Below are 58,754 nucleotides of genomic sequence, written 5' to 3'. Positions count from 1 at the left end.
AAAAAGCAGGAAGTAAGAATCACGAGTTTCCTTCTCCATCCCCCTAGCTGCTCTACCTCCCTCCCCTTCTCTCACCCCCACTGTTTCTGTCCGATGTAATCTCCGCTCTCTATCACCCTCCTCCCTTGCCCCCAGAGTCACTGCTTCCCTCCCTCCTCTTGAATCCTTCTCCAAACTACCCACTGATTCCGCATCTTCCGTGCTGCTTTCCTCTCTCTCCTCAGCCCATGACTCTCTCTGTCCTCTTGTCTCCCGGCCTGCTCGATCCTCCCCTCCCAGCCCATGGGTTTCTGACCTTCTACGTTCCTCCAGGCCAAGCCTACGTGCAGCCGAGATGAAGTGGAGGAAATAAAAAGACCCGTCGGACCTGTCTTCCTACCAGTCTCTCCTGGCGGAATTCTCCTCCGCTATCACCACTGCCAAAAGAAATTACTACCAAACAAAAATCCAGAACTCCACTTCTAACCCTCGTCAACTGTTCTCCATTTTCTCCTCTCTCCTCAGCACACCTCCCCCACCATCTCAGTCCTCGCTCACTGCTGATGACTTTGCGGTATTTTTTGACGAGAAGGTTGCAGATATCCGTAGCACCTTCGCGACCACCACCACTTCTATGCCTGCCTCCATTTCTGTGTCTGCCCCCTGTTTCTCCTCTTTCTGTCCCCTTACAGATGCTGATGTGTCTCACCTCCTGCTCTCCCACCGCCCCACTACTTGTGCCCTGGACCCCATCCCCTCAAACCTCTTTCAGGCAATCACGCCTGACATCCTCCCGTTTGTCACCTCCCTTGTTAACTCCTCTCTGTCCTCTGGCTGCTTTCCCTCATCATTCAAGAGGGCCTACATCACCCCGCTCCTAAAGAAACCCACTCTTGACCCCTCCTGCATTCAAAACTACCGTCCGGTATCTCTCCTTCCTTTTCTATCCAAATCAATTGAACGAGCCGCCTCCAACCAACTCTCTTCCTTCCTCTCTCAGAATAACCTGCTGGACCCCCACCAGTCCGGCTTCAGACCTGGCCACTCGACGGAGACTGCACTCCTCTCTGTCAACGAGTCCCTTCAGGCTGCACGAGCAACCTCTCTCTCCTCTGTCCTGATCCTTCTTGACCTCTCTGCGGCGTTCGACACGGTCAACCACTCCATCCTCTTAGCCTCCCTGGCATCTACAGGGATCTGTGGCACAGCCTTAGAGTGGATCCAATCTTATCTCTCTGGCCGGTCCTCCCAGGTGTCCTGGGCTGGAGGAGTGTCAACCCCTCACCCCCTTGTTACAGGAGTCCCCCAGGGCTCAGTCCTCGGACCCCTCCTCTTCTCCATCTACACGAGATCCCTTGGCCCTGTTATCTCTGCTCATGGCATCTCCTATCATTGTTATGCCGATGACACCCAACTCTTTCTCTCCTTCCCCCTATCAGACACACAGGTCTCTACCCGTATCTCCGCCTGCCTGAGAGACATCCAGAGCTGGATGGGCAACCACCATCTAAAGCTCAACCCAGATAAGACGGAGGTGATCTTCATCCCTGCTTTAACCTCTCCCTTCTCTGATTTCTCCATCTCACTAGGGGATACCACAGTGACCTCATCCCCTAGTGCAAGAAACCTTGGAGTGGTGATGGACAACAGGCTATCCTTCTCCAAGAACATCGCTACGGTGACCCGGGCGTGCAGGTTCTTCCTGTACAACATCCGGAGAATCCGACCCTTTCTCACCACCTACTCCACTCAGCTCCTTGTTCAAGCAATGGTCCTGTCCCGCCTGGACTATTGCAATTCTCTGCTGGCTGGCCTTCCAGCATCTGCCATCAGACCCCTACAACTCATCCAGAATGCTGCAGCCCGTCTGGTATTCAATGTTCCCAGACATTCACATGTCACCCCCCTGCTCAGCAACCTCCACTAGCTGCCTGTTATGGCTCGCATCAAATTTAAAACTTTGGTGCTTGCATACCAGGCAGTTAAAGGATCAGCCCCTGTGTATATTCAATCCCTTATCAAGACCTATACACCAACAAGACCCCTCCGTTCTGCCACTTCGTGCCGTCTGGCGCCTCCCCCTCGCCACACCTGCACTTCACGCTCACGACTGCTGTCTGTCCTGGTCCCACGGTGGTGGAATGACCTCCCGGTGAATGTCAGAACGGCAGAGTCTCTGACCTCCTTCAAGCGCAGACTGAAGACCCATCTCTTCAGGCTACACCTTTCCCTCCTCAACTCACAATCACTGTGATTAGCCTTAGACCGTAATGGCACTTATGTATGGATATCGTTACTTGTATAGGTATTGTTGTTTTTATTGGCTGTTGTTGTATTCTAGCTGCCAACAGTGGTATGCTAGTTTGAATGTTGATTGTACTCTTCAAGGGTTCTGAATTTCTGCATGTTTACACTAGGACTCGGAACTGTACTGTCCTCTCAGGTCTACTTTTGCACTTGTTCTTGTGATTGATTTGCACTTTGTTGTACGTCGCTCTGGATAAGAGCGTCTGCTAAATGCCACATACTGTAATGTAATGTAATGTAATTGAAGGAATTTTTGAAAACCCGAAACTACCGTAAACACCCGAATAGTGGGGCACGCAGACAGGGGAGTGACTAGGCTGGTAGATATTCAGACGCAGACATAACAGGGGATGACAAATGAGAACTGTAATGGAAAACAATAACCAAGGATGTATGAAAAATGGATAAATAACAAGAATAAACATAAATACACACAGGACAAATACAGAAACATTACAAGCCTTGCAGTGCTTGCCTGGCACACAGAACTCAGATCAAACTTTCAAACTCGCCATTGCAGATCAAGTTTCAATCAAGATTCAGAAACTGCATTGCTTATTTCTCGCCTCAAATGTTTTAAGAAATGTATTTTACTTGACTTTTGTGTTTACTTTCCTTCCCTCAGTGACACCTGGAAGGCAGCAGGTTCAGCTCAACCAACCACAGATTATTTGCATAGCTGCCAACTCTCACGCTTTCGGCGTGAGACACACGCATTTGCCTGTTTTCAAACGCACATGCAAATGCGTGTGTCTCACGCCGAAAGCGTGAGAGTTGGCAGCTATGTATTTGTACATATGTAAAATCTATCTGTATCCATGTTACTGAGCTAACTGAGGAAACTTTTTTTAAATGAGATGTTGTTTTCAGAGAAGTTAGACCGTTGGAACTCAAACCACTGAACACACATGTATCCTTCAGTCTTCTGCCGTTAACGCAGTGAAGAAGGTAGTAGCTCGACCTTCAGAAGGTGCGTGGATCACTGCGTTCAACCAGTGGAAGACGGAAAGATACATATGTGTTCAGCGAGAGAAAACAATGTCTCATTTTTTACTATTTTTTCCCCCGCACGTGTATTCCAAATACGCAATATCTTGGGTAAATAAGACAGCTTCTGAGTTCCTGTAAGGTGAATTTCTTCACTTTGAAGGAGAAGAAGCCTATATCTTTATGCTAAGCTAACACATTATGCTAACATGGAAATTGAGCCACTGAATGCACAAAATTTTAAATGGTAAGTCAGAAAATTGAGTGCCTTTGCTGACGGATGTTTTCCATGAACTGACAGACGTTTTCCTGAGATGTCATCTGAGGTCCATGAACTGACAGACGTTTTCCTGAGATGTCATCTGAGGTCCACTGTACATGTGAGGGGGCAGCGCTTCTCCAGTTGTCTGCTCAAACGCAGGCTTCACATCATAACCATACTAATTTCCATTGCCAAGAAAGCCATCCTCATTAACTGGAAGACTAGGAAAAAAATGTACGCAAAATGGGACACACTCCTCACAGAATATATTTAAGGAGAAAAAATATCATCTGTTATTCGCAATCATACACAAAACTTTAAACAAACCGGGGCACAGTTTAACTAGCTATCCCCCTCAAGCTATATACCAGGCACAAATACTTGCACACACACACACACACACACACACACACACACACACGCACACATGCACACATGCATATTATTCTTTGACAAGCATCTCCCCTTTCTCCCTATCAATCTGTCTCCTGTCTGTCTGTCCATATCTGTATATGTCTATCCCATTTGTTTGTTTAGTTAATTTTTTTAGTTATCACAATTTGTTTGCTTAATTCTACAGTCCTTTGTTAGCCATTACAGTCCATTGCATTCGTCATCCCCTGTGATGTCTGTGTCTGAATGTTTTCTGAACCCGAGTCACTCCCCTGTCTGTGTGCTGCACTATTCGGGTGGTTTCGGAGATTTGGAACTTTGAGGATAGTAACCATACTATGGTTGTATTCATTAATCTACAATATGGTGCTTCTTTATTTCAATGGATATATTACTGACATGAAAGCAAACAGTACATGTCGTGAGTGTATTGTTACAGTTAATAATGAATGGTCCATTATTGACTTCATAATTGTATTTGTTTTACCATGCTCGATATATAACAGGCAAATAAAATTAGAAGTGTCAGAAAGTGCCAAAAATAAATAATAGTTTGATGGCCTCTGAAAGGAAACCAGCAAAATCCCTAGGTGTTCTAGTGGCAGTCTTCCTTGTGTGCTTAGTACCCTACAATATAATGTCTATTTCTGCAACAGATCTATACATCTTGCAATTTCAATTACATTGACTCCAATATACTTAAATTTGTCCATTAATCCAATCATTAATGTACTTTTCTAGGCATGGTTTCAGAGGTCCCTTAAACTCATATTAACACTAGATAAAAGACAAAAGATAAAACTTCTACTAGTAAATTCACAGGCTGTCAAAGACCCTTCTGCCTGCAGCGCCCAACATGCACCCAATCATTTTTAATCTTCATTAAAATGTACACTTGACTATAACAGCCTGAACGGCCTTCATGGGAACACCCCTGTTAAAAATCTAATTCACTGTAAGAAGCTGTTCCTTACCCATTGAGAGTGACAGGACAAAACACATGAAACGCAAAAAGAAAAGGGAAAAAGGCATGGACCTCACATAAAGTACTGTTTTCATTCAGAAGGATGAGTTGATTTAACAACTACCTTTTGAAGTTTCTTGCTCATGAACGGTAAGTTGGATAGAGGTCTGTAGTTGCTTAGGACACTAGAATCCTAAATGTACTTAAATTGCTATTAAAGGCATCAGCCATTTCATTTATTGAGCAGTTTTCAGGACATTGATCAGAGGATTTTGCAAGCTCTAAAAATGTTTGTTCTACTGTAGCATCTAAGTATCGCTTTTGAATTGTTTTTTCTTTTTTGGTACTCGAGGCATTTAACAGAACATCGACATAAACACAGTAATGATCAGAAACAGTAATATCAGACACTGAAACATTGTTCATTCATATTCCTTGTGAAACTACCAAACCAAGTATATTACCATGCTGATGGGTGGCTTCAGTGACATTTTGAATTAATTCCAAGTTGACTGATAGATTAATAAGTTCATGAATAGCTTTGGAGTCCAGTATTATTATTAATAATGAATATGAATATTCATGTCCCCATTTAAAATGATTCGGTCATAACTAGTGAGCACAATGGACATACAGTAAGCTCAGAGAACTCAGGAAGAAATACTGAGGATTGCTTAGGTGGCCTATATAATATTAAAATAAGCATGACTAGGTCAGCCTTCAGCACAAAGGCAAGATATTCAAAAGGGGCGGCCTGTAGCCTAGTGGTTAAGGTAAATGACTGGGACACGCAAGGTCGGTGGTTCTAATCCCGGTGTAGCCACAATAAGATCCGCACAGCCATTGGGCCCTTGAGCAAGGCCCTTAACCGTGCATTGCTCCAGGAGTGCATTGTCTCCTGCTTAGTCTAATCAACTGTACGTCGCTCTGGATAAGAGCGTCTGCCAAATGCCAATGTAATGAAATGAAAATATACCTAAATCAATCTCAGTGTAGCTAAACTGATGGGTGAAAATAGCAGCTATTCCACTCCCTCTTCTACCCTCTCTGACTGACTGGAATAAGTTATAGATTGGGGAACAACCTTCGATAAGTGTTGTCACACCGTCATTGTTAAGCCAGGTCTCAACAAGAAACATAAAATGCTAATTCTTGTCAGAGATAATATTATTAATGAAAAATCTAATTATATTATATTAAATGATGCCATACTAATATGGTCTGAAACAGACAGTGGCTGACAGGTAGAGAGAGGTCTCAGGTTGAAGCGATTAGCAGTGCGTGTGCGATGTGTTGTTCTGTATAGTCTGTGTGTGATAACAACAGGCGCTGACATTGAAGCCAGGGGGGAGAGGGGAGAAGAGAGAGGGTGGAGGGTGGAGGGGGGAGGGAGACAGGCGTTCCTGGATTGGGGTCCCTGCCTGGTAGATGTAGGGTGGGGTGCCAGTGTCAAGGCAAAGGATATCAGATTGCAGTCCTCATGGATGGTGCGCTGGTATGATGGGCCACCCGCGTAGGAGACGCCTCTAGCAAAACATGTATCTCAGTTTAAATTTATACGTTTTGACTTCAGGCTGTCATCAACCTGGCAGACAGGGGCGGCTAGGTTGGTGGGTTGGTCTCTCCAGGCCTGTGGAAGGTGTGTGGGGGGACATCTTGTTGTGATAAAAAAGTGTTCTACAATCCAAGAATGTGGCAATCTGACAATTTTACAGATCATAAGTAGCTCAAACATCTGCTCTCTCCAAGGACAGAAACAAACTTATATTTCTACCAAACCGGAAATATGTTGGCCGGGCGTGCAATCAAAGTGAGCTATATTATTCTTATATAAGGAACATATACTATATAATTATATATTATTGTATTGGAACATGATTTTTTGATTTAGAGCAATGGTATCAAGGATTGTTAGAATATGCCAGTCTGTGACTCGGTCAGCCTTATAAGTTGTTCCCTGCTTTGCAAATAACAGTCGGATACAAATCTAAAGTGCAGTTCTCGTTAGTGGGGATGACCGTCTTATGTCACAGCTTTTATTATCTTATAAATAAGAATGCAACAATAATTTGGGACATCGACGACTCAACATCGTGGATGGGGTTAAGCATGGAGTTGGATCCATTACGTTGTGGGGCTGTGTGGCAGCTGGGGGCACAGGAAATATTGTGCTGCAAGTGGAAGAAAGACTGGATTCCAGCAAATATCAAGAAATTCTTGTGATAATGTTTGAAGGTCAGTTGAGACATTGAAGTTGAAACTGTAAAACTGTAAAAATTAAAATAAAAAGTAATCTTGCATTCAAATTTGAAGAAATGTGTCATCTTTAACTTTGTACCATTTAGAAGTCAGGTTTGCTTCTGTCCAGATGTTAATTGTAAAAGGTGTTTTGACCTGGGGCGCCCAAATGTTTTGCACACCACGATAATTCTGTTTAGTTCTTGTGAACTTGTGTTTTGCTCCATTGTAAATTCAGGATAAGTGCTTTCATGAAATTAATGCAATGTTTTTCTCCTATGGATGAAGAAAGGTCATTTCGCATAAATGAAATCCACTCTGGTACCACTGTAATTTTATTATTTGATTACATCACCGGCCAAGTTTTGCTCTATGTCTCCAAACACAACCCCCTGTAAAAACACAAATAATTTAATCTGATGGGGATTAACAGCCACCAAAAGGAAAAAACAATGGTGACCCCTTTATATAAATGTGACTCAACAGCTCTTAATGATCCAAAAGGACTCTGCAAGACCAGAAACCTGGATGATGCTACTTTTCATGCAAATTTAATACAATTGTATTTATTTATTTTTTAGATTTCCTATATTAACTATAATGACAGAAGGTTTTATTGTTCAGTGAAACTGTAGCCACGTCCTTCATGAATCTCACAGAAGAGGAATCCTGCATCCATTCAAACATTTCCTGTTTGGACAGTTCACAAACAGCATCTTATGTACTGCTCTATATGTCTGTAGCAGTAGTTGTCTCGCTGACAGTGTGTGGAAACCTGCTTGTGATCATCTCCATCTGTCACTTCAAGCAGCTTCATACGGCAACTAATTTCCTCCTGCTCTCTCTGGCACTGGCAGACTTTCTTGTTGGGGCAATTGTGATGCCCCTCTATTTTACTATGTTGATCGATCCACACGGTTGCTTTGGTATAGTTTATTGCCTTATTTTCAATGTAGCATCATTTTACCTCACTTGTATATCCATTTATAATGTAGCTTTAATTGCAGTGGACAGATATATTGCTCTCTCCAACCCATTTCACTACGCTATGAAAATGACAACGAATATAACTTTGAGGATAATAGCAATACTGTGGTTGTATTCATTAATCTACAATATGGTGCTTCTTTATTTCAATGGAAATATTATTGACATGGAAGCAAACGTCACATGTGGTGAGTGTATTGTTAAAGTTAATAACGAATGGTCCATTATTGACTTCATAATTGTATTTTTTTTGCCATGCTCAATGATTATAATTATGTACCTGAAAATTTTCACTATTGCTACAAAACAAGCAAATAAAATTAGGAGTGTCAGAAAGTGCCCACAAATACATAATAGCTCAATGGCATCTGAAAGGAAAGCAGCAAAAACCCTTGGAGTTCTAGTGGCAGTATTCCTACTGTGCTTAGTACCCTACTTTGTAAGTACCTTTCTTAATGTCTATTTGAGGAACAGATCTGTGCATCTTACAATATCAGTTTCAGAGTCTCTAGTCTATTTAAATTCTTCCATCAATCCAATCATTTATGCTCTTTTCTATCCATGGTTTCAGAGGTCTTTTAAACTCATATTCACACTTAGAATATTTGGCACTGACTCTTCCCTTCTGAATCTGCTTGAACAAGAAACATAACAATTTCAAATTAATTCGATTTTTTGATAAAAACCTCTCCTAGTAAATTCACACAGACTGTGAAAGACCCTTCTGCTTGCCGCACCCAACATGCACCCAATCATTTTTAAACTTCATTAAAATGTACACTTGACTTTAACAGCCTCAACGGCCTTCATGGGAACACCCCTGTTTAGTTGTAAAAAGTGAAAAAAAAAATCGAATTCACTAAGTTGTTCCTTTGTAAAGTTCCCTGGCTTTTTCAAACTTTGTAAGAATGCTTTTAACATACACTCCCTGGTGTTCGAATATATGTGACCCGTAGCATCATAATAAGTCGGAAGTTGCAGCAACTAATTTCACCTAAATATGTTTATGTAAAAAAAAACTTTTGCAGAACAATATCTTTACTTTCATATTCTGTATGTCTTAATGCCAAATTCAGAGTAAAAATGAAGTTTTTAAGCTTTTAAAAACAAGATGTCAGAGTGAAAGTAGCACCGGAGTTGTGCATTGTTTGGAGGTTGTTACCGGTCATCAGTCATCATGCAGTCACCCAATCACATCAGCTGCATTCGCAGCTACAAGCTAATGCACCCTGCTGAAGAAAAACTGCTCAAGCTAGGTTTTGAAACAGCTGATAGCTGGTTGCCCAGTTCTACCAGCTCTATACTCAATATGGTTTGACCAGTTCAAGCTTTGTCTTGAAACAACTGGTAGCTGGTATTTCAAGCTGGTCATAGCTGGATTTTACACCAGGGTATTCAGTTACATCTGATTTTACTAAAGAAATGTCTTTGCCTTCATGATCTGTATGTCGTAATGTCAACTTAAGAGTAAAAATATAGTTAACATTTTTAAACGGAAGATCACAAGCTTGCACTGTTGTTCTGTTTGGCTACTGAAACCACACAGGAGTTTGTCACCATATCACACGTAACGTTGTGTTTTCCTGATTTATATGTCTCAATGTCAAATTTGGTTGAAAAATATACTTTTAAATGTTTAAAACATAAGATGACAAGGTAGCAACAAAGTTTTGTGTCATTTGGAGGTGAGCCAGCTTGCCACTTTTCACCAGCTACAAGTTAATGTAGCTATTCGGTTTCATCTGATTTTACTCAAAAATGTATTTGTTTTCATGGTCTGTATGTCTCAATGTCAACAGTAAATATCTGGAGTCAAAATAAAGTTTTAAAGGGTTTAAACATAAAATGACAAGCTATAGCCCGGAGTTTCATTAGCCCAAGGGTGCACAACAAAGGTTGATCTGTTTCAGGATTTTGTTTCAACTTCTGGTCTTAATTATTATTTGACTCAACCATATCTTATCTGAAAACAAGGCAATTGGTTGGAAAGAAAAAGCAGTATGCAGACTGGCCCTCGAGGAGTTTTGCACCTCTGCATTAGTCCAATGTTGGTAGTCTCCCAGCCTCTTTGAAGTAGTTTTTTTTGCAAAAACATGGTTTGGTGGCACTCAAAATGAATTGGGATACAACTCCCTTGTTATCTGTAGTAGAGAGATGACTTTGGTATTGTTAGAAGGCTTACCTTATCCCCTTTTGAGTAGTTTCTAGAACTCAAAATATGTTTTGGGGTCAATGCAACTGATGTTGATAGAGCAGGTCACATATTATAGAACCAGATAAAATTGAGTTTTTAAAGATATTACTCACATATGTAATTTTGGAGTATATCTGTTTTTGCACTTGACGACTCATTGTTTCCACAATTTGATTAAATGTCACTTTTCCTGTCTTGTCATTTTTAACATATTGTTTTATTGTTGTGTGCTTTGCTCAAAATAAGGTTGATTTGACAAGTACCAGACACTTTACAGTTAATATTGGAACTATTCCTAGGAAGTCTTATGGAAGATGATTTGTTGGATCAATTTTGGGAGGGCTGCCTGCAGGATTCTCTTCGTGGATATGCAGAATTATTGGCACCCCTGACTGGCAATACACAAAAAATACTTATATGATTACAGAGAAACTCAAAATGCGGAACATATGAAATATACATTTATTTTTACATTTTTGTCATTTGGCAGACGCTTTTAATCCAAAGCGACTTACAAGTGCATAGGTTCTACCATAAGTCAAAGCATCCAGAACTAGGAAAACACACATGGAATGCTGTTCTAAACATAGTCGTCATCATTTTTTTATTTATTTTATTTTTTCTGGGGGGGGGGGGGGGTAGACAAGGATAGGGATATCAGAAAGGAAGGGCGTCCAGCAGGTGGCAGTGCTGCATGCCATCCCTCCCTTCCCCTGGAATTGTCTAATCGTTGATTAGATAATTAGTTGATTAGTCACCAATTTTCCTGGGTGTTTGCACCTGGGAAAGACCCTTGATTTCTCACTCCGTACTGGGCCTTTGACGGGGGCTGTTGGTTGTTGGTTGTTGCTTGTTGCTTGTTGCTTGTTGGTATTTTGAAGACTTGGTCTTCCTTTTATTTTGGATTTCCACACTCCACTCGCACTCACACTCAAACACCCCTAAACTGATTCACTCTGACACGCATTAAGACATTACCAGATTATTTCCAATAAACCTTTAAAACTATTTTCCGTGTCTGGTCTCCATGTTTTATTGTTGACTGCTTGAATGCTGGTCGTAACATCAACCATCAGACAGGTACCAGACAGGGTAAATGGATGGTTTGAGTATCTCTGCTGCTCTCCTGGGATTTTCATGCACAACACTCTCTAGAGTTTGCAGAGAAAAGATGGTGCGAAAAACAAAAAAGTGAGCAGCAGTTCTGTGGACAAAAATGCCTTGTTAATGAGAGGTCAGTGGAGAAGGGCCTCTTTTTTGGACTATAAACTTGGGAAAACTTCTTCAAAATTTCTCAGCTCATTGGCTAGCTTGAATGAGAAAGTTATATGAAAGAATTTAAACTTACCAGTGAAAAAGTGATCGGAACAAACTAATTTATATTCAACTTCTTTCTGGTGTAAGATCTTGCCTACTTATATAGCAAATCCACCATGGTCTTATTTCTGTAGACAACCTTTGCATTTCTTCTCCCTGAGGTAAAAATTTTTAGCAAACAAAATAATGACAGTCTCTCTCCCAAGCCGCTTGATTTGAGGAACCATGAACTGTGAATTAATTAACCATAATGAATCTGTGTTATCGCTTTATTTTTATGTGATAACACAACTGACCTGAGATTCTTTGACAATATGCAGCTGTATGGACAGGTTGAGGTGAAGGTCACGGTCACATGATTTGTGATGTGTATTAAGAATAATCCTTATCTAGATCAGGGTACTGTACAACAAATAAGTAAATTGTTTGCATGCAGCATATTAGGTTATAGCTAGATGACAGTTTTACTGAGAATGTATTGTAGCCCATACTGTATATTGGATATAATGGTATCCAGTGGAAGATAATAGAGACATTATTTCAGAGGAGAATAACAGCAAAGTGAGATAAGTGGAGATAACGGCACAATGTCATTTTTATTTCAGTCATTTCAACTCACATATTTAGATTATACACATTAATGAATATTTCAATGAATAATTCAGTTCAGGATAATTCAGGCTTCTGCCGACTTCAATCTTGGTCCGGCTTTATTTCATGATCATGGAGAGAAGCACAAGCGTTTGTAGTTCTCTGAAACTGTTCAGATATTGCCCATATTCATACATAAAAAAATATTGTTTGGAAAGGAGAAAGGAGCCCCCCCCCCAGTTCACATAATTTTCAAAAAAAAATTCTAAATTCCTCTACAAATAATTCAATGTAATTACTTTGGTTTGTCGCTGAATGGGTCTTCTTTAGATACTTCTGTACATGCACCAGTTTGCATTGCCTATTGAACAGGAAGCACAATAAACCTCCCCTACTAAACTAGGTTGTTTTTTTACAAAATTGGAGAATTCTGAAGAATAAGAAGAAAGATCCTGAATGGCTGAGATTTGCAATATTTTTCACATGCAAATGAATGAGTTCCATCATGGCGTTAAACCACATACATATGTGCTGGATGTTCCAGCATCATTAATGATGTGGCCTGATTATGGTCCTGGACAGAACGAGGATGTCTGAAGTCATGAGCACTTTCTTCAGTTCTGATTCTCGTCTCCTCCTTCCACTCCTTATGTCCTGTTCAAAAGGAATCAAGTAAAGCAAGCAAGGCCAAGAAATTAAGAACCGTTACCATTAGCACTATTATAGAAACCAAGTTGCTGATTACACAATATCACAAACATTTCTGAGCAAGTTTTATGTGTTGATTTATAGTGACACATAGACATGCGTGACAACTTGCCCCAAACTGACATGTGCTAATGTTGGCTATATCTCAGGGTCAGCTTTATTTAAGACTTAATATAAACTAAGACTATCAAAAGACCCTCTACATTTTGAACATTCATACCAAAATAAGTTTGAAGATTGTGAAGTGACATTTTTTTACTTTTGAATATAAAAAATAAGAAAACTGGATTAGTTTGACTTGTAGTTTGACAACATGTAAGCAGGAAGTTGACCTCAGAACATGAAGTCACACAACATTTTTGAGGCAGTGCTTCTAGTGTCGGAGGAATGTACAACTTACCCAAGTGTCCAGTTTATCGTCAGTATTTGAAGCTTGTATGGGCTATTGCATTGGTGTTTGCTTCATACATTGCAACAGCCACAAACACTTCACTTATGGTTTGATTTCAGATTGACTTTTACTAAAGTAAACTAAAAATCCTTGTTATGTACGCTCTATTCATTTTGTGGTTCTTTTTCATGCTGAGGTATGAGCTGAATCAATCTGCTAAGGCATAGTTTGGGTGCGACTTGTCCATGGTTTGGGTGCAACTTGTACATTATTTTGTTAAAGTGAAAGCACAAGTGAAACTCAAGTAAAGTGTGTGAACTGTAATTTGAAAGTAAGAAAACGACATTCGAGTTTGCTTGGAGAGCTGAGTGAAAAATGAAATACAGTCACAAAGGACATTTGACCATGAAACATCACAGTGAAGTCAAATCTGAATTAACATGCAAAATCAGTGTCAGTGGTGGAGCCGACTATACTTTAAAACCTTTTCTCTGATTTATGAATGCACAGAGATTACAGATGATGGATGATTGATGATAGATGATTGATTGGGTTTAGATCTCATGGCTGAGAACCACAGCTATAAACACTCGGGCCAAGATCACATCCACTCTTGCCGCATTCCTGCAAACTGTCCTGGCCACATCTTCATTTGCAAAATGAATGTTCCCACTTGTCACTCCCCTTTTGAGGCCACTGTTCACAAAAAATATTAGAAAATGGAACAGTCCAATCAAGCCAAGTTCTGGTGGTCTAGCTGTTCACAGGACAACAATATACAATGTTCCTTAAACAACAAAGACCTTGCCAGAAAGAAAGGCCTGAACACAAAATTTAGTATCTTCAGTCTACAAAAGAAAACATTGAGAAGCCTGAAGCCTTTTGGAACATTGTGCTTTGGACTGACACAGCCAAATTGGAACTTTAGCTACCACCAAAGAAGGTGAAGGCTTTGTAGAGAAGAACACCTTGGCAACTGTTAACCCTTCTCTCACTTGACCATCCCGCAGAGGCTAGGCAGCAGTATTTCTCACGTGTGCAAGTAAGCGATATGAAATCCAATCATTCATAGCAGATCTTAGTTAGAGCGGTCCCTGTACTGTGATTAGATATAAAAAATGACTGGAACTTCTCTAAAGTGTCAGGAATGTTGAACAGAGGGAACCAAATAGCAGGCTCAGGGATATAGCTAAAAGGCTTGTTAAGGCTTCATTAACAAATGGTGGTGATCCAAGCAGACAGGTGCATATGGGGTAGACGGAGCATAATTGGGAAAAACAGGCAGAGTTAAAAAACCAGGAAGTCCAAACAAACGAAGGTACAAGTACAAAATCCAATACACAGAGTCAAAAAACCAGGCAGAGTATCTAGGGGCAAAGGCACAGGGAAGAGGAAGCTAGAACCAGGGTATGGAACAGAATAACAGATAAGACAAACTAGCAATGAGAACTGAAAAAGGACAGGCTTAAATACAACTAACAAGCAAACAATGCGAAACAGGTTAAATTAATGACAAGAGACAGGAAGCAGACTGTTTTCATTCAGAAGCATGGTAAGTTGATTTAAAAACTACCGTTTGAAGTTATTTTCTCATGAACGGTAAGTTGGATATAGATCTGTAGTTGCTTAGGACACTAGAATCTTAAATGGACTTAAATTGCTATTAAAGGTATCAACCATTTCATTTATCGAATGGACGTAGATCAGAGAATTTTGCAAGCTCTGAAAACGTTTGTTCTACTGTAGCATCTAAATATAGCTTTTAAATTGTTTTTTCTTTTTTGGTACTCGAGGCATTTAGCAGAACATCGACATAAACACAGTAATGATCAGAAACAGTAATATCAGACACTGAAACATTGTTCATTTATATTCCTTGTGAAACTACCAAGCCAAGTATTTTACCATGCTGATGGGGGGCTTCGGTGACATTTTGAATTAATTCCACATTGACTAATAGATTCACAAGTTCATGAATAGCATTGGAGTCTATTATTATTATGAATAATTAATTTGAATATTCATGTACCCATTTAAAATGATTCGGTCATAACTATTGAGTTCAATGGACATAAGCTCAGAGAACTCTGTACGAAAATGTAAATAAAAAGTAATCTTGCTTTAAAATTTGAATAAAAGTGTCATGTTTCACTTTGTACCATTTAGAAGTCAGGTTTGCTTTTGTCCACTTAAATATTAATTGTAAAAGGTCTTCTGACCAGGGGCACCCAAATGTTTTTCACATTCTGTTCAGTTCTTGTGAACTTGTGTTTTTCTCCATCGTAAATTCTGGATAAGTGCTTGCATGAAATTAATGCAATGTTTTGCTCATTTGGATGAAGAAAGGTGATTTCACAGAAATTAAATCCACACTGGTACCACTGTACTTCTGGAATCAACAAGTGTAAGCCCCTCTTGTAACCTTTTATTATTTGATTACATCACTGGCCAAATTTTGCTCTATGTCTCTGAACACAACCCCCTTTGCAAAGACATATAATTTAATCTGATGGGGATTAACAGCCACCAAAAGGAAAAAAACAATGGTGACCCCTTTATATAAATGTGACTCAACAGCTCTTAGTGATCCAAAAGGACTCTGCAACACCAGAAACCTGCATGATGCTACACTTTTCATGCAAATTCACAAGATCGTATTCATTTATTTTTTTGATTTCATATATTAACTATAATGGCAGAAGGTTTTATTGTTCAGTGAAACTGTAGCCACTTCCTTCATGAATCTCACAGAAGAGGAATCCTGCGTCCATTCAAACATTTCCTGTTTGGACAATTCCCGAAAAGCAGCTTATGTGCTGCTATACATGTCTGTAGCAGTAGTTGTCTCGCTGACAGTATGTGGGAACCTGCTTGTGATCATCTCCATCTGTCACTTCAAGCAGCTTCAAACACCAACTAATTTCCTCCTGTTTTCTCTGGCGATGGCAGACTTTCTTGTTGGGGTACTTGTGATGCCCCTCTATTTTACTATGTTGATAGATCCACACAGTTGCTTTGGTATATTGTATTGCATTATTTTCAATGTAGCAACATTTTACCTCACTTGTATATCCATTTATAATGTAGCTTTAATTGCAGTGGACCGATATATTGCTCTCTCCAATCCATTTCACTACTCCATGAAAATGACAAGGAATATAACTTTGAGGATAATAGCAATACTGTGGTTGTATTCATTAATCTACAATATGATGCTTCTTTATTTCAATGGAAATATTATTGACATGAAAGAAAACGTACCATGTGGTGAGTGTATTGTTAAAGTTAATAATGAATGGTCGATTATTGACTTCATAATTGTATTTTTCTTGCCATGCTCAATGATTATAATTTTATACCTGAAAATTTTCACTATTGCTACAAAACAGGCAAATAAAATTAGGAGTGTCAGAAAGTGCCCACATATACATAATAGCTCGATGGCATCTGAAAGGAAAGCAGCAAAAACCCTTGGAGTTCTAGTGGCAGTATTCCTACTGTGCTTAGTACCCTACTTTATAAGTACTTTTCTGAATGTCTATTTGAGGAACAGATCTGTGCATCTTACACTATCAGTTTCACAGTCTCTCGTATATTTAAATTCTTCCATTAATCCAATCATTTATGCTCTTTTCTATCCATGGTTTCAGAGGACTTTTAAACTCATATTCACACTTAGAATATTTGGCACTGACTCTTCCCTTCTGAATGTGCTTGAACGGGAAACAAATGTGAAATGAATGTGATGTTATAAAACTGTTACTGTACACTGGTTTCATCCTTGTTTTTCAGTAGTGGGTCATAAAGCATGTCTGTCCACAATTCTTTGTTAGTTCTACCACTTCTACAAGCACAGGGGTCAGAAACCCTGGTCCGAGAGAGCCGCAGGGTGTTCTGGTTTTTGTTTTCACCTTAAAATCAGCAACCGATTCAGATCCCAGAAAGAAGGTGTGGTGAGTTAACTGTGTCATCACCTGCTTTCATTGATAAATTAAATGCTGAGTAACAACAAAAGCCAGCACACCCTGCAGTCAAAAACTTGCCTTGAAAAGCCCTTTGCTTACAGTGTCGACATAGCATTGATTGCATGATGTCAGTATACAAGCATTTTTAAACTTGTACAGGAAACTATAAAGGCATAAAAGTCACAGCTGAACAGTTTTTTATACTGTTTAGAAGAATACTGTAAGAAGCTTTTCCTTGTTTCTTTCTTTGTAAGAGTAATTTTAATGTATTCTCTTTGTGTATTACAGAACCTTGCTTAGCCTATATGTTTTACTGATATTATTCACACTTGTGTAATCTGTTTTTACCAGCACCAAAAACACATCACCAATGTTCTTGGTTCGTGAGTGGAATGAGCCAATTACTTTTTCCATTCTTATAGTTTAAATTACCTTTCTTCTTTAATCATTTTACATATTTGCAGCTTTTAACATTTTAACATTCCAAAAATATACAGTACTGTGCAAAAGGTTTAAGCAGGTGTGAAAAAATGCTGTTAAGTAAGAATGCTTTCAAAAATTAAAAGTTTCAAAAGTTAAACCTGCTTCCAAGGTTACTGAAGACAGTTTAATGTCAGAAGTCATGCACCATGGCAAGACTGAGCATAGCAACAAGACACAAGGTAGTTATACTGCATTAGCAAGGTCTCTCCCAGGCAGAAATTTCAAGGCAGACAGGGGTTTCCAGATGTGCTGTCCAAGCTCTGTTGAAGAAACACAAAGAAACGGGCAATGTTGAGGACCGTAGAGGCAGTGGTTGGCCAAGGAAACTTTGTGCAGCAGATGAAAGACACATCATGCTTACTTCCCTTCGCAATCGGAAGATATCCAGCAGTGCCATCAGCTCAATATTGGCAGAAACCAGTGGGACCCAGGTATACCCATCTACTGTGTGGAGAAGTCTGGTCAGCAGTGGTCTTCATGGAAGAATTGCGGCCAAAAAGCCATACCACCGACGTGGAAACAAGGCCCAGCGACTCAACTATGCACGAAAACACAGGAACTGGGGTGCAGAAAAATGGCAGCAATTTCTCTGGACTGATTTCAAAATTAGAAATATTTGGCTGTAGCAGAAGGCAGTTTGTTTGCCGAAGACTGGAGTGCGGTACAACAATGAGTGTCTACAGGCAACAGTGAAGCATGGTGGAGGTTCCTTGCAAGTTTGGTGCTGCATTTCTGCAAATGGAGTTGGGAATTTGGCCAGAATTAATGGTCTCCTCAATGCTGAGAAGTGCAGGCAGATACTTATCCATCATGCAATACCATCAGGGAGGCATCTGATTTATTCTGCAGCAGGACAACAACCCCAAACATACAGCCAATGTCATTAAGAACTATCTTCAGCGTAAAGAAGAACAAGGAGTCCTGGAAGTGGTGGTATGGCCCCCACAGAACCCTGATCTCAACATCATCGAGTCTGTCTGGGATTACATGAAGGGACAGAAGCATTTGAGGCTGCCTACATCCACAGAAGAACTGTGGCTAGTACAATTTGGAACAACCAACCTGCTGAGTTCCTTCAAAAACGGGGTGCAAGTATAATTAGAAGAATTCATGCTGTTTTGAAGGCAAAGGGTGGTCACACCAAATATTGATTTGATTTAGATTTCTCTTCTGTTCATTCACTTTTTCTGCTCATCTAATTTGTTCATTGATGAAAAAAAAACTATTAACATTTCTTTTTTTGAAAGCATTCTTATTTTACAACATTTCTTTGCACCATCCTAAAACTTTTGCACAGTGCTATATATTTTTAATTCTATTATCCTTCATGTATCAGAAAGCATTTAGGCCATATAACTGTTTTTAATGCATCTTAATTAATTTGCCTATTTAGTTATTGAAAATGATTTATCAGAATTGTGTTGTTATGATAATGATGTGTGTTAAGGCGAAAGCCGGAAGCCCTTAAAAGGCGGAAGTGTCGGTATGATAGAAGACCCTGTTGGCTGGACATGTGGGTGTTGTGAGCGCTTCAATAAAGATCCAGTTCAACCCAAGCCCAAGCCATTTGTTTTATGGTTCAAAAAAATGGTAAATGGTTGGAATTTATATCACGCCTTTATCCAAAGCACTGTACAATTGATGCGTCTCATTCACCCATGAATACACACACCCACACACCAACAGCGATTAGCTGCCCTGCAAGGCACCGACCAGCTCGTCGGGAGCATTTAGGGGTTAGGTGTCTTGCTCAGGGACACTTTTACACAGCCCGGGCGGGGGATCAAACCAACAACCCTCCGACTGACAGACGACTGCTCTTACTGCCTGAGCCATGTTGCCCCAAAGAACAAACACAAGAAGAATAATGTTTGCAGTTTATATTTGGAACTCTATTCCTGTATAGTCTTTATAGAAAATTGACACCATTTTTGTTGTTTTTGCTCTGTAAAAACATGGGAGAGAATGAGCTTCGAGCAAGACCCACTCATATGGACATATCATGTTAAATCACTTCAATCTGTTATAAAATGTTTTTAGCAGGAACATTTACAAGCAATCAAAACCTGTCATTACATTTACATTTTACATTTTAGTCAACTGGCTTTTAATCCAAAGCAACTTAAGTCCATAGATTCTTCCACAAGTTAAAGCATCTAGATAGAAAGGGAAGAAGAGAGATAATTATATACATGAAAATGTTTTCTATTGTTAAAAAACAGGCAAATAAAATGAGGAGTGTCAGAAGGTGCCCAAAGATTAAGAATGTTTCTATGCCCTCAGCAAAATCCCTAGGTGTTCTAGTGGCAGTCTTCCTTGTGTGTTTACTACCCTACTATATAAGTGCTTTCCTTAATGTCTGTTTCAGCAACAGATCTATACATCTTGCAATTTCAATTACATTGACTCAAATATACTTCAATTCATCCATTAATCGAATCATTTATGCACTTTTCTATCCATGGTTTCAGAGGTCCGTCAAATTCATATTAACTCTTGGAATGGAGTCTTCCATCCTGAATATGCTTGAATGGGAAACATAACAATTTCTAATTAATTCAATTTTTTGATACAACTTCTTCTAGTAAATTCACACGGACTGTCAAATACCCTTCTGCTTGCAGCACCCAACATGCACCCAATCATTTTTAAACTTCATTAAAATGTACAGTTGACTATAACAGCCTGAACGGCCTTCATGGGAACACCCCTGTTAAGTTGTAAAAAGTAAAAAAACAAAACAAATTCACTGTAAGAAGTTGTTCCTTTGTAAAGTTCCCTGGCCTTTTCAAACTTTGTAAGAATGCTTTTGACATATACTCCCTGGTGTTCAAGTATATGTGACCCATACCATCATAATCAGTCGGAAGTCACAGCAACCAATTTCACCTAAATCGAAATTCATGTAAAAAAAAGAAGAATTTTTAGCCTTTCATGTTAATTTTGCAGAACAATATATTGACTTAATCTGTATGTTTTAATGCCAAATTCAGACTGAAAACAAGTTTTAGACGCAAGGAGGTTGTCACCGGTCATCAGTCATCATGCAGTCACCCAATCACATCAGCTGCCTTTGCAGCTACAAGCTAATGCAGCCTGCTGAAGAAAAACAGCTCAAGCAAGGTTTTGAAACAGCTGATAGCTGGTTGACCAGTTCTACCAGCTCTATACTCAATATGGTTTGACCAGCTAAAGCTATGTTTTGAAACAACTGGTAGCTGGTATTTCAAGCTGGTCATAGCTGGATTTTACACCGGGGTGAAAATATAGTTTACATTTTTAAACGGAAGATCACAAGCTAGCGCTGTCGTTCTGTTCGGCAACTGAAACCACACAGGAGTTTGTCCCCATATCACACGTAACATTCACATTAATGTCTTTGCTTTCCTGATTTATATGTCTCAATGTCAAATTTGGTTGAAAAATATACTTTCAAATGTTTAAAACATAAGATGACAAGGTAGCAACAAAGTTTTGTGTCGTTTGGAGGCGAGCCAGCTTGCCACCTTTCACCAGCTACAAGTTAATATAGCTAACAAGACACAAGTGTAAAACCCCACAGCTAACCCAATGACGGAATTTAGCGGGGGCCGAAGGGGGTTTTGCGTGCTTGTCCTTCTGGCGTTGCTGGGAGAACATTAGTTGGGTTAATTATTATCCTCCGTACAAGAACAGAGCACAATTATGTTTAAGAATATACTGGGTCCGTTGCCATGGGTCGGATATGGATTGACCTGCCCCATATCCCGCTTATAGCTGGCCAGAAACGGATCAGTACAATTCTTAATATTCTCCGTTCTCAAACGGGGCCGTATTGTACGCTTAGTGGTTACTATAGTTTTACTCGTTTATCTGACTCCATTTAAAATATAATTTAGAAATTTGGGTTTGCAATTTACGCGGACCTCGGGAGTGATTACATTCAACTTGTACCTGCGCCACCATTACTCAATAGATGCTCCCGGGATTAGCATTATTGCTGAAATCTCAGTTCGGTGGAGAACTCAGAGGCTGCGGGTCCAGTCAACACAATACATGCAAACCTGCCATGATAGTTGCGAGCCCAGGTTGGTGTAGCATTAACTGGGCTCCTTAGAGCTAATTTGGCAGGAACCAGCGCCATAACGCCCAAGGGTTCCCTTCGCACCAAATCACAAGAGCCGTGCGTCACCCGACCCTTTAAGGGACAGAAATTGCTGGCCGCACAGCTTAGAACTACCACAGGTGTACCACCCCGCCGATCGGTCGGTCTTCGGCCACCATTTCCCCCTGAGTATTCAGTTGTAACTTGGGCTGAAAAGGTACAAGATGAATTAGAGTCATGGAGATCACGCAAGTTACAAACAAAATAGTTTATTCGCAGACAGGTAGGTTATTAGCTTTAGAATATCACAATCAAGTATAAAATACACAAATTAAGAATAGAGATAGAGTAAATAATCATACCTAGCCTGCTTGGACTACACACAAACACAGAGTATGGAATATGCCGTATGGAAAGTCGAATACGATCTTCCTGGTACTTACATACACGTACAATATGCTGTGTGGGAAGTCGAATACGATCTTCCACTGCTACACATACATACATACATACATACATACACAAGACATGTTGTGTGGGAAGTCGAATACGATCTTCCCAGATTGGTCTGTCTCCCTTGCTTTTATGCCAAATCATACGTTTGGAACCAGGCGGCAGTGCCATAAATCAACCCGGAGGGGTGGTCAAATCTGGAATTTAGACCCCCACCGTTGGGGGTTGTTGAGTAGGGAAAATGAGATGATTACCAGGAGAGGACGTGTAGGTTTTCCCTTGGGATACTGAAACTATAGTTTATTAAATTCCATTTGGTATGAAATGTATCTCATCCGATTCCTTGATTTTATCAGATCACATCCATACCAAACAGATTACCCTTATGTTTTATTATGTTGCAGTTATCATGAAACTTCCCTCCTGATTATCCATTTTACATGCAATTCCTGTTACCATTACATAAGACTTAATGCAATAATACAAGGATCACATGGGCAATGTTTTCAAGGTGTTACCGGGTCTATTTACTATAATAGCAGTTTTGAATATTTAATCCAAGAGAGCAGTCACCGGTGAAATGACAGCAGTGCCCAAATGAGGGCACTGTGGCATTGTCCGGAGTCTTCCCCCTTGGAAGTGACCAGGTATGGGGTCACAGGGAGGTGACCAATGTTCGGGAGGATTCTTTTCCCATGACCCAACTGGCCTTGGACCACTCATACATCTTAACTCCCCAACAGGTAGTCTAAACAACATTGAAACCCCAGCTCTCAGGCCCCTCACAAATGGCAGCCCTTCCTGACCTTAACCACTATGCTACAGGCCGCCCCATCATATCTATGAATGCTGTAGTTGGGAGTTTTCATGATAACTGCATTATGCTGTAAATATGTCTTTGTGCCTCTCATGGTAATATACCTTTTGGATAAACCTGATTTGGGTGAATGAAAGGAAAGGAGACATCCCAGACTGTTTGGTTTCTTCTCCTTATCTCCGAAATCCAGGCCTTAGTTCTTGACCCTAAAAGTGAGTCACCCATCTATAATTTACAGCCAGGCCCACCAGGCAGGGGGCTAAAACATATGGCTTCTACAGAGACAGCTTTTGCCCAGTTTCCCCGCGGCTCCTGAATGGTTATGATATCAACGGTAGACTGTTACAAAAACTAGACCATTACACCAGTCGCACTGAACCAATCAGAATAACACCAAACATCACTATATTCTGACCTGGGATTATCATGAAACATCTTTATACCATCTCCAATATTCCTGTTCTGGAATGTGAGAAAAGAGGGCCCAAGAAGGCGCCTCTAAGAATCCTTCTCTAGCTCTCCCCCACAGGCATGTGTGCCAATGGTGGGGGCTAACAATGTATGCTCCAGGAGGGGGAAGTCAGCAAGCTGACCAGCACATGAGACCAAATGTTACTTATGACTGGCTTACACAAGGTAGTTCATCTGATTTTACTCAAAAATGTATTTGCTTTCATGGTCTGTATGTCTCAATGTCAACAGTAAATGTCTAGAGTAAAAATATAGTTTTAAAGGGCTTAAACATAAAATGACAAGCTATAGCCGGAGTTTCATTAGCCCAAGGGTGCACAACAAGGGCTGATCTGTTTCAGGATTTTGTTTCAACTTCTGGTCTTAATTATTTAATTGACTCAACCATCTTATCTGACATGTGTATGAGTACTGGCTGCAGCTGTAGACTGAAAGTGTATACTAATGATTTTACTGATTTGATATTGCTTGTGAGCAATTGTAGGCAATTTAAATAGGCGTGTCCCAGTTTCTGATGTTATGTTCCATCCCATCCCAGTCTGCTCTCTCCCTCGGAGACCCCCCCTGCGATGTGGGCCTCCACGGCGTCGGAACCCCTCGAACCTCAGCTGCCCCCCCGCTAACCCCCTGTGAGGACTTTGCTGTCACAGGGGGACTATGGAACTGCCAGTCTGCCACTCATCCGTGCATATGCCTTGAACTTTTGAATTCCATTCTGTTGCAGTATCCTACCCTACTAACCTTTTCATTGCAGTTATCTACCGTCCTCCAGGGCCCCTGGGAAACTTCCTTGATGAGCTAGACACCCTTCTCAGCTCCTTCCCTGAGGATGGCACCCCACTGATTCTCCTTGGAGACTTCAACATCCACCTTGAAGCCTCCCAGGCTGCTGCTTTCCTACCTCTAATCCACTCCTTCGGCCTCTCCCTGCAACACTCTCCTCCAACCCACAAGGCGGGCAATGTCCTAGACCTTGTCTTTGTGAGGAACTGCTCATGCTCCGATTTCACGGTTACCCCTCTGCATACATCTGATCACCACTTCATCTCATTCTCCCTCCCTCTTCCTCCCCATCCTCCTCCCCCTCCTCCCACCCACACTTCCTCAGCCCACCGTAACCTCCACTCCCTCTCACCTTCTTCCTTTGCCAGCACTGTCACTGCCTCACTCCCCCCTCTCGAATCCTTCTTCAAACTCCCCACTGACTCTGCATCTGCCACCCTCCTTTCATCTCTCTCCTCCTCCTTTGACTCTCTCTGCCCCCCTGTCTCAAAGCCACCTCACACATCCCCTCCCAGTCCTTGGATATCTGACACCCTCCGTACCTCCAGGATCAGCCTCCGCGCAGCGGAGAGGAAATGGGGAAAATCCAGAGACCCTTCAGACCTCATAATTTACCAGTCTCTCCTGGCTGCATTCTCTTCTGCTGTCACTGCCGCCAAAGCAAAATACTATCAGACACAAAGTCAGAACTCCGCTTCTAACCCCCGGAAACTGTTCTCCATTTTCTCCTCTCTCCTCAAGGCACCGCCTCCTCCACCTCAGTCCTCCTTTGCTGCTGATGACTTTGCTGACTTTTTCGATGAGAAGGTCACAGTCATCCGCAGATCCTTCACAACCACCACCCCCCTTACTGTGCCCTTCCCCCCCTCTAGGCCCATCCCTTCCTTTTCCACTTTCTCCCCCCTTACAGACTCTGATGTTTCTCAACTCCTGCTCTCCCACCGCCCTACAACCTGTGCCCTTGACCCTATCCCCTCTTCTCTTCTCCAGACCATCACACCAGACATTCTCCCATTTGTCACCTCCCTTGTCAACTCCTCCCTGTCTTCCGGCTGTTTTCCAGCATCCTTCAAAAGGGCCCACATCACTCTGTTGCTAAAAAAGCCTACCCTGGATCCCTCCATCATCCTGAACTACCGCCCGGTATCTCTTCTTCCTTTTCTTTCTAAAACCATAGAACGAGCTGCTTCTACTCAACTTTCTTCTTTCTTTTCTAACAACAACCTGCTAGACCCCCATCAGTCTGGCTTCAGATTGGGCCACTCGACAGAGACCGCGCTCCTCTCCATCAGTGAGTCGCTCCATGCCGCACGAGCAGCCTCCCTCTCCTCTGTCCTCATTCTTCTAGATCTCTCTGCTGCCTTCGACACTGTGGATCACTACATCCTCCTGTCCGCCCTGTCAGCAACGGGCATCTGTGGCACAGCCCTGGACTGGATTGAGTCCTACCTCTCTGGTCGCTCCTTCCAGGTTGCCTTGGGCTGGTATGGTATCGACACCTTGGCGTGGTGATGGACAGCAGACTGTCCCTTTCCGAGAACATTTCGGCGGTGACCCGGTCATGCAGGTTCTTCCTGTACAACATACGGAGAATCCGCCCCTTTCTCACCCCCTACTCGACCCAGCTCCTGGTCCAAGCGATGGTTCTGTCCCGCCTGGACTACTGCAATTGATGAGCGTCCGCCATCAGACCCCTCCAACTTATCCAGAATGCAGCAGCTCGTCTGGTCTTCAACCTTCCCAAATACTCACACGTCACCCCCCTGCTTACTTCCCTCCACTGGCTGCCTGTCATGGCTCGCATCAAATTCAAAACATTGGTGCTAGCCTTCCAAGCAGTTAAGGGGTCTTCCCCAGCTTACCTACAAAAAATCATCAGACCCTATACCCCTGTCAAACCTCTTCGTTCAGCCTCCACAGGCCGCTTGGCACCTCCCCCTCTCCGAACCTCCACCTCACGCTCATGAGTACTGTCTGTTCTGGCTCCACGGTGGTGGAACGAACTCCCCGTTGAGGTCAGAACTGTATCTCTCCCCACCTTCAAGCGCAAACTGAAGACGCACCTCTTCATGCAGCACCTCTCCCAATCCCTCCCTACCTCCCTGTGAACCTTAATTGTTGTCTTTGTGATTTACTTTGTGTTTTGGTATTTTTAGTTGGCTAGGTAAGCAGTGTTTGGATAGTTAAGTTTGGTCACTTTTGCTTTGTTGTTTGTTTATTTATTGATTAAAAAAAAAAACGGGTACGGGTAGCAATTGAAATTGTACTTCCCTCTAGGGTCTTTCAGCGCACTTAACCCTGGTTATGGGTATGCACTTTGTTGTACGTCGCTCTGGATAAGAGTGTCTGCCAAATGCCAATAACGTAATGTAATGTAATGTACTGTGCTCAAGTACAGGCTTGAACCAGGGTAAGTTATAGAGCTGTCAGCAAATTAAAAACAAGGCAATTAGTTGGTAACAAAAAGCAGTACGCAGACCAGCCCTCGAGGACCGGAGTTTTGCACCTCTGCGTTAGTCCAATGTTGGTAGTCTCCCAGCCTCTTTGAAGTACTCAAAATGAAATGGGATACAACTCCCTTATCTGTAGTAGAGAGATTGCTTTGGTATTGTTAGAAGGCTTACGTTCTCCTCTTTTGAAATATGCTCTCAAAATATGTTTTGGGGTCAATGCGACTGATGTTGATAGAGCAGGTCACATATTATAGAACCAGATAAAATTGAGTTTTTAAAGATATTACTCACATATGTAATTTTGGAGTATATCTGTTTTTGCACTTGACGACTCATTGTTTCCACAATTTGATTAAATGTCACTTTTCCTGTCTTGTCATTTTTAATATATTGTTTTATTGTTGTGTGCTTTGCTCAAAATAAGGTTGATTTGACAAGTACCAGACACTTTACAGTTAATATTGGAACTATTCTTAGGAAGTCTTATGGAAAATGATTTGTTGGATCAATTTGGGGAGGGCTGCCTGCAGGATTCTCTTTGTGGATATGCAGAATTATTGGCACCCCTGACTGGCAATACACAAAAAATACTTAAAAAAATAAACAATATGATTACTGAGAAACTCAAAATGCTGAACATATGAAATATACTGTACTTTATTATTGTTTCAATGGAACCAACCAAAATCAAACACTTTATTAGGCAAACCTGTACACCTACTTATTCATGTGATTATCTAATTAAATAATAGTTTAAAATAATAATAATTAATGTTTACATCAATGTGACGACTATGCCCGGTCTTCCTCAGCTGAGGTTGTAACGGTTGTCCAGCAGGTAGCAGTGCTGCGTGCCATCCCTCCATTTCCCTGGAATTGTCTAATCATTGATGAGATAATTAGTTGATTAGTCACCAATTTTCCTGGGTGTTTGCACCTGGGAAAGACCCTTGATTTCTCACTCTGTACTGGGCCTTTGACGGGGGCTGTTGGTTGTTGCTTGTTGCTTGTTGCTTGTTGGTATTTTGAAGACTTGGTCTTCCTTTTATTTTGGATTTCCACACTCCACTCGCACTCACACTCAAACACCCCTAAACTGATTCACTCTGACACGCATTAAGACATTACCAGATTATTTCCAATAAACCTTTAAAACTATTTTCCTTGTCTGGTCTCCATGTTTTGTTGTTGACTGCTTGAATGATCTCAGTGATTTCCATCATGGCTTGATTGTTGGTAGCAGACAGGGTAAATGGTAAATGGATGGCTTGAGTATCTCTGCTGCTCTCCTGGGATTTTCATGCACAACACTCTCTAGAGTTTGCAGAGAAAAGATGGTGAGAAAAACTAAAAAGTGAGCAGCAGTTCTGTGGGCAAAAATGCCTTGTTAATGAGAGGTCAGTGGAGAAGGGCCAGACTGGTCAAAGCTGATAGGAAGGTGACAGTAACACAAATAACCACACTTTACAACAGTGGTATGCAGAAGAGCATCTTTGAAGAGACAATGCGGCAAACCTCTGAAGTGGATAGGCTAAAGCAGCAGAAGACCAAAAAGTCCAAAAAATAAATCTAATAAATACCTAGTAAGTAATCATGGTACCACATAATTTCGCAGATTATAATAAAATAATAATAATTTCCGAAACGGAGATCGAAATCATCTTGGGTGAAATATATTTTATTGGGTAAAAAATATTTTATTTTCTTCTATCAGTTGTGGTGTTGTGACAGGGACAGGCAAAGCGAAGGCCTGGAAGGAGGTGACAGATGCTGTTAATGTTGCCTCTGTAGACAATAGAACCATATCCGAGGTTAAACGTAAATGGTTTGACATGAAACTGGAGGCACAGAAACGCATAAGCGCACAAAAAAACATGCATCAGCCACAGGAGGAGGAGGCTCACAGGCACAAATATCACCTGCTGACGAGCGCATCGTTGGCATTATTGGGGAGACCTCTCTGTCAGGAATTATACCTGACGGAGACACCGACATGCCTCCACTGGAGACAACATCAAACCCAGATGGTAAGGTGATAATTGTTGTATCATAATACATTCTGAAAACCATCACTGATAGCTTAGTGGTTAGTGGTTTAACCTAGGTCGTACAGTCCCACCAAACAAACAGAACATTTGTGGGGGTTTCTCTTCGGATTGAATGAAGTGGAAACGGGAAACCAGTAATGTTATATTGTGCGATATGGTGCGTAATGGATATCAGTGTCGGAATGTACAGCTATTTAACATTCATTTCAAGAAAGGATACGGATAACGTATAGCCCACTGCAGTTTTGTATGCATCGTCTTCAAATTATTTGAATCTTAATAGCCTAAAGCTCTGTTTTATACTGTACAGCTCCAAACAACTCTTCAAGGGTTCTGAATTTATGTATGTTTACACTAGGACTCGTAACTGTACTGTCCTCTCAGGTCCACTTTTGCACGTGTTCTTGTGTTTGATTTGCACTTTGTTTTACGTCGCTCTGGATAAGAGCGTCTGCTAAATGCCATGTAATGTAACGTAATGTAATGTAAAAATAAGTCAGTCTGCAGCCAACGTAAATTAAACATTTTTCAAATAAGATTTATTTAATGTTTCTTTCAAATGAAAAAAGAGTCACACATAAAACGAAAAAAAAACAAACGTTGTCTCATATTTCTAGCTGGCGAGTGCTCCTCCCATGATGTGGCTCCACCACCTGCTGCCGCCGCTGCTGCTCCTGCTGCACCCAGGTACCGAGGCTGAAGAGGTGATCCGGCTGTCCTTACGGATGAGGTCCTGAGGAATCAAGAAAGTCTACTTCCAGCAGTCAACCAAATCAACACGTCCCTCCAAGAAATTAACACCAGCTTGAAGGAAATCTGCAAGGCACTTTTGCGTCCTCAACAATAAAGTGTTATGTTGTCAGTATTGTGTGATGTCTGTGTTTATCCTGGGAAAACACTTATTTACTACAAGATAATCAAGCTACTCTCTTTTACTCTGATAATTAAATATAGCCTATTTGTATACATTTTAAAGAGCATGACCTGAAAATGAACTGAGGTAGCCTACTAAAACAGGATGTTGTATATAAATATAAAACAAAATACAAATGAAACTAACTTTTTGCAAAGCTTGTCGGCCTAAAATGTGCACAGCTTATTCAGTCTTAGCAACACTTACCTTAAAATTGCTCTACAAGTTGCTGGCGTGTCTGTATAGCAGCCGCATTTTGAGGCCCAAGAGCTGGTTCCGGAGGCAGTCGTTCCTCTGCATTGGGGACTTCAGGCAGGGGAAGGCCCTGTTCAATGGCCACATTGTGCAGGACACAGCAGGCTAATCTTATTTTGCACACCTTCCTGGATGCATAAAGAAGGGTACCACCTTTATTGTCCAGGCAGATCCATCTTGCCTTCAAGACCCCGTTTGTGCACTCCACAACGGCCTGAGTAGCAGCGTGTGCCTCACAGATCAGTTGCACATTAACGGAATGAAAGTTTTTCCGGTTTATGTAAGCAAATGCATCACAAAGAATGTGTAATCTATTGAGTCGATTTTCATAGATAATTTACAATCATGAACCTAATCTGGATCTTAAACCTGCTAATTGCCAACTAATTTAACTAAATGTGTTATATTTTAAATTGTGTGTCTTGTTCATATCACGTGTTTCAAAGGCATCTGTGTATTGTTTACATAACAGAGCGCAATATGAATTAAAATGTAAATTTCCAATAGTGACAAGCATTATTTATGTGCATTCTTGAATTTACACAAGCACTACGCGTGGTAAGCAGCAGGTGTAGATTTTGTTAGTAGCTACGAAAAGATTGGAGAAAGGATGAATGCCAAAAACCCGTAAATTTCCCTCTACTCACATTTTACACACAAATTCGTTCTGCTCACGTTTCATGAATGAGACCCAATATTCTTTGGTGGAAAAACACATGCAGCTGTATGGACAGGTTGAGGTCACATGATTTGTGATGCATATTAAGAATAATCCTTGTCTAGATCAGTGTACTGTACAACAAATAAGCAAATTGTTTGCATGCAGCATATTAGGTTATAGCTAGATGACAGTTTTACTGAGAATGTATTGTAGCCCATACTGTATATTGGATATAATAGTATCCAATGGAAGACAACAGAGACATTATTTCAGAGGAGAATAACAGCAAAGTGTGATAAGTGGAGATGAGATAACACATGTTCAAGAAGAACCACACATCACACACCACACAACCACAAGTTCACACATCAATACAAACAAGCTGCAAAAAACAGTAGCAGACACAGGTCTAGCTGTTCACAGGACAACAATATACAATGTTCCTTAAACAACAAAGACCTTGCCAGAAAGAAAGGCCTGAACACAAAATTTAGTATCTTCAGTCTACAAAAGAAAACATTGAGAAGCCTGAAGCCTTTTGGAACATTGTGCTTTGGACTGACACAGCCAAATTGGAACTTTAGCTACCACCAAAGAAGGTGAAGGCTTTGTAGAGAAGAACACCTTGGCAACTGTTAACCCTTCTCTCACTTGACCATCCCGCAGAGGCTAGGCAGCAGTATTTCTCACGTGTGCAAGTAAGCGATATGAAATCCAATCATTCATAGCAGATCTTAGTTAGAGCGGTCCCTGTACTGTGATTAGATATAAAAAATGACTGGAACTTCTCTAAAGTGTCAGGAATGTTGAACAGAGGGAACCAAATAGCAGGCTCAGGGATATAGCTAAAAGGCTTGTTAAGGCTTCATTAACAAATGGTGGTGATCCAAGCAGACAGGTGCATATGGGGTAGACGGAGCATAATTGGGAAAAACAGGCAGAGTTAAAAAACCAGGAAGTCCAAACAAACGAAGGTACAAGTACAAAATCCAATACACAGAGTCGAAAAACCAGGCAGAGTATCTAGGGGCAAAGGCACAGGGAAGAGGAAGCTAGAACCAGGGTATGGAACAGAATAACAGATAAGACAAACTAGCAATGAGAACTGAAAAAGGACAGGCTTAAATACAACTAACAAGCAAACAATGCGAAACAGGTTAAATTAATGACAAGAGACAGGAAGCAGACTGTTTTCATTCAGAAGCATGGTAAGTTGATTTAAAAACTACCTTTTGAAGTTATTTTCTCATGAACGGTAAGTTGGATATAGATCTGTAGTTGCTTAGGACACTAGAATCTTAAATGGACTTAAATTGCTATTAAAGGTATCAACCATTTCATTTATCGAATGGACGTAGATCAGAGAATTTTGCAAGCTCTGAAAACGTTTGTTCTACTGTAGCATCTAAATATAGCTTTTAAATTGTTTTTTCTTTTTTGGTACTCGAGGCATTTAGCAGAACATCGACATAAACACAGTAATGATCAGAAACAGTAATATCAGACACTGAAACATTGTTCATTTATATTCCTTGTGAAACTACCAAGCCAAGTATTTTACCATGCTGATGGGGGGCTTCGGTGACATTTTGAATTAATTCCACATTGACTAATAGATTCACAAGTTCATGAATAGCATTGGAGTCTATTATTATTATGAATAATTAATTTGAATATTCATGTACCCATTTAAAATGATTCGGTCATAACTATTGAGTTCAATGGACATAAGCTCAGAGAACTCTGTACGAAAATGTAAATAAAAAGTAATCTTGCTCTAAAATTTGAATAAAAGTGTCATGTTTCACTTTGTACCATTTAGAAGTCAGGTTTGCTTTTGTCCACTTAAATATTAATTGTAAAAGGTCTTCTGACCAGGGGCACCCAAATGTTTTTCACATTCTGTTCAGTTCTTGTGAACTTGTGTTTTTCTCCATCGTAAATTCTGGATAAGTGCTTGCATGAAATTAATGCAATGTTTTGCTCATTTGGATGAAGAAAGGTGATTTCACAGAAATTAAATCCACACTGGTACCACTGTACTTCTGGAATCAACAAGTGTAAGCCCCTCTTGTAACCTTTTATTATTTGATTACATCACTGGCCAAATTTTGCTCTATGTCTCTGAACACAACCCCCTTTGCAAAGACATATAATTTAATCTGATGGGGATTAACAGCCACCAAAAGGAAAAAAACAATGGTGACCCCTTTATATAAATGTGACTCAACAGCTCTTAGTGATCCAAAAGGACTCTGCAACACCAGAAACCTGCATGATGCTACACTTTTCATGCAAATTCACACGATCGTATTCATTTATTTTTTAGATTTCATATATTAACTATAATGGCAGAAGGTTTTATTGTTCAGTGAAACTGTAGCCACTTCCTTCATGAATCTCACAGAAGAGGAATCCTGCGTCCATTCAAACATTTCCTGTTTGGACAATTCCCGAAAAGCAGCTTATGTGCTGCTATACATGTCTGTAGCAGTAGTTGTCTCGCTGACAGTATGTGGGAACCTGCTTGTGATCATCTCCATCTGTCACTTCAAGCAGCTTCAAACACCAACTAATTTCCTCCTGTTCTCTCTGGCGGTGACAGACTTTCTTGTTGGGGCAATTGTGATGCCTCTCTATTTTACTGTGTTGATAGAGCCACACAGTTGTTTTGGTATACTGTATTGCATTATTTTCAATGTAGCATCATTTTACCTCACTTGTATATCCATTTATAATGTAGCTTTAATTGCAGTGGACAGATATATTGCTCTCTCCAATCCATTTCACTACTCCATGAAAATGACAAGGAATATAACTTTGAGGATAATAGCAATACTGTGGTTGAATTCATTAATCTACAATATGATGCTTCTTTATTTCAATGGAAATATGATTGACATGAAAGCAAACGTACCATGTGGTGAGTGTATTGTTAAAGTTAATAATGAATGGTCCATTATTGACTTAATAATTGTATTTGTCTTGCCATGCTCAATGATTATAATTTTATACCTGAAAATTTTCACTATTGCTACAAAACAGGCAAATAAAATTAGGAGTGTCAGAAAGTGCCCACATATACATAATAGCTCGATGGCATCTGAAAGGAAAGCAGCAAAAACACTTGGAATTCTAGTGGTAGTATTCCTACTGTGCTTAGTACCCTTCTTTGTAAGTACTTTTCTTAATGTATATTTGAGGAACAGATATGTGCATCTTACACTATCAGTTTCAGTCTCTAGTATATTTAAATTCTTCCATCAATCCAATCATTTATGCTCTTTTCTATCCATGGTTTCAGAGGTCTTTTAAACTCATATTCACACTTAGAATATTTGGCACTGACTCTTCCCTTCTGAATGTGCTTGAACAGGAAACAAATGTAAAATGAATGTGAAGTTATAAAACTGTTACTGTACACTGGTTTCATCCTTGTTTTTCCAGTAGTGGGTCATAAAGCATGTCTCTCCACAATTCTTTGTTAGTTCTACCACTTCTACTAGCACAGGGGTCAGAAACCCTGGTCCTAGAGAGCCAGGGTGTGCTGGTTTTTGTTTTCACCTTAAAATCAGCAACCGATTCAGATCCAAGAAACATGGCATGGTGAGTGAGTTAACTGTAATCACCTGCTTTCATTGATAAATTAAATGCTGAGTAACAACAAAAGCCAGCACACCCTGCAGTATCAAAAAGCCCTTTGCCTGCAGTGCCTGACATACCCAACATAGCATTGATTGCCCACATAATGTCAATATACAAGCATTTTCATTATCACATTTTTAAACTTGTACAGGAAACTATAAAGGCATAAAAGACACACCTGAACAGTTTTTTTTCTTTGTAAGAGTCATTTTAATGTTTACTTCCTGTGTATTACAGAACCAGATAAAATTGGACTTGCTTAGCCTATATGTTTTCCTGATATTATTCACACTTGCGCAATCTGTTTTTACCAGCACCAAAAACACATCACCAATTTTCATGGTTTGTGAGTGGAATGAGCCAATGATTTTTCCCATTCTTACAGTTTAAATTACCTTTCTTCTCTAATCATTTTACATATTTGTAGATTTTAACATTCCAAAAAGATACATTACTGTGCAAAAGGTTTAGGCAGGTGTCAAAAAATGCTGTTAAGTAAGAATGCTTTCAAAAATAAAAATGTTAATAGTTTATTTTCATCAATTAACAAAATGCAAAGTGAGTGAACAGAAGACAAATCTAAATCAAATCAATATTTGGTGTGACCACCCTTTGCCTTCAAACCAGCATGTAGGAGGGTTAAACCTGGGTGAGGAACAGACAAACTCTGCTTCCAAGGTGAGGTTGCTGAGGACAGTTTAATGTCAGAAGTCATGCACCATGGCAAGACTGAGCACAGTAACAAGACACAAGGTAGTTATACTGCATTAGCAATGTCTCTCCCAGGCAGAAATTTAAAGGCAGACAGCGGTTTCCAGATGTGCTGTCCAAGCTCTGTTGAAGAAGCACAAAGAAACGAGCAACATTCAGGTCCGTAGAGGCAGTGGTCAGCCAAGGAAACTTAGTGCAGCAGATGAAAGACACATCATGCTTACTTCCCTTCACAATCGGAAGATGTCCAGCAGTGCCATCAGCTCAGAATTGGCAGAAACCAGTGGGACCCAGGTACACCCATCTGCTGTGAGGAGACGTTTGGTCAGCAGTGGTCTTCATGGAAGAATTGCGCCCAAAAAGCCATACCTCCGACGTGGAAACAAGGCCCAGCAACTCAACTATGTACGAAAACACAGGAACTGGGGTGCAGAAAAATGGCAGCAGGGTCTCTGGACTGATTTCAAAATTTGAAATATTTGGCTGTAGCAGAAGGCAGTTTGTTCGCCAAAGGCTGGAGAGCGCTACAAGAATGAGTGTCCACAGGCACACTTGGAATATGTGGCACAGACTCTTCCATCCTGAACGGGAAACAACAATTTCTAATTAATTCAATTTTTTGATACAACTTCTACTACTAAATTCACCCAACATGCACCCAATCATTTTTAAACTTCATTAAAATGTACAGTTGACTATAACAGCCTGAACGGCCTTCATGGGAACACCCCTTTTAAGTTGTAAAAAGTTAAAAAACTAAACAAATTCACTGTAAGAAGTTGTTCCTTTGTAAAGTTTCCTGGCTTTTTCAAACTTTGTAAGAATGCTTAACATATACTCACTGGTGTTCAAGTATATGTGACCCGTACCATCATATCAGTCCGAAGTCGCAGCAACCAATTTCACCTAAATCGAAATTTATGTAAAAAAAACAAAAAAATACATTTTTGGCTGTTTTAGGCTTTCATCTCAATTTTGCAGAACAATATCTTGACTTTCATAATCTGTATGTTTTCATTCCAAATTCAGACTGAAAACAAGTTTTAAACGCAAGATGTCAGAGTGAAAGTAGCACCGGAGTTGTGCATTGTTACCTGGTTGTTACCGGTCATCAGTCATCATTACATTACATTGCATTATTGGCATTTGGCAGACGCTCTTATCCAGAGCGACGTACAACAAAGTGCATACCCATAACCAGGAATAAGTTCGCTGAAAGACCCCAGAGGGAAGTACAATTTCAACTGCTACCTGTACAACAAAGATAAGGACATGGGCCATTTTTTTTTTGGGTTTTTTTTTATTTTTTATTTATTTATTTATTTTTTTGTTGAACAAACAAACAAACAAACAGAGCAAAAGTGACCAAAGTTAACTATCCAAACACTGCTTACCTAGCCAACTAAAAATACCGATACACAAAGCAAGTCACAGAGACAACAATTAAGGTTCACAGGGAGGTAGGGAGGGATGGGGAGAGGTGCTGCTTGAAGAGGTGTGTCTTCAGCTTGCGCTTGAAGGTGGGGAGAGATTCTATAGTTCTGACCTCAACGGGGAGTTCGTTCCACCACCGTGAAGCCAGAACAGACAGTAGCGTGAGGTGGAGGTTCTGAGAGGGGGAGGTGCCAAGCGGCCTGTGGAGGCTGAACGAAGAGGTCTGGCAGGGGTGTAGGGTCTGATGATTTTTTGCAGATAAGCTGGGGAAGACCCTTTAACTGCTTGGAAGGCTAGCACCAATGTTTTGAATTTGATGCGAGCCATGACAGGCAGCCAGTGGAGGGAAGTAAGCAGGGGGGTGACGTGTGAGTATTTGGGAAGCTGCTGCATTCTGGATGAGTTGGAGGGGTCTGATGGCGAACGCTGGGAGGCCAGCCAAGAGGGAATTGCAGTAGTCCAGGCGGGACAGAACCATCGCTTGGACCAGGAGCTGGGTCGAGTAGGGGGTGAGAAAGGGGCGGATTCTCCGTATGTTGTATAGGAAGAACCTGCAAGACCGGGTCACCGCCGCAATGTTCTCGGAAAGGGACAGTCTGCTGTCCATCACCACGCCCAGGTTCCTTGCACTGGGTGACGGCGTGAGTGTGGTATCCCCGAGGGAAATGGAGAGATCCAGATGGGGAGAGGTATTACCAGGGATGAATATCATTTCAGTCTTGCCTGGGTTGGGCTTTAGATGGTGGTTGTCCATCCAGCTCTGGATGTCCCTCAGGCAAGCAGAGATACGGGCTGAAACCTGCGTATCAGACGGCGGGAACGAGACGAAGAGTTGGGTATCGTCCGCGTAGCAGTGGTAGGATAGCCCATGTGCAGTGATCACAGGGCCAAGGGAGCGAGTGTAAAGAGAAAAAAGAAGCGGGCCAAGGACTGAGCCCTGGGGAACTCCTGTGGCGAGGGGCCGAAGTGTCGATACCGAACCAGCCCAGGCAACCTGGAAGGAGCGACCAGAGAGGTAGGACTCAATCCAGTCCAGGGCTGTGCCACAGATGCCCGTTGCTGACAGGGCAGACAGGAGGATGGAGTGATCCACAGTGTCGAAGGCAGCAGAGAGATCTAGACGAATGAGGACAGAGGAGGGGGAGGCTGCTCGTGCGGCATGGAGTGACTCACTGACGGAGAGGAGCGCAGTCTCTGTCGAGTGGCCCGATCTGAAGCCAGACTGATGGGGGTCTAGCAGGTTGTTGTTAGAAAAGAAGGAAGAAAGTTGAGTAGAAGCGGCTCGTTCTATAGTTTTAGAAAGGAAAGGAAGAAGAGATACCTGGCGGTAGTTCTGGATGATGGAGGGATCCAGGGTAGGCTTTTTTAGCAGCGGAGTGATGTGGGCCCTCTTGGAGGATGCCGGAAAACAGCCGGAAGACAGGGAGGAGTTGACAAGGGAGGTGACAAATGGGAGAATGTCAGGTGTGATAGTTTGGAGAAGAGAAGAGGGGATAGGGTCAAGGGCACAGGTTGTAGGGCGGTGGCAGAGCAGGAGTTGAGAAACATCAGAGTCTGTAAGGGGGGAGAAAGTGGAAAAGGAAGGGATGGGCCTAGAGGGGGGGAAGGGCACAGTGAGGGGGGCGGTGGTTGTAAAGGATCTGTGGATGACTGTGACCTTCTCATCGAAGAAATCAGCAAAGTCATCAGCAGCGAAGGAGGACTGAGGAGGAGGAGGCGGTGCGTTGAGGAGAGAGGAGAAAATGGAGAAAAGTTTCCGGGGGTTAGAAGCGGATTGGGTGCAGTCACCCAATCACATCAGCTGCATTTGCAGCTACAAGCTAATGCACCCTGCTGAAGAAAAACAGCTCAAGCTAGATTTTGAAACAGGAACCTACATCTACTTACTCATGTGATTATCTAATTGTGTGGCAGCAGTGCAATGCATAAAATAATGCAGTTATGGTTCAGGAGCTTCAGTTAATGTTCACATCAACCATCAGAATGGGGAAAAAATGTGATCTCAGTGATTTCGATCGTGGCATGATTGTTGGTACCGGACAGGGTAAATAGTAAATGGATGGTTTGAGTATCTCAGAAACTGCTCCTCTCCTGGGATTTTCACACACAATAGTCTCTAGAGTTTGCAGAGAAAAGATGGTGTGAAAAACAAAAAACATCCAGTGAGCAGCAGTTCTGTGGACAAAAACACCTTGTTAATGAGAGAGGTCAGAGGAGAAGGGCCAGACTGGTCAGAGCTGATAGGAAGGTGACAGTAACGCAAATAACCACACATTACAACAGTGGTATGGAAAAGAACATCTTTGAAGAGACAATGCATCAAACCTCTGAAGTGGATAGGCTAAAGCAGCTGAAGACCAATAATTCCAAAAGAATAAGTCTAATAAATACCTAATAAGTAATCATATTGCCACAGCATTTTGCTGTTTTTGCTGTAATGTACCTCATAGCTAGTTACTAGGCCTCTGATTTGGACTTTAAACTTAAAAAAACGTAAAAAAATGTCTCAGCTCACTGTCTCATGCAAGCTTGAAAATGATCACAACCTGTAGCATTGTGGTTATAGTACATGACTGGAACCCGCAAGGTTGGTGGTTCGATCCCTAGTTTAGCTGGTAGCCGGTGTAACCACAATAAGATCCTTGGGCATGGCCCTTAACCCTGCATTGCTCCAGGGGAGGATTGTCCCCTGCTTAGTCTAATCAACTGTACGTCGCTCTGGATAAGAGTGTCTGTGTAATGCCATTAATGTAATGTAATGTTAATGTAAACTCATTTATATTCGATTTCCTTCTGGTGTATGATCTTGTCTCCTTATATTGCAAATCCACCATGCTCTCATTTCTGTTGACAACCTTTGCATTTCTTCTCCCTGAAGCTGAGTAATATTTTTTGGCAAACAAAGCCGCTTGATTTGAGCAACCATGAACTGCACAGAAATTAACCATAATGAATGTGTATTATTGCTTTATTTTCATGTACTATAGCTGACCTGAGATTTAAAAACAATATTCTTTGGTGGAATGCAGCTGTATGGACAGGTTGAGGTCAAGGTCAAGGTCACATGATTTGTGATGTGTATTAAGAATAATCCTTACTGGATCAGGGTACTGTACAATAATTACAACCAGAGCCATAGAAACAGAGTTGTGTCAACTCTGTTCACACCAATGGGAATTTTTAGAGTGGTGGCGGATCGTTTCAACAATATTTCTATTAAATAGAGTGGTGAAAGCTAAATATAAGCAAACATATGTAGCGTTGAATTCAAAGTATGTGTTTTGTGGTTTAAATACATAGCTATATGTGGATGGGGTTTCAATTCGTATCAAGCCTGTTTTGCATTTTTTGATTTTCGAGACCTGAATAATTTTCTCATTTTCCCATGCTTTCCCCTTCATAGTGACAAAATTACCTCATAGGACCATCATCATGCCACCGACAGTGGTACCTGTATTCATTTATCTCATGCAATTAAAAACAAAATGCTTTGGTACGTCCAATGCGACTGGCCAGCCGAGGATCGATAACGTCATCTTTGTTGTTGTGTTTGGTACACAAATCTGACCATGCACATGTAAAAAAAAGCTTAAATAGCGGAATGGTGGAATGAACTCCCCGTTGAGGTCAGAACTCTTCCCACCTTCAAGCGCAAACTGAAGACACACCTCTCCAAGCAGCACCTCTCCCCGTCCCTCCCTACCTCCCTGTGAACCTTAATTGTTGTCTTTCTGTGATTTATTTTTGAATGTTCATGAAAGAGAGATTGTGCTCATATTTCCTCAGTAAACCTCTCCTCTGGCTTGGCAACATTTTCACCATTTGCATATAGACCATTTGTATTCATTGATTTTGTAATTTGGTTAGAAGTACAAGAACTTCAAAATCAGTACAATGATCTCTTTAAAGTAATAACTGCCTCTATGTCAATGACATTTAATATATCGTATATTCCCCTGCAAGATTCATATACACAGATTAATGAGACCAATTTTTATTGTGCAACGATAATTACATGTATGTACTGTTCTCCCTATGCATTACGTAGCCTAGTCTACGTTAGCACAGTTAAACAGCAAGCCAAACTCAGGTATTTTCCCTTGAGCCAGGATATGATTTTTATTTTTCTCAGTGTAGGGTGAAACACCAAGAGCTGTACTCACGTCGCCTGACTCCACTGTGAGGTGGGAAGACAGAATGCTGGGTGCTGACCTCTACTTGGTACTGCTCACATTCTGCACGTTCGTTCACTGGTGGTCTGAAGGCGTTCCGTGAAAGCTTCTCCTCAGCAGCTGCAGGTGGTGACTGCTGTGTGGGGTTATTCTCGCTGTGCCGGACTCCATTGTAGGGAGAAAAAGCAGGAGACTGTGAGCTGAGCTGTGAGTGGCATTGCACATATTCCTCTGCGCGCTGTTTTATCACGTGCGGTGCGACAGCACTTCTCATGCTTTGCAGATCTTCAATTTCTATAGCGGCAGCTGCTTCTAAAACTTCTGCTTTCACCCGTGCGGCTTCCCAGCAAACATGCCCCTTTGGGGCCCGTGTGGGGCCACTGCGGGCAGAAAATTGGGGCCCACAGTGGGCAGCCCACTGTGGGCCCCGTTACCGGCGTGAAATGCGGCCCAGGTGGGTCCCCAGTGGGACAGCCCACACCCAGCCCAAAATGTGGGCTGAGTGTGGGCCCCACTGGGGCCCATTGTGGGCCCGCAGCATGCCCCTGTGGGCCCAGGGCTGAGTGTGGGCCCCAGTGGGGCAAACTGTGGGCCCGTGTTCCCCAAAGTGTGGGCAGTTCTCCAGTGTCCCTGTGGGCATGCTCTGTGGGTTCTTAACAAATAACAAAATTAGTTTGGGCCTATTTTGTACCTGCAGTATAGACCCACAACATTACTATTAATGCATATGCAGAATAATTGCACTTGTTGAAAGTAGCAGTAATAAACTAAGATCATATGTTTTGAATACTGTGGGTGACAGGGGGATTATTAGCCCCAGAAGAAGGCACAGACAACTCTGGTCAGACAATTGTGGGAGATTTATTCTAAGTAATAAAAATAATAATAAAGCAATAAAAATGTAAGTCTTTTAATGTGCAGGCAGTTCCGGGGACTTCTCTGTCTCTTAACCCGGCTCCGTCACTCTGCCTGCGTCTCCTGCTGCTGTTCGTCTCTCTCCATAAACTGACGTGCGTCGGCTCCCGCCCGTCAGTTACTGTCAGTCTCTGGGCCCTAGAGCGTCTATAATCTTAAAACAACGTTTTAACTGTCCGTGTTGTTGACACAGTGGGTTGTCCACAGTAAACCCTCATGGTGGCCCCAAGGGGCAAAACTGCTGTGGGCCCCACACAGGCTAACCCACAGGGGCCCCATGTGGGTTTTCTGTGGGTAAGCCCACAGTGGGCTTGCCTACAGAAAACCCTCATGGGGGCCCAAAAGGGCAAAACTGCTGCAGGCCCCGCACAGGCTAACCCACATGGGGCCCATGTGGGATTAGTGTGGGTAAACCCATAGTGGACTTGCCTACAGAAAACCCTCATGGGGGCCCAAAAGGGCAAAACTGCTGCGGGCCCCACGTGGGCTAACCCACATGAGGCCCACGTGGGATTAGTGTGGGTAAACCCACAGTGGGCTTGCCCACAGAAAACCCTCATGGGGGCCCAAAAGGGCAAAACTGCTGCGGGCCCCGCATGGGCTAACCCACATGGGGCCCACGTGGGATTAGTGTGGGTAAACCCACAGTGGGCTTGCCCACAGAAAACCCTCATGGGGGCCCAAAAGGGCAAAACTGCTGCGGGCCCCACATGGGCTAACCCACAGGGGCCCCATGTGGGATTAGTGTGGGTTTGCCCTGCCCACACTGCCCCACAGTAAACCCACACTTACCCACAGTGGGCCCGCACGGGCATGTTTGCTGGGTTCTGCTTCTTTTTCAATTTCTAATGCTTCTAATTCTAGCTTAGCTCTTTCCTTTTTAATTTCCAACTGTTTTTTAGCATAGGCTACCTTGGTTGCCGCTGCTTCGGCTGAAGCTCTAGCTCTTGCTGCAGCCTCCAGGATGGACCTTGAAGATGATGAGCGCTTGGAGCTAGCTCTGGATGTCGCATGGACCGATGATTTGGGTGAGGGGGGTCGTTGTGAATTCTCTTCGTGCTTAACCTCTTCACTTTCGACAACTCTGTATTCATAGTTGGCGGCCATGCTTGAGTCTTTCGTCTTTTCTGGAACTCACTGGAGTATGGCATTTCACTGTACTGTTCTCCCTTTGCGTTATGTAGCCTAGTCTACGTTAGCACAGTTAAACAGCAAGCCAAACTCAGGTATTTTCCCTTGAGCCAGGATATGAGCGCCTTGCTCCTTTATTTTTCTCAGTGTAGGGTGAAACACCAAGAGTGAAACTGTAACAGAAATAATACAGAAACTCAGTTGTCTTGTACTTCAAATTACGATACTAATAATCGTCATTGCATCCAGCTATTAATATATGAACGTAAACTACGTGCCGAAAATGAGCCCGTTCACATAAACAATAGACTAGCCTGCTATCAATTGCTAGCATGTACACGCGAGTCCACACATTACATTACCTGATTAACGGACGGATAACTATCCAGTAGAATAAACCATCAAACTTTACCTTATACAAGTTTATGCTACGTATGCATGTTTGTTTACATCATGAAACACACTGTGAAACTTACAGCCATTGCTTTCGTGAGCGTGAGAAAGTTGACGATGTTCACCGTGTGAGCGACCATATCTTTCTGCTGCAGTAGCTACCATTACTAGGGATATAAAAAACATGCAACACGCTATCACACTTCAAAATAAAGGTCCGGTTCTCCGTAGAACTGTTACTGAGTGTGTGTGATGCAAATACTCTAATACAACATTAATGACTTAAAACATCATAAATTGTGAAAATAATTCTGAGGGCAGAACAATGTATGTGAGGTGAATATAGCTGCATAATGGCATGGAGGAATTCTAGATGTCTCTGAGGTGGCAGTATGTACATTTTGTTGTACAGCCATAATTACCTGTAAGGATTTCCACGTACTGTTATGAATGAATGAATGAATGAATGAATGGTGAATAGAATTAGCTGAATTCCTTGTATACTTGCCCCAAACTGACATGTGTGCTAATGTTGGCTATATCTCAAGGTCAGCTTAATATAGGACTATAGCTAAAGTATCAAAAGACCCTCGACATTTTGAACATTCAGACCTAAAAAAGTTTAATACTTTTACTTTTGAATATGAAAAATAAGAAAACTGTCCTCACCTTGGATTAGTGTGACTTCGACAACATGTAAGCAGGAAGTTGACCTCTGAACATGAAGTCACACAACATTTTTGAGGTAGTGCTTCTAGTGTTGGAGGAAAGTACAGCATGACAACTTACCCATGTGACAATTCTCCACTACCTTGTCCAGTATATCAGGAATTTTATGAAGCATGAATGGGCTATTGCATTGGTGTTTGCTTCATACATTGCAACAGCCACAAACACTTCACTTATGATTGTTTGATTTCAGATTGACTTTTACTAAAGTAAACCAAAAATCCTTGTTATGAGTGGTCTATTCATTTTGTGGTTCTTTTTCATGCTGAAGTACGAGCTGAATCCATCTGCTAAGGTGTGGTTTGGGTGCGACTTGAACAGTACATTATTTTGTTAAAGTGAAAGCACAAGTGAAACAGAATTTTGAAGTCAGTAAATTCAAGTAAAGCGTGTTGCTGTTGCAAATGATGTGGCAAGAGGAAGTTTATTCTCGTATAGTTGGCTTGCCTTTCAGCACCTTTTACTTTTGAACATGTTTTTCATCCTGAAACCTCACTTCAGAGCTAGGGGAAGCTGAACTGTAATTTGAAAGTAAGAACCACATTCGAGTTTGCTTGGAGAGTGAAAAATGAAATACAGTCACAAAGGACATTTGACCATTAAACATCACAGTCTTGTATAATCACTGTCAATTCAAATGTGAATTAACATACAAAATCAGTGTCAGTGGTGGAGCCGACTATACTCTATACTCCAAAAACCAGGCAGAGATCAAAACCAGACAGAATATACAGGGGCAAAGGCACAGGGAAGAGGAAGGTAGAACCAGGGTATGGAACAGAATAACAGATAAGACAAACTAGCAACGAGAACTGAAAAAGGACAGGCTTAAATACAACTAACAAGCAAACAATGCGAAACAGGTTAAATGACAAGAGACAGGAAGGAAGTACACATCAGGAGTGGGAGGCAGAGAAGCTGAATAGGGAGAGAACAGGTGAAAGGAATGAATGGCAGAACAGGCTAACCAGACCACGGAGCGTGACAGGACAAAACACACGAAACACAAAGAAAATAGAAAAAACACAGAAACTGGGGAGCACAGCGTAAAATGAAGGGAACACATAGAAAGAGAAAAAAACAATGGGAAAAAGGCACAGACCTCGTCATAACGTACTGTTTTCATTCAGAAGGGTGGTAAGTTGATTTAAAAACTACCTTTTGAAGTTATTTGCTCATGAACGGTAAGTTGAATAGAGGTCTGTATTTGCTTAGGACACTAGAATCTTAAATGTACTTAAATTGCTATTAAAGGCATCAACCATTTCATTTATCGAACAGTTCTCAGGACGTAGATCAAAGGATTTTGCAAGCTCTGAAAACGTTTGTTCTACTGTAGCATCTAAATATCGCTTTTGAATTGTTTTTTCTTTTTTGGTACTCGAGGCATTTAGCAGAACATCGACATAAACACAGTAATGATCAGAAACAGTAATGTCAGACACTGAAACATTGTTCATTCATATTCCTTGTGAAACTACCAAGCCAAGTATATGGGTGGCTTCGGTGACAATAGATTGACAGATGACTAATAGATTCATAAATTCATGAATAGCATTCGAGTCTATTATTATTATTATTATTAATAATTAATATTCATATTCATGTCCCCATTTAAAATGATTCGGTCATAACTAGTGAGCACAATGGACATAAGCTCAGAGAACTCTGTAAAAAAATGGAAATAAAAAGTAATCTTGCTGTAAAATTTGAAGAAATGTGTCATGTTTGACTTTTCACACCTCTATAATTCTGTTCAGTTCTTGTGAACTTGTGTTTTTCTCATTATAAGTTGTGGATAAGTGCTTTCATGAAATTAATGCAATGTTTTGCTCATTTGGATGAAGAAAGGTGATTTCACAGAAATGAAATCCACACTGGTTCCACTGTACTTCTGGAATCAACAAGTGTAAGCCCCTCTTGTAACCTTTTATTATTTGATTACATCACTGCCCAAGTTTTGCTCTATGTCTCTGAACACAACCCCCTTTACAAAGACATATAATTGAATCTGATGGGGATTAACAGCCACCAAAAGGAAAAAACAATGGTGACCCCTTTATATAAATGTGACTCAACTGCTCTTAATGAGGACTCTGCAAGACCAGAAACCTGCATGATGCTACACTTTTCATGCAAATTCATACAATTGTATTTATTTCTCTTTTAGATTTTCTATATTAACTACAATGACAGAAGGTTTTATTGTTCAGTGAAACTGTAGCCACGTCCTTCATGAATCTCACAGAAGAGGAATCCTGCGTCCATTCAAACATTTCCTGTTTGGACAATTCCCGAAAAGCAGCTTATATACTGCTGTATATGTCTGTAGCAGTAGTTGTCTCGCTGACGGTGTGTGGGAACCTGCTTGTGATCATCTCCGTCTGTCACTTCAAGCAGCTTCAAACACCAACTAATTTCCTCCTGTTCTCTCTGGCGATGGCAGACTTTCTTGTTGGGGCAATTGTGATGCCCCTCTATTTTACTATGTTGATAGAGCCACACAGTTGCTTTGGTATACTGTATTGCATTATTTTCAATGTAGCAGGATTTTACCTTACTTGTATATCCATTTATAATGTAGCTTTAATTGCAGTGGACCGATATATTGCTCTCTCCAATCCATTTCACTACTCCATGAAAATGACAACAAATATAACTTTGAGGATAATAGCAATACTGTGGTTGTATTCATTAATCTACAATATGATGCTTCTTTATTTCAATGGAAATATTATTGACATAAAAGCAAACATACCATGTGGTGAGTGTAATGTTAAAGTTAATAATGAATGGTCCATTATTGACTTCATAATTGTATTTTTCTTGCCATGCTCAATGATTATAATTTTATACCTGAAAATTTTCACTATTGCTACAAAACAGGCAAATAAAATTAGGAGTGTCAGAAAGTGCCCACATATACATAATAGCTCGATGGCATCTGAAAGGAAAGCAGCAAAAACCCTTGGAGTTCAAGTCGCAGTATTCCTACTGTGCTTAGTACCCTACTTTGTAAGTACTTTTCTTAATGTCTATTTGAGGAACAGATATGTGCATCTTACACAATCAGTTTCACAGTCTCTAATATATTTAAATTCTTCCATCAATCCAATCATTTATGCTTTTTTCTATCCATGGTTTCAGAGGTCTTTTAAACTCATATTAACACTTAGAATATTTGGCACTGACTCTTCCCTTCTGAATGTGCTTGAACGGGAAACAAATGTGAAATGAATGTGATGTTATAAAACTGTTTACTGTACACTGGTTTCATCCTTGTTTTTCAGTAGTGGGGCATAAAGCATGTCTGTCCACAATTCTTTGTTAGTTCTACCACTTCTACAAGCACAGGGGTCAGAAACCCTGGTCCTAGAGAGCCGCAGGGTGTGCTGGTTTTTGTTTTCACCTTAAAATCAGCAACCGATTCAGATCCCAGAAACAAGGTGTGGTGAGTTAACTGTGTAATCAACAGCTTTCATTGATAAATGAAATGCTGAGTAACAACAAAAGCCAGCACACCCTGCAGTATCAAAAATCCCTGTGTATTACAGAACAAGATAAAATTGGACTTGCTTAGTCTATATGTTTTAGTGATATTATTCACACTTGTCTAATTTTGTAGTATATCTGTTTTTAGAAGCACCAAAAACACATCACCAATTTTTATGGTTTGTGAGTGGAATGAGCCAATGATTTTTCCCATTCTTATAGTTTAAATTACCTTTCTTCTTTAATCATTTTACATATTTGTAGCTTTTAACATTTTAACATTCCAAAAAGATACAGTACTGTGCAAAAGTCTTAGGCAGGTGTGAAAAAATGCTGTAAAGTAAGAATACTTTCAAAAATAAAAATGTTAATATTTTCATCAGTTAACAAAATGCAAAGTGAGTGAACAGAAACAAAAATCTAAATAAAATCAATATTTGGTGTGACCACCCTTTGCCTTCAAACCAGCATCAATTCTTCTTGGTACACTTGCACAAAGTCAGGGATTTTGTCGGCATATAGTCGGCAGGTGTGTGATTAACCAATTGTTCCAAATAGGAGCTAATGATCATCAGTTTAATATGTAGGTTGAAACACAATCATTAACTGAAACAGAAACAGCTGTGTAGGAGGGTTAAAACTGGGTGAGGAACAGACAAACTCTGCTTCCAAGGTGAGGTTGCTGAAGAAAGTTTAATGTCAGAAGTCATGCACCATGGCAAGACTGAGCATAGCAACAAGACACAAGGTAGTTATACTGCATTAGCAAGGTCTCTACCAGGCAGAAATTTCAAGGCAGACAGCAGTTTCCAGATGTGCTGTCCAAGCTCTGTTGAGGAAGTACAAAGCAACGTTGAGGACCGTAGAGGCAGTGGTCGGCCAAGGAAACTTAGTGCAGCAGATGAAAGACACATCATGCTTACTTCCCTTTGCAATCGGAAGATGTCCAGCAGTGCCATCAGCTCAGTATTGGCAGAAACCAGTGGGACCCAGGTACACCCATCTACTGTGTGGAGAAGTCTGGTCAGCAGTGGTCTTCATGGAAGAATTGCAGCCAAAAAGCCATACCACCAACGTGGAAACAAGGCCCAGCGACTCAACTATGCATGAAAACACAGGAACTGGGGTGCAGAAAAATGGCAGCAGGTTCTCTGGACTGATTTCAAAATTTGAAATATTTGGCTGTAGCAGAAGGCAGTTTATTTGCCGAAGGCTGGAGAGCGGTACAAGAATGAGTGTCTACAGGCAACAGTGAAGCATGGTGGAGGTTCCTTGCAAGTTTGGTGCTGCATTTCTGCAAATGGAGTTGGGGATTTGGCCAGAATTAATGGTCTCCTCAATGCTGAGACGTGCAGGCAGATACTTATCCATCATGCAATACCATCAGGGAGGCATCTGATTTATTCTGCAGCAGGACAACAACCCCAAACATACAGCCAATGTCATTAAGAACTATCTTCAGCGTAAAGAAGAACAAGGAGTCCTGGAAGTGGTGGTATGGCCCCCACAGAGCCCTGATCTCAACATCATCGAGTCTGTCTGGGATTACATGAAGGGACAGAAGCATTTGAGGCTGCCTACATCCACAGAAGAACTGTGGCTAGTACAATTTGGAACAACCAACCTGCTGAGTTCCTTCAAAAATGGGGTGCAAGTATAATTAGAAGAATTCATGCTGTTTTGAAGGCAAAGGGTGGTCACACCAAATATTGATTTGATTTAGATTTTTCTTCTGTTCATTCACTTTTTCTGCTCATCTAATTTGTTCATTGATGAAAAAAAAAACTATTAACATTTCTTTTTTTGAAAGCATTCTTATTTTACAACATTTTTTTGCACCATCCTAAAACTTTTGCACAGTGCTATATATTTTTAATTCTATTATCCTTCATGTATCACAAAGCATTTAGGCCATTTAATTGTATTTTAATGCATCTTAATTAATTTGCCTATTTAGTTATTGAAAATGATTTATCAGAATTGTGTTGTTATGATAATGATGTGTGTTAAGGCCGAAGCCGGAAGCCCTTAAAAGGCAGAAGTGTCGGTATGATAGAAGATAGGGTGTCGTGAGCGCTTTAATAAAGATCCAGTTCAACCCAAGCCCAAGCCATTTGTTTTATGGTGCAAAGAACAAACACAACAAGAATAATGTTTGCAGTTATTATTTGGAACTCTATTCCTGTATAGTCTTTATAGAAAATGAAGTTTTGAAAACGTGGATGTGACACCATTTTTGATGTTTTTGCTTTGTAAAAACATGGGAGACAATGGGCTTCGTGCAAGAACCACTCGTACAGACATATCATGTTAAATCACTTAAATCTCTTAAAACTTATTTCTCTTATTTAGAAAATGTTCTTTGGTAGGAACAGCATTCACGATCGATCAACACCATGTTCACAGTAATGTCTTTGCTTTCCTGAGTTCTATGTCTCAATGTCAAATTTGGTTGAAAAATATACTTTTCAATGTTTAAAACATAAGATGACAAGGTAGCAACAAAGTTTTGTGTCGTTTGGAGGTGAGCCAGCTTGCCACCTTTCACCAGCTACAAGTTAATATAGATATTCGGTTTCATCGATGAAAAAAAAAAAAAAAGAATTTGCTTTCATGGTCTTTATGTCTTAATGTCAACAGTGAATGTCCAGAGTAAAAATAAAGTTTTAAAGGGTTTAAACCTAAGATGACAAGGTATAGCCCTGGAGTTTCATTAGCCTTAAATAGCTTATTTGAAGTTATCGCTGTTGCCATCTAAGATGAAATGCACTAGCATAGCACAGTAATGAAATGCCATTCACCGGGACATCAGCTTTGCCCTCCCCATGTTCAATTTAGTCTCATCAGACCACAGCAACTTTGGTCTCATTTGGTCATTTATGATTGAACAAAGTGGAATGTTTGGTCAGATACAGCATTGCCATGTTTGGCATTGAAACAGATCAACATTATACCCATGGTGAAATATAGTGATGGGTAAGTAATGGTCTGGGGCTGTTTTAATTTAGTTTAGGTCCTGGGGCACTGGTTAATATGAATGCTATAATGATAATTTCATATAATGAAAGTAACAGGCAATTTTGGCTGGCAATCTGGTTGCCTCTACCGCAAGGCTGAGACCTGGCTGTAGGTGAACTTTCCAGCAAGACAACTTTCCCAAAGCATACCTCAAAATCCTCACAGAAATGGTTCAATGACAACAAAATCTATGTTCCACAGTGGTTATCTCAGGCGCCAGACCTCAGTCCAATTGAAAACCTGTGGGCTGAACTGAAGAGGGCAGTTGATAAGCGCAACCCCAAGAATGTGGAAGATCTGCATGGAGGAATGGTCCAGCATTACAGGAAAAGACTCCATGCTGTTATCCTTACCAGAGGTGGATGCACCAAGTAATAAACTAGGGGTGCCAAAAATTATGGAACCTTGATTTTGGTGAAATCTATATTTTATTAAATTAATATTTGATTTGGTTGGTTCCACTGAAACATTAAGTTCAGTATTGTTTCTGAATGTTCAGCATTTTGAGTCTCAGTAATCATATTGTTTATTTTTTTAAATATTTTTTGTGCATTGCCAATAATTCTGGAGCCCACTGTATATGAAAGAGGTTATGCAACATAACACATCTAATAGAAAGACTGCAAAGTAGCATTTTACATTATGGCCAGCCTGGAAACAAACCCAAGGGTGTCAATTCATCAAAAGCCAAGGTTTGATGGAGTCAGGTGACAACAAAGACTCTGACATCAATGTCATGCAACAACATCTGGGTGTACACCACCAACGTGTGAACATATAAGCAAATTGTTTACATGGAGCATATTAGGTTATATATATCACATATTTAGATTATCCACATCAATGAACTTTTCAATGAATAATTCAGACCTACACAGACTTCAATCTTGGTCCAGCCTTTGTAGTTCTCTGAAACTGTTTTCAAGAAGGGGGACTGGAGGGTGTGCTCCAATTACCGGGGTATCACACTCCTCAGCCTCCCTGGGAAAGCTTACTCTAGGGTACTGGAAAGGAGGCTCCGACCGACGGTCGAACCTCGGATTCAGGAGGAGCAATGTGGCTTCCGTCCTGGCCGTGGAACGGTGGACCAGCTCTTTACCTTGGCAGGGTTGCTGGCGGGGTCATGGGAGTTTGCCCATCCAGTCCACATGTGCTTTGTGGACTTGGAGAAGGCTTTCGACCGTGTCCCCCGGGGAACCCTGTGGGGTGTACTGCGGGAGTATGGGGTACCGGGGCCGTTGTTACGAGCCATCAGGTCCCTGTATAACCAAAGTGAGAGCTGTGTCCGCATTCTCGGCACAAAGTCAAGCACGTTTCCGGTGGGTGTTGGACTCCGCCAAGGTTGCCCCTTGTCACCGGTCCTGTTTGTGGTATTCATGGACAGGATCTCAAGGCGCAGCCGAGGTGAGGAGAGTGTCCGGTTTGGTGACCTCAGAATCGCATCTCTGCTTTTTGCGGATGATGTGGTTCTGCTGGCTTCATCGGACCGTGACCTTCAGCACCCATTGGAGCGGTTTGCAGCCAAGTGTGAAGCGGCCGGGATGAGAGTCAGCACCTCCAAGTCCGAGGCCATGGTTTTCTGCCGGAAAACGGTGGATTGCTCCCTCCGGGTTGGGAACGAGTCTTTGCCCCAAGTGAAGGAGTTCAAGTATCTCGGGGTCTTGTTCACGAGTGAGGGTAGAAGGGAGCATGAGATCGACAGGCGGATCGGTGCAGCGTCAGCAGTAATGCGGGCATTGCACCGGACCGTTGTGGTGAAGAGGGAGCTGAGCCAGAAGGCAAAGCTCTCGATTTACTGGTCGATCTACATCCCAACCCTCACCTATGGTCACGAGCTTTGGGTAGTGTCGAGGACCCGGCCCTAGGCCCCCCTGATGAGAGATTGACGGGGGATGGGTTAGAAAGGAATGCATTGTTAACCCCTCGCACACGCCATCGAGGTGGTAGTAAGAACGCCCATAAGAAGAAAAATATGTGGTTCAGAGAATGAGCAGCCATACTTGTCAGTAGAGGAGTCTGAAGTCGGGGGACTTAGATTTAGGGTTTTAAGGAGCAAGGTTAAAGTTCTGACTGAGAATACCCCAACCCTACAGGGGAGGGGCACAATGCCTGGCTAAAGAAAAACAAAAATAAGGAAAACGGAAGGGATGTCAATACCGAAAGAAAATTAATGATTAATGGCGGATGATTTACACTCAGCTATTGGCTGGATGACCTTTGTAGACCCCTTAAGGCGCCACAAAAAGGGGCACCTAAAGAGGGTGTTGGGATGGTGGCAGGCTTTAACGTCTGGCTTACATGAAATCAAAGTTTGGAGGAAGTCAAGGAGAGATTATGAAACTGACACAGACACCAGTGATGAATAGGTTCATTAAAAACAACATAAGGGCTAGTGTTTTTCCACTCATATATTAATATGGGGGAAATTCCCAAACCAGAGGGGCCCATGAAATAAAATATTGGGGACAGTTCTTTTGAGGTATGAGAAAATGACAATTGGAAAAACAGAAATAATTAATATGGTCATTAAAAAACAGGTTATATAAAAGATAAATGTCTTCCCGCTTGACATAATGGGGGCATTTCTTATCAAAAAAGGTACACTTTTGTATGCAAAAAAGATATATAAGGGATAAGTTTTTAGACCTTAGAGCAGGATCCCAGAATTTGGCTTCAGAAGATATCTACGAGCTGGTGAAGAGAGAGCAACACAAGACAGCTGTAGTCAAGCTGGAGTGGCACGCTCCCTCTGCGCGCCACTCCAGGATATGGATATGGAGAGAGGAGTGACGTACGCGGTGCGGACTCAGCCCAAGAGTTGTGACAGCAGGACTGATGTCGAAGAGGTGTTCACGCGCATCCCTCATCATACAGAAAAGCTGGTGAAAGAGTTAAAGGGCTTTTACAACATGCTTGGAGCCGTGAACTGCACCTGGAGGCCAACAGACGGGACGCGGGGTTCCTCCACGCTACAGAACACCTTCCTGCTGGACCCACGCAAGAACCTGAAGCCTCCCCCCCTAACCTCAGTGTCAGTGAGGAGAGGCATATGCTGCGGCTGCACTGCAAAACCCCCGACGTGTTCGAAGAAATACCAGTGCACATCCCAGACAACAGGCAGGAGAAGTACGAAGTGCAAAGTCACGTCTTTCGAAAGTCTGGGTCCTGATCCTGCCCCAGATTCCCAAACCAATGCAGCTGTTCAAAGAGCTCATCAACAGCAAGGAGGAGGGATCAAATCCCGCAGAAAACGAGATGGCTATATTTAGGGCATGAGTGGTAATTATAATCTATATTACTTGTAGAAGTAGGAAAAGTAATAAATAGAAGTAATACATTATAAGTTTCCTTTTATTTTTATGTCTTTTATTTTTTAGAAAGATACTATATACGATATAAATAAGTAGTAGACTTTAGGGGTGTTCGTACCCATTGTATTAATGGAAGTTCAGTAGCTTTTATCTCCGTGAAGGGGGAGCCATAAGATAAGGTAAAGGCCAAAGAGGAGGATGGATATTGGAGGGGTGTACCTTGATTTTTAAACATCGTGGTGGAAAGGTAATTTAGAAAGAGCTAAGAGGGGTATATGTAACTTGCATGTGATTAGCAAACTGCAAAAGATGATATGTACACTGTAATCTGTATAACTCTATTCTTTTGATTGATTATAATAAAGTATATCTTACTATAATCATATGTGATAAAGAGTCTTTAGAGGAATACATTGAATACAGGACATCGATTACCAGATTTGCATCACACCCTTCACTTCGAGACTGGGCTGGAAGTTCAGTAGAACTTACCAGGGCTCCAGGACGTTCGGAGTACTTGAGTTCGTCCCCGAGACACCTCATTGTGAGGTACTGCTCGTGGGAACGTGAGGTCTGAGCTCGGCAAGGGGTCCGTGGCTCACGACAGTAGTGACCGAAAGAACGAGATCGCATATACAAGCGGCCGAAATGAGCTTCCTCCGTAGGGTGGCCGGGCTCAGCCTTAGAGATAGGGTGAGGAGCTCGGACATCCGGAGGGAGCTCGGAGTAGAGCCGCTGCTCCTTCGCGTCGAAAGGAGCCAATTGAGGTGGTTCGGGCATCTGATCAGGATGCCTCCCAGGCGCCTCCCTTTGGAGGTTTTCCGGGCTTGTCCAACTGGGCGGAGACCCCGAGGGAGACCCAGAGCCCGCTGGAGAGATTATATATCTCTCCTGGCCAGGGAACGCCTCGGGATCCCCCAGGAGGAGCTAGAATGCGTTGCTGGGGAGAGGGACGCCTGGAATACCCGGCTTTGCCTACTGCCCCCGCGACCCGACTCCGGATAAGCGGGTGATGATGGATGGATGGATGGATGAAACTGTTCAGGTTTTGCCCATATTTACACATAGACAGAAACACATAAAAAGTAAAAAAAACACACAGGACTGCAATATATTATGCTGGAGGGGAGCTTAATGGGTGACACTCTTACAAACAGGAAGGGGTCCATGAGAACAATAAACGTCATAAAAAATATTGTTTGGACAAGGAGAAAGGAGCCCCCCAGTTCACATCATCCTCAAAATTGGAGAATTCTGAAGAATAAGAAGAAAGATCCTGAATGGCTGCGATTTGCAATATTTTTCACATACAAATGAATGAGTTCCATAATGGAGTTAAGTCACATACGTATGTGCTGGATGTTTCAGCATCATTAATGATGTGGCCTGATTATGGTCCTGGACAGAACGAGGATGTCTGAAGTCTCACAAGCACTTTCTTCGGTTCTGATTCTCGTCTCCTCCTTCCATTCCTTATGTCCTGCTCAAAAGGAATCAAGTAAAGCAAGCAAGGCCAAGAAATTAAGAACCGTTTTATGATATCAAAAACAGCTCAAGAGGCGGCAGGCAGGCGTAATGTTGTACAATCTCCAGCAGATGTCATGAGAGATTGTGCTCATATTTCCTCAGTAAACCTCTCCTCTGGCTTGGCAACATTTTCACCATTTGCCCAGAGACCATTTGTATTCATTAATTTTGTAATTTGGTTAGAAGTACAAGAACTTCAAAATTAGTACAATGATCTCTTTAAAGTAAGAACTGCCTCTATGTCAATCACATTTAATATATCGTATATTCCCCTGCAAGATTCATATACACAGATTAATGAGACCAATTTTTATTGTGCAACGATAATTACATGTTGAACATGTATGTGAGGTGAATATAGCTACATAATGGCATGGAGGAATTCTAGATGTCTCTGAGGTGGCAGCATGTACATTTTGTTGTACAGCCATTACCTGTAAGCATTTCCATGTACTGTTATGAATGAATGAATGAATGAATGAATGGTGAATAGAATTAGCTGAATTCCTTGTATACTTGCCCCAAACTGACATGTGTGCTAATGTTGGCTATATCTCAAGGTCAGCTTAATATAGGACTATTTTGAATATACTTATTTTAACAAATATTATTTATTAAATAATATTAAAACAGTTCTCAGGACGTAGATCAAAGGATTTTGCATGCTCTGAAAACGTTTGTTCTACTGTAGCATCTAAATATCGCTTTTGAATAGTTTTTTTTTTTTTGGTACTCGAGGCATTTAGCAGAACATCGACATAAACACAGTAATGATCAGAAACAGTAATATCAGACACTGAAACATTGTTCATTCATATTCCTTGTGAAACTACCAAGCCAAGTATATTGCCATGCTGATGGGTGGCTTCGGTGAAATTTTGAATTAATTCCAAGATGACAAATATATTAATAAATTCATAAATAGCATTAGAGTCTATTATTATTATTAATAATTAATATTAATATTCAAGTCCCCATTTAAAATGATTCGGTCATAACTTGTGAGCACAATGGACATAAGCTCAGAGAACTGTAAAATAATGTAAATAAAAAGTAATCTTGCTTTAAAATTTGAAGAAATGTGTCATGTTTGACTTTGTACCATTTAGAAGTCAGGTTTGCTTTTGTCCACTTGTAAAAGGCCTTTTGACCAGGGGCACCCAAATGTTTTTCACACCTCTATAATTCTGTTCAGTTCTTGTGAACTTGTGTTTTTCTCCATTGTAAATTCTGGATAAGTGCTTTCATGAAATGAATGCAATGTTTTGCTCATTTGGATGAAGAAAGGTGATTTCACATTAATGAAATCCACTCTGGTACCACTGTTCTTCTGGAATCAACAAGTGTAAGCCCATCTTGTAACCTTTTATTATTTGATTACATCACTGCCCAAGTTTTGCTCTATGTCTCTGAACACAACCCCCTTTACAAAGACATATAATTGAATCTGATGGGGATTAACAGCCACCAAAAGGAAAAAACAATGGTGACCCCTTTATATAAATGTGACTCAACAGCTCTTAATGATCCAAAAGGACTCTGCAAGACCAGAAACCTGCATGATGCTACACTTTTCATGCAAATTCATACAATCATATTTATTTCTCTTTTAGATTTCCTATATTAACTATAATGACAGAAGGTTTTATTGTTCAGTGAAACTGTAGCCATGTCCTTCATGAATCTCACAGAAGAGGAATCCTACGTCCATTCAAACATTTCCTGTTTGGACAATTCCCGAAAAGCAGCTTATATACTGCTGTATATGTCTGTAACAGTAGTTGTCTCGCTGACGGTGTGTGGGAACCTGCTTGTGATCATCTCCGTCTGTCACTTCAAGCAGCTTCAAACACCAACTAATTTCCTCCTGTTTTCTCTGGCGATGGCAGACTTTCTTGTTGGGGTAATTGTGATGCCCCTCTATTTTACTATGTTGATAGAGCCACACAGTTGCTTTGGTATACTCTATTGCATTATTCTCGATGCAGCAGGATTTTACCTCACTTGTATATCAATTTATAATGTAGCTTTAATTGCAGTGGACCGATATATTGCTCTCTCCAATCCATTTCACTACTCCATGAAAATGACAACGAATATAACTTTGAGGATAATAGCAATACTGTGGTTGTATTCATTAATCTACAATATGATGCTTCTTTATTTCAATGGAAATATTATTGACATAAAAGCAAACATACCATGTGGTGAGTGTAATGTTAAAGTTAATAATGAATGGTCCATTATTGACTTCATAATTGTATTTGTCTTGCCATGCTCAATGATTATAATTTTATACCTGAAAATTTTCACTATTGCTACAAAACAGGCAAATAAAATTAGGAGTGTCAGAAAGTGCCCACAAATACATAATAGCTCAATGGCATCTGAAAGGAAAGCAGCAAAAACCCTTGGAGTTCAAGTCGCAGTATTCCTACTGTGCTTAGTACCTTACTATGTAAGTGCCTTTCTTAATGAGTTTTTGAGGAACAGATATGTGCATCTTACAATATCAATTGCAGCGTCTCTAGTATATTTAAATTCTTCCATCAATCCAATAATTTATGCTCTTTTCTATCCATGGTTTCAGAGGTCTTTTAAACTCATATTAACACTTAGAATATTTGGCACTGACTCTTCCCTTCTGAATGTGCTTGAACGGGAAACAAATGTGAAATGAATGTGATGTTATAAAACTGTGTACTGTACACTGGTTTCATCCTTGTTTTTCAGTAGTGGGGCATAAAGCATGTCTGTCCACAATTCTTTGTTAGTTCTACCACTTCTACAAGCACAGGGGTCAGAAACCCTGGTCGTAGAGAGCCGCAGGGTGTTCTGGTTTTTGTTTTCACCTTAAAATCAGCAACCGATTCAGATCCCAGAAACAAGGTGTGGTGAGTTAACTGTGTAATCAACAGCTTTCATTGATAAATTAAATGCTGAGTAACAACAAAAGCCAGCACACCCTGCAGTATCAAAAAGCCCTTTGCTTACAGTGCCTGACATACCCAACATAGCATTGATTGCCCACATGATGTCAGTATACAAGCATTTTCATTATCACATTTTAAACTTGTACAGGAAACTATAAAGGCATAAAAGACACACCTGAACAGTTTTGAAGAATACTGTAAGAAGCTGTTCCTTATTTCTTTCTTTCTAAGAGTCATTTTAATGTATACTCCCTGTGTATTACAGAACCAGATAGAATTGGACTTGCTTAGCCTATATGTTTTAGTGATATTATTCACACTTGTCTAATTTTGTAGTATATCTGTTTTTAGAAGCACCAAAAACACATCACCAATTTTTATGGTTTGTGAGTGGAATGAGCCAATGATTTTTCCCATTCTTATAGTTTAAATTACCTTTCTTCTTTAATCATTTTACATATTTGTAGCTTTTAACATTTTAACATTCCAAAAAGATACTGTACTGTGCAAAAGTCTTAGGCAGGTGTGAAAAAATGCTGTAAAGTAAGAATGCTTTCAAAAATAAAAATGTTAATATTTTCATCAGTTAACAAAATGCAAAGTGAGTGAACAGAAACAAAAATCTAAATAAAATCAATA

General features: G+C 41.1%; 5 protein-coding genes and 1 long non-coding RNA gene across 7 annotated transcripts; 5 read left to right on the top strand and 1 right to left on the bottom strand.

Annotated features, from left to right (window-relative positions):
- Positions 1-7,776: 7,776 nt before the first annotated feature.
- LOC133108666 (trace amine-associated receptor 13c-like) lies at positions 7,777-8,769 on the top strand. Its single transcript, XM_061218302.1, has one exon. It carries the CDS (start codon positions 7,777-7,779, stop codon positions 8,767-8,769), a length of 993 nt encoding a protein of 330 aa, XP_061074286.1.
- A 7,287-nt stretch (positions 8,770-16,056) lies between these two features.
- On the top strand, positions 16,057-17,058 carry LOC133107463 (trace amine-associated receptor 13c-like). The gene has a single exon (XM_061216451.1). The coding sequence runs from the start codon at positions 16,057-16,059 to the stop codon at positions 17,056-17,058; it is 1,002 nt and encodes a 333-aa protein (XP_061072435.1).
- A 16,040-nt stretch (positions 17,059-33,098) lies between these two features.
- LOC133107462 (trace amine-associated receptor 13c-like) lies at positions 33,099-34,210 on the top strand. Its single transcript, XM_061216450.1, has 3 exons — positions 33,099-33,896; positions 33,937-34,068; positions 34,193-34,210. Exons 1-3 carry the CDS (start codon positions 33,099-33,101, stop codon positions 34,208-34,210), a joined length of 948 nt encoding a protein of 315 aa, XP_061072434.1.
- A 377-nt stretch (positions 34,211-34,587) lies between these two features.
- Positions 34,588-43,270, bottom strand: LOC133108625 (uncharacterized). Of its 2 annotated transcripts, XR_009704681.1 has the most exons (5): positions 43,189-43,270; positions 42,494-42,885; positions 40,658-40,831; positions 35,903-35,966; positions 34,588-35,641 (listed from the first exon to the last, which is right to left on the bottom strand). It is a non-coding gene; the product is annotated as an uncharacterized LOC133108625 (long non-coding RNA). The 2 variants fall into 2 exon arrangements; XR_009704682.1 differs by lacking the exons at positions 42,494-42,885; positions 43,189-43,270 and having other exon boundaries at positions 40,658-42,465.
- Positions 43,271-46,069: 2,799 nt separating this feature from the next.
- On the top strand, positions 46,070-47,071 carry LOC133107461 (trace amine-associated receptor 13c-like). The gene has a single exon (XM_061216448.1). It carries the CDS (start codon positions 46,070-46,072, stop codon positions 47,069-47,071), a length of 1,002 nt encoding a protein of 333 aa, XP_061072432.1.
- A 9,780-nt stretch (positions 47,072-56,851) lies between these two features.
- Positions 56,852-57,862, top strand: LOC133107460 (trace amine-associated receptor 13c-like). Its single transcript, XM_061216447.1, has one exon. The coding sequence runs from the start codon at positions 56,852-56,854 to the stop codon at positions 57,860-57,862; it is 1,011 nt and encodes a 336-aa protein (XP_061072431.1).
- Positions 57,863-58,754: the final 892 nt, after the last annotated feature.

This window comes from Conger conger, chromosome 13 (assembly GCF_963514075.1).
Source record: "Conger conger chromosome 13, fConCon1.1, whole genome shotgun sequence".
Classification (NCBI taxonomy): domain Eukaryota; kingdom Metazoa; phylum Chordata; class Actinopteri; order Anguilliformes; family Congridae; genus Conger; species Conger conger.
Note: the sequence above shows the minus strand (reverse complement) of the source record. Positions and strands in the feature narration are given on the sequence as shown.

Excerpts from the sequence above, each read along its gene's own strand:
- LOC133108666 (XM_061218302.1), top strand. The coding sequence starts at position 7,777 with ATGAATCTCACAGAAGAGGAATCCTGCATCCATTCAAACATTTCCTGT.
- LOC133107462 (XM_061216450.1), top strand. The coding sequence starts at position 33,099 with ATGAATCTCACAGAAGAGGAATCCTGCGTCCATTCAAACATTTCCTGT. Across the intron at positions 33,897-33,936 it reads TTGTAAGTACTTTTCTTAAT|TTTCAGTCTCTAGTATATTT; the intron begins GTATATTTGAGG and ends TTACACTATCAG.
- LOC133107460 (XM_061216447.1), top strand. The coding sequence starts at position 56,852 with ATGTCCTTCATGAATCTCACAGAAGAGGAATCCTACGTCCATTCAAAC.
- LOC133107461 (XM_061216448.1), top strand. The coding sequence starts at position 46,070 with ATGAATCTCACAGAAGAGGAATCCTGCGTCCATTCAAACATTTCCTGT.
- LOC133107463 (XM_061216451.1), top strand. The coding sequence starts at position 16,057 with ATGAATCTCACAGAAGAGGAATCCTGCGTCCATTCAAACATTTCCTGT.